A 60,000-nucleotide genomic window follows, 5' to 3' on the forward strand; every position below is an offset into this window, starting at 1 on the left:
TAAGAAAAAACAGTTCCTCAATTTCGTTGTACCTTAGTTGTAGTCAACGTTCTAGGCCACCATTCTGAACCTGTTTGACACATTTTAGTTCCCCCCTATATTCATGTGAGACCAAAGACCCATTTACATCCAACCTCCACATGTGCCACATTCTAAAATGGCTAAACAGTCATTCCTCAGGACTGGTTCCAAGAACCCCAACAAAAACTAGGTGCTAGACTGGCCTGAATTGTCAGGCTCCTGGGTGATTACAAATCTGTAGTCAGGAAGCCCTCCACTGATCTGCCTGATGCTCAGCCTCTCTGCCTTGCTGCTGCTTCTTCTTGTGTCCATGGCACCAACTTCTCTGATAGTCCCCACGGGGGATGGAGTTAGATGTGGGTCCATAGTGCTGGACCATTGGAGATAATTCACCCTTAAGACTAGGGAGCACTTTCCAGGACTCAAGAGTCACATATCGAAAGAGGCAGTGCTGAAATCAGGGGAAAAAGCAACCGGACCTGACTGCCCAAAAGTGGTTTCAATACAAACTGAGGGAGCCGTTGTGTTCCCCTGCTGGGGACGCCCACGGACTTTGCTCCCTGGGCACACTAGCGTCATCTGAATGCATTAATTGATCGAATAAGTTGACGTCACCTGGTGTATAATTCAGGTCCTAAGAATTGTAGTGGCACTTGGAGCAAGAAGGACGAGCCCCCAAAAGGAACCATCCTCACTTTATTTGGCACACAGCTGACTTAGGCAGAACTGGTCCTATTCCACAATGACTAAAATAGAAAAAATAAATTTTATATAAACCTATCTCTAAGATTCTTACTCCTTCTTACCAGCATTACAACTGTATTTTGGGGAACTATCTCTTTCCTGTTGTGTGAAACATATTGTGACAGTGAATCACAGTGTCATGACTTCCCTATCGAAGTCAGAAGGGTCTGTTGAGGCTCTGCCCACCAGCTCTCCAGGTTCTGTTAACGCCACAGAATGAGCACTTTATATAAATTACACTAATTATATTCTCTCCTGAAACCTTAAATATTGAGAAGGGGGATAGGAGAATGGAGAATACGGGTTCAAACCCGTTTATTTCAGCAATGGAACAAGCTGCTGCAGCTAAGACCTTTTGAGGCTGCCTGTTCTTCAGGTTCCGCTTTAATGCTCGGAGCAGCCCCCACTTCAATTTCTTTAGATAAATCTACTTATGGTTTAACTAGCCCAGAGCTGGTTTCTGTAACTACAATGCAAAAATCTACACTGATACGAATTTTTTTTTTTTAATTCTGAAAAATAAAAAAATTAACTAATAAAAAAAAAAAGGGCTGGCTGGTTAGCTCAGTTAATTAGAGCATGGTGTTGACAAGAACAAGATCAAGGTTTTGGAGTCCTGAAATGTCCAGCTACCAAATAAAAAAAGAGAAAAGTTCTCAATATGAAAAAAGAAAATAAATATCATGTACTATAAATGATTGGCATATTTTATCAGCACCGCACTCTCCCGAGTGAGCCACAGGCCGGCTGATTGGCATATTTTAAAAGAGATTTTTCTCAAAAAAGAGTAAGTTTTTAAAATTGTTAAAACTTTTTTTTTTGTGTGTGTGTGTGTGTGTGTCTTTCCACAGGCCGGCTGATTGGCATATTTTAAAAGAGATTTTTCTCAAAAAAGAGTAAGTTTTTATAATTGTTAAAACTTTTTTTTGTGTGTGTGTGTGTGTGTGTGTCTTTTCTTTTTTTCGTGTCCGGCAACGGATCGCAACCCTCAGTGTTGTGCCTGCACCGGGCCGGGACCGGCAACGGGATCGCAACCCTCGGCGCTGCTCCCGCACCTCGCTCAGCCAGTGAGCGGGAACCAGTCTGTATGTGGGATCTGAACCCTCGGTGGGAACGCCGCCGCGCTTCCCAAGTGGCGCACTGTAGCAGTGCACCACCAGGCCGGCCCAAATAATTGTTAAAACTTTGGCAAAGGACTCTGAACAAACATATATTCCACAAAGCAATGATAAAAATTAAAAATATGAGAATAGACTGAGATGAAAGAAGAACTGGTAGTATTAAAGAAAGACTTCGATTAACAAATAATGCCATGGCAAATTTTTAAAGACCAGACATATTAAATGTCAGAATGGATACTGTTTAAAAATAAACCATTTGTATTGAGAAATAGTTTTCAAACTTTTAATTTTGTATTTTGTAAAAGAATTTTGAAAACATTAGTTACCCTCTTGAACATTTTTAACTTGACATCCAAAACTTTTCATCAAAGATATAAATAAGTTATTTTATAAATAAAACATAAACATTTTATAAGATGAAATAAGATGAGGAATGACTACAATTAGGGTAAGAATTCATGACATGATTTGATTTTAATAAAAGTTTTAACCACCTTACTTTATAATTCATACCAAATTTAGAGGCAATCATGTAACTTTTTTATCTGAGGATTTTATTTTATTAAATATATCTAGAATCTTGGTGCTCTGGGAAAATATTCCAGCTTTATGGAAAGAACCAGTTCTCTAACCTGTTCTGTTCCAGTTGTTTTGCATTCAGTACATGCCCACTCTTGCCAATCTTCTTCTATAATAAAACCACACAGAGCAGACAAGGAAAGGCAGGTAAACCAAGAACCAAGGTGAATGTGTTAATCAGTAACAGGTTATCCCCAAACCAATATTTGGAATTATCCCTTTGTTGACAACAAGAAAGTGTTTACACTTCAGGCATTGCCCCCAAATAAGGTATGGATGTCTTTTTTTTTTTTTTTTTCGGTGGCTGGCTGGTATGGGAATCCAAGCCCTTGACCTTGGTGTTATAAAACCGTGCTCTAACAAACTGAGCCAATTGGCCAGCCCTCTTGTTTAAAGTGGTAAGAGGAATATTGTGGACACAGGCACATCCTCAGGCAATTTTAGGAAATAAGTTAGAACTGATGAGCATTGAAGAAGACCTGAGAAAGTGTTTGTATACCTCCACAACTGAGAAGTCCATGGAGAAAGCAAAGTAACAGGTCCAAGGACGAAAGTCTGCAGAAACTAGAAGATGGACGATAAGGTTCTATCATACAGACAGAGGATGCGGGATCACAACAAATTAAGGAGAATCACTAAATAAAACAAAACTGAAGAAAACTCAAGACCACTAGCTGAAAAGCAAATTAGTCATGATATTCGAGGTAACATCAAATGAGAGTTATTAACATTTTGGATCATCTTGGTGAAAGTATGAAATTCCAGGGTAAAGAGAGAATCCTGTTAGCTGGCCAACCACACTTCTTCATCATATCAGACACTTAGAAGAGACTAGCAGATGCTAAGTCGATACTGTTTTGAAGAAAAAAAAATATCGAACAAAAATTCTGTCCCAGCCAAGTTAATATTTTAATGTATTGAGGCTCCATGATGATAGTATAACATTCTAAGAAAGAAATTCTCAGTTTTTCTGGTACTCTTGAGGATTATCCAAGTACTGTTCCAAAAAAAAAAACTCCACTGAAATGTTTGGAGAAGAAAAAGGGTCATGGATGGTCATGGAAAAAAAAAAAATGTGAGTGGCCAGGGCTAGACAAAGGTTGAGCCAGAGGTATCCAGTTTGCAAAATTAAGGAGGCATTCTCGTGTGCCAATTCTGCGCTTGCACGAGCCTGAGAAACAGTGCCTCCTTAAACACTGCTCCCTGAGCCCCTGATTTGCCTCACCCTAGTTCCAGCCCTTGAATTACACCCAAATAACAGAATGCAAACGTTATATTTCTTGTATGGACCGTACTGAATGCAAAACTAGTATACTAACTGCAAAAGGCTGGAGCAAAATTTCCGGAGAACAGAAATCAAAACAAGGAGGCTATTTGGAGGTGATGTGCTAGGATGTCTCAGTGTACCAGTTTCCTCATCGTATATAAGGAGGGAGTCCACTGTTGCTTTTTTACTCCATAGGTTATTAACTCAAGAAATGAAGGATTAAGAAAACAATGCACGCACAACAGAGCAAAATGTAGTCTGCTCCCAAAAGTGGACTTAGAAGAGAAATCCTCCCGTAAGCCTCTTTCAGAATTAAATAAAAATGGATAAAAATAAATGAACTATGTATTCAAAACAAAATTTATGAGAGGTAAAACAAAAGGAAATAGGAGGTAAGACTGATAAAAAGATAACGTTAATAGATTACAAAATAAAAAAACAAGCTATTTTTAAAATAAACAAATTACTAAGTGGTCTAATAAAGCAGAAAGAAAGCTCACATGCACCATGTTAGGAGTGCAAAAGAAGCTATAACCTCAGATATAGATACAATGAAGATAGTATTCATAATTTGATAAAACTTTTGAACATTTTACAAATACATTTTAAATGGTGTAAAAAATGAATGATCCTCCAAGATAACATAAATTGTCAAAAATGATAGAAGATAAAAAATATAATATAAAACCCCTTAGTAGACCAATAATTATGAAGGAAATTGAGAAAATTATCAAAAAACTCTTCAAAATGACTTAAAGCCTGCCTAGTTTTACAAACCAATGTTTTAAGCCTTCAAATAATAATAGCAATTATAAAAATTATGTTCTAGTTCATCTTTTTCAAAGTATTGAGGAAGAAGTTTCCCTTTCTTTTTTGAAAATTGGCATAAGCCACATATCCAGACTTAATAAAGACACACAAAACACATGACAGCCAATCTCACACATCAGTACAGCAGCCAAAGTCCTAAATAAACTGTTAGTAGATCAAATTCTGTTTTATATAAAAATAATACTCAAGGAAAATATTGTTCAACATTAAGAAATATGTTAATATAATTCATAATGTTTAACAGTCAAACAGAAAAACAGGTCATCTCATCATTAGATAGATGACAATAAGCTATTTGAGAAAAGTGAATTACTTTGCACAACTGTTAATGTTAGAAACAATTCTCTAGGGATAGTGGGTGTGGGTTGGAAATGCTTCCTACTAGTTCACAATTGCATCTATTCTAACGCCTTTAGGAAATGTGAATGGTAACTCTTTCTCAAACCATCAAATGGGAAAAGATACCCTAGGAGTTTCTGACACATAGCTACTGTCTTTCAGGAATCAAACAGAACAGCTGCTCAGAAAACCTAGATGTGCTGGGCCAGTGTTGTTCTTCCCTCCGTCAAATGGGAAAAGATACCCTAGGAGTTTCTGACACATAGCTACTGTCTTTCAGGAATCAAATAGAACAGCTGCTCAGAAAACCTAGATGTGCTGGGCCAGTGTTGTTCTTCCCTCCATGGCAACTGATGCTTCCAGGGTCATGGTTTCTTGGAAGCTTGAGCACATTCATTTTGTGGTTTGGCAGCTTGGGATTTGATCTAAAAGCTGAAAACATAGATTGACACACTGCCTTCCCTCCTGCTCTGATGCTGGAGGGTCCACCAAAGGAGGAGGGGGGAGACAATCAGGAAGAAAATGAAAGCAGAGGACCAAGGCCCCTTCCCAGCTGCTTCTTTGGTCACACCTAAGCCGAAGAGAGAAGGGAAGCTTTGAAATGGATGAAATTTTGAATTTAAGTAAATGTTTTATTTTTTACATACATAAAAGTCTACAAATCATAAATGTACACTCTTCACAAAGTAAAGACATCCATGTGACTAGCACCCAAGTCAAGAAATAAAATATTAGCTGTGCTCCAACGACCCTTCTTAATCACCTCCCATCCAGTCATGACTCCCATTCCTGCGCAAGGGGAATCACTAACTTAATTTTTAATAGGATGGATTATTCTGTCTGTTTTTAAAAAACTTCATATAAATCTTTAAAAGAATGTACTCTTTGTCTTCTTTCACTCAATATTGTGTTTATGAGCCCCATCCACGGTGTCATCAGTGGGAGTCTGTTAATTCTCATTGCTGTATGAATAGACAAGTTGTGTCCAGTTTGGACTATTATGGACAGTGCTCCTATGAACATTGGTGTATGCATTTTTATGAATGTATGTGTGCATTTCTAAGTGAAATATCTGAGCCATTGGAATTGTACATTTAGCTTTAAGAGACATTGCCAAGCAGCTTTCCAAAGAGCTAATTTACACTCATATTCTTAGTGTATGAAAGTTCCAGTTGCTCCACACCTTTGCCAACATTTGCTGTTTTCTATCTTCTTTCATTTTATCCATTCGTTAAGTGTGTAATGGCATCTTATTGTGTTTTTGATTTTTATTTCTGTAATGACTAATGATGTTGAACACCTTTTTATATGTTTATGGGCCAGTTAGAATTTCTCTTGCATAAAGTTCCTGTTCAAGTCATTTGCCCATTTTTCTACTGGGTTGTATGTCTTTTTTTTGGGGGGGGGGTCTTTTTTTTTTTTTTTCCTACAAACTCCCCTTTTTCTCTACATTGTGAATACCCAGAAGGCAGTACCAAAGTGTTCTCATTTTAGAATCACCTTCAGGGCCTGACACTATGTTTTCCTTAAAACACCTGCTCAAAAATACCTGTTGGTTTGCATTCGGAGCTTTTCTTTACTTGCTAAATTAGCCCAACATTCTAGTCCTTGTGGTTCTAATGGATTCTAAATATAGTGGGAACTTCTTTTCTAGAAAAGTTGTGTTAGAACCAGATTCAGCTCTGTGTGTGGAGACAACCTAGAGGATGTGTTTTAGGTGTTAGGAGCCAGAATCAATTCTTGTTAGGGTTGTTGATGCCTATTTGAGAATCTTGGGGAAATAAGGAAAATGTGAAGACCATCAAATGATCTTCTACCCTCAGAAGGAACTTTTCTTGTACGTGATATCTTTTTATTCCTTGTTCCGTCTTGTTATACCTTCAGTATTTTCTCCTCTATATACATTGTCATTTCACTTGAAAATGCCCTGCTTTCTCCTTCCACTTTTTATTAAGTGGTCTAAACTATTTCAGTGTTCCTTCTGGAAGTGCCAATTTGGCCTCCCCTCACATCCGTTCTTCCCATGGTACAACATTTCCAATTCTGTCATCTCTCTCCCTGAATTCTAGTTAACTTCATTCATTTCATCTTTTCCTCGTCATTTTCTGGTCGTTGTTCTCCTGGAATTTAGCTAGGATAAGTGAGTATCTGTTTTGCCTCATAGAAATAATCCTAATCTAAATAATTTGAAAATAGTCTGTTTAATTTTAGTGTGTGAATTTTAATAGAATTTAACCACATAAATAAGCATCCATGTTTCACAATGTATGACAAACAATAAAAATGTTAATTCTGTGGATTGCAGCTTTAAAATTCTGTTCTGTGCTGAGCTCTATAGTATATGGCTGTACATCTCAGCAGATCTTCTCTGTCCATAACCACCCCCATGAAGGTACTTATCAGTGATTATTTTCATGTAGGTTTTTATTCATCTAGTATTTTCCAAAGAGGAAAATGCAAAGATACCAGGAATTGACTTTTGAAATTTGTGTAGCAATTGTTAAGCCTGGTTGCACATCAGAAACTTCTGGGGAGTCTAAAAATTAGTGGAATCTGGGCTTCCTCCCGAACCAATTTATTAGGAATCTCTGGAGTAGCCCAGCCACCAGTATGTTTTAGAGAATCCCCTGGAGAATCTAACACACAGCTGGAATTGACAACTGCTGAGCCTATAGTTAAGAATGTGAAGAAAGAATGGCAATAAGTAAAAAAAAGTTGAAAAATTAATGGTCAGTACTATGTCTAAATTTGCAATTGTATATCCTCAGAGGTGGGTGATGGTACTTTCTTTGGCCCAGTCCTGGATTTCTGCTTGTCCAAACATGAGGTAAAAGACCAGGCCAAACATGTTGACAGCAGCAGACAGGAAAAAGACATTTCTCCATCCGGACTCAGAATCCTGGACACAAAAGACACAGCATAACATTAATCTCAGTCCAAACATGAGGTAAAAGACCAGGCCAAACATGTTGACAGCAGCAGACAGGAAAAAGACATTCCTCCATCCGGACTCAGAATCCTGGACACAAAAGACACAGCATAACATTAATCTCAGGCAACTCTGATCACAAAGAATACAGGGAATGATACACACCAGCCACTTAACATCTTAAGTCGTCAAAGCAGGTTTATGAAACTGTTGGAAACAAAATGACTCTAACAAAATGACTCTTGGGATAGATACTTCTTTAAACAAAAAGTGAATTCAACCACACTAATGTTGTACTGAAAATTTGGATTTCAACACTGATGAAAATATAGAATTACTCACTTAAAATTATGCCTAAAATGGCATCTTTAAGAGCTCATGTTTGTGTTCTTCATGCTTTGTTTTGCTTTTGGCTGTTGACATCAGTCACAACAACCCCTTAATACAAGACGAGTCATATTTGGTCTGTCTGGGTGGCCCTGCTCACCAAGCCTTAGTAAGTCATAGTTCATTTATAGCTTTATAGTTACAGTGGATTCCTACCAATATGGTCAAAATATAACCCAGAAACCAGATCACATAGAGATGTATTAAAAACAAAACCAAACTTTTCTCTGTAAGTTGGCTCTTGTCATTCCTTCCATCTTAGCCTGGTTTTGCCTTCCTACCTCCCCACCGAACCACGTTCGCACTCACGGAGCAACGTCACAGTCCACACTCCCTGCAATGTCCTACAGCCACTCTCTATTCACAATGATTTCACCTCTCTTTAAACTGACCTTGGGACACTTTGTGCTTTCCTTTTGTGATTTTTTTAAAAAATTTGTATTAATCTGAACAAAGTCTTTATAATCTTCCTCTTCTGCCTGCCTGTCTTCATCTCTTATATCCCTTGACACGTATCATTCACTCTGCTCATAACTAAGAACTCTGTCATGCTTCTCTACCTCTAGGAAGTCATACATGCTGTCTTCTGCACCCAAACAGCTCATTTTCATCCATCTAACATCTATTCATTTTGAGAAATTCAGCTTATATTTTTCTTTCCCTGGGAAACCTGACCTACCAGAGTCTGATTGAGAGGCTCCCGGGAAGAGAGTAATTTTGTTGACATCCATGCTTGTTTCCCCATCAGACCATACAGTCCTTGAGAGCACAGTGTACATCTCCAACATCTAAAACAATACCCGCCACTTGCAGATGTTCAATAAACTGGCCCAACCTGACTGATAAGGAATCCGGTGGCAGTGGAAGAGACGATTCCTGCGATAAGCCCAAATCCCCTTGAGATTCCCATGAGGAAACTTGCATATCTGTGGGGAGATGATTTCATTCAGAAAGCCACCTATATCTTCTGCAGCAACTTGACTTTAATACAGCTTGGTTCTAATGGCAAAGTCATTTTGTCTAGCACAGTTTTTTGTTCACCTAAAGACATCAAGGGCAATATCTATTTGCCAGCCCTGAAAAAACCTTTCCACTGAATCAATAACTAGGGTGCAATTTAGTCTCTCTGGGAGTTTCCCCACCCTGGCTGCTCAGTGTAGGAGGCAGTTGCACAATGGCAGGACACAGACTCTGAAGCCAAACTGCCTGGGTCCAAATCTTGCCTCGGCCCTTGCATGACCATAGGCTTAACCTTCTTGTGCCTCAATCCTCCCCTATAAAATGGGGATAACAATAGGGCCTACCTGGGGCCGGCCCGTGGCTCACTCGGTAGAGTGCGGTGCTGAAAACACCAAGGCCATGGGTTCGGATCCCATATAGGGATGGCCGGTTTGCTCACTGGGTGAGCCTGGTGCTGACAGCACCAAGTCAAGGGTTAAGATCCCCTTACCGGTCATCTTTTTAAAAAAAAAAAAAAAAAAAAAAAAAAACCAATAGTGCCTACCTAATACACTATAAGGATTAGATGTGTTGATACATGAGAAGTCCTTAGCACAGGGGTTGGCTCATGGCGAGTACACACATATGTGGTAGCTAATATGGTCAACCTCCTGGAAACTTTTCCAGAATGCATGTGTATGGGCTTTTCCCAGAACACAAAGTGTTTGATGGAGAAGCTTGGGGTGCTTTTTATCTGAATGATTACAAGGCAAGTTTGGAAACTGTTCTAAATATGCCACATTATGTTGTAGCCACATACTGATATTTCTAGTTATTTGTCATTCTGCCATCGTTTAGTGTATGTCAATAACATGAAGGAGTTGCACAGTGATGACTGAGGTTTAACACCTCTACAGGGGTCTGGAGGAGGGTAAAAACCAGGTAAAGCTCTTACCTGGGGGCAATATCTAAGGTGTTGATGATAAACCCTGAGTCACACAGGTTGCTGGTCCCAGGAATAAGTATCAGCAAAATAATGGTTGCTATGTAACTGGAAGCCACGAAGGGCAGGGCCACAGCACACAGCGATGGGAGAAGAAGCCCTGGGCAATGAGGACATGTGGTCAGGAACCCTCTTAGACCATGTGCAGAAAAGGGATTAGTTAACAGAACCGACATGCTTATCCTTACCGAGGGACGAAAAGAGCTTTCGCACAATGATCAACCTGAGAAGATTCCTGGACAGAAGGAAATCTGCCAACTGACCTCCTAGAATCGTGCAGCTTGAGGCAGCAATAAAAGGCAGGGAGGACAGAACTCCACTCTGAAGGAAGAAAATTTATATAGAGTCATTACAGAGGCACGTATATATAGCACCAAAATGTATTATTTAAACAGAACAACCATTAGCCACTCCCCCTAACATTCTGTGTTGTTTGAGGAAAGTTGGCACCCTTTTCCACATTAGAAGAACGCTGTCTCAGGAAAGAGAGCCAGCACCTGCATCACATGGGTCTCCAGACAAAAGCAATACTAACTTCTAAGAGAAACTTTAGAATCAGCTGGCACGGCAGTGTGATATGGTGGTAAGAACACAGATGCTGCAGCAGCTGTACTACTTAGTAGCTGTCTAGCCCCAAGGCAAATTATCTCACCTCTATGTGTCCCATTTCCACATCTGTGAGATGGGAATCCTTACAGTGCCTCTCTCAAGGTCATTGTGAGCATGAAATGAATGGTTATGTGCACAGCAGGAATGTAATAGGCAGCATAGAAGTATTTCTCCTGATTGCCAGTGTTGTCACTTTCGTAGAACTGTAAGAAGTATACTCACATCTCTGAGGTTAACATGGAGCACTGTGCTGATGTACGTTGGTAGGTATGTTATGATTATGGTGCATAACCAGAAATGGCTGAAGAACCCTGTGAAAATGGCCCAAAGTGGTAGGCATCTGACCATAGCCTTTATGGGGACAGATCGCCTAGGAGAACTGGACTGAAAAGAAATATCTAATCAACGTTATTAGATCAGGCCAGAGGGCACCTCTCCCAGGAGGCCCACACCTGCCTTGCAGATCTCTGCAGGTCCACAGCGAGAAGGGGGCATGTACCTGTTGAGCCAGTGAGGACACGATGTGTTCCCTTTCCCTGACACTTATGCATGGGTGATGCATGGGGTCATCATAAATCACTGTGAACCACAGGAGACAGCAGACACAGCCAATGCCACCTGAGAAGCAGGGACAAAATTAGTTTTCAGGTAGATTTGTATACTGGAGAAGGAGGTTTCCTCTGAAATAGCATGCTGCACCCAACACACACATGTCAATTCATGGTTATTCCACCATAAAAACTTAAATTTTCCCATTTCTTCCCTTCGATCCTTTTACAAACCTCTTTCTTCCGTTAAAGCTTTCCAGATACCACCTCTCAAATATAGTCACCACTTGCCAATGTCAGAGCTCTCTGGAGGTATCATGAGCATACACATATTATTGCATAGCTGATTAATTACTCTTAGGACTCCAGTGGTTAGTGTTATGTGTTTTTAGCAGCAACTTCTTAAAATACACGTGATTGTTTTGTTTTGGAAGATCTGAATAGTCAGGACTGAAGACAAAGAGTAGAGTAATAATATATACATGAAGCAACCTGCCATGAAATCAGTGTGGCAAGGAAAAATTTCCAACACATTTGCAAGAGACACTATTATTTGTATTTAAATGACACATTCATTATAGATCACCAGAAGAAATATTTCTTGACATTACCTGGTTAGCACATGCAAACCAAAATGACTGGGATTTGCATCATTAATGAGAAAGCCACCCAAGCCAGAACCATATTTAATGACACCATTTGGCTATAATGACAGAACAATCTGTAGAAACTTGTCTCATTACTGGAATTTGTCATTTGAAGAAGATTCTATATTAAAAGATTTGGGGGACTAATGTTCTTTAAATTCCCCCCAATAACTGGATTCATCCGTTTTTTATTTTAAAGCTAAAAGTCAGGCACTATGATGACACCAAAATGATAGAAACATTATGTAATGGATTCCTTGCCACAAGCATTTCATAGTCTAGTGCAGAGATGAGGAGAAATAAATAACCACACACCAACATAACCTAGAGACGAAATATCAGTAAGTATCATAGTGGCTGAATCTGATGGGAAAAATGCTGGAAGATTCTATGGGGAAGGAAACATTTGAATTGAGCTTTGTAAGATTCACCTGGTTGAGAATAGGTTAAAGGCATCCTGGGCAGAAATAATAACAAAATATAAAGACACATTGAAGGTATACTTCACCAACTTTGACATCTTAATTACATGCAGTGACTAAACTGGGCATTTCAGATGTGGTGGTAAAGATTCTGCAAAAGCAGCATGGACAGAAGGGTAAGTCTTCACTACTGATTTCCCAGAAGTTGGCACCATGTGAACAATCACCTCCTCTGCCCTGTGCATGTGGCTTCCCCAAACCACCAGGAAGTTGTCAAGTCAAATGGTATAAACTCAAGTAAGGTACCAATTCTCAGCATTCTGTGTCATCTTCCATTTCATGATGTAAGGGCATTTTCTCTCATATAAATAGAATGTGGGTGATGCAGGCATCAAAACAAATGCCTGGGAAATGAAGGTGTTGGAATTTAAGAGACAGTGACTCACCAAAGATGTAGAAGACAAAAGGCCAGCCCAAGGACTGCGAGATTAGTCCCCCTACACAGAGGATGATGAAGGACCCGAATGCTGCCCCTGAGGAGAAGAGGATGAAGAACACTTATGAAAATAGGAAAGGCTGAGACCGCATGGCCTCCCTGGACATTGTCCCAATGGTGAGGTGGCAGACTTAGAATTAATGGGTGATAAGAGTATATCTTCCTGCTCACAAATGTCCCCAATAAAGTCATATAAAGTAACTAGAATTAATAAATGATAGTGATATGCCCCCTGACTTTTCAATGCCTCCTCAACACCAATGTCACCAAATCTCTATCTCTTAGTTTGTCTCTCTGCAATCACAGACCAGCAGTATGTTCTTACAATTATAATTACATTTTGTCATGATGCAATATGAGGTTGGTGGACTCTGCAGAGGGTCCCCACCAAGAAGAAGGCCCTCACCAGATGTTGTCCCTCCACCTTGAACTTCCCAGCCTCTGAAACTACAAAATATAAATTTCATTTTCTTATAAAATATTCCAGTTTTAGGTATTTTGTTATGAGCAACAGAAAATGAATGCATACGGGGACCAAACTTCCTGGGCTCAAATCTCAGTTTTACCACCTGCTGGCTATTCGTATTTGAGCAATTTACTTAATCTCTACATACCTGAACTCTCCTTTCTGTAAAATGAGAGTTAAAAATAGTACTTATATCAGAGGGATGTTGTGAAGATTAGCTCAAAATAGTGAAGGCCTCAGAACAATGCGGACACTTTAAACTCTATTTTCCAGGCTGATTTCTCTCCTTCCCACTCTGAGTTCTGTTAGTCTTAATTCTCACTTCACCATCTTTGCTAAAATGGTGTTTATACAGTTTACTTGATCTTTTTTCATTTATGCAAGTCTTAACACTCTAAATGTTTTCCTACTAGGCTTTTCTTACTACCCTAGTTCACACAGTCTTTTCTACTTCTGACCCTCAGTGTCTTTACAGCAACAGACCTATCTTTCTTATCTGTCATGTAACTGTCTTATATGGCTGAATGTTTCAGTACCACTTTTTCCCCTCTTCCCCAAACCACCTGATTTATAGAAGGAAAGACAAGATGGAACAGATTATAAATCTCTGATTCAGTATGTACCCTTACCTGACCCTGCGATGCTGGTGAGCTTGCTTCGTTCAAGTGGAGGGGCCCATTTTGCCCAAATTGTAAACTGACCTGTCCATGCCATACCCTGAAATAAAAATCATTAAGACCTTTGCTCTTTTGTAGAATCTGGAAATCTGTATCCTGCTCAGAATGAGAAAGTATCTGGATACCTGGGCCATGCCTTGGACTGTCCGAATCACAATGACCAAAATCACTCCAAAGTCAGCAGCCAGTGGTGTAAAGAGGGTGAGAAGGGAAGAGATCAGCAAACCAGCACCAAGTATTTGTTTAGCTCTAAATATTCCCGCTAAATATCCACTTGGGATTAGAGTCAGTATTATCCCGTAGTTGATGGAGCTGAAGATGATACCCTGAGTCTCTGAGCTCCACTGATACACAGAGGTCTGGAAAAAAGAAAAAGGAAAACTCTTCACTAAGAAGTTCTTTTATGAAAATCTACAGAGTTGCTTGGGGTTGGGGAGACACTACTATAAAATATCTATTTTAGTTTTTCTCCTTTACCTACCTTAAACATTCTACCTTTTCTAAACAAAAAAAACAATTACATCCCTAATTTGCTTCTCTTAGAGACAGAGAAAAACAGAGGAAATGAAGAAGAAAAGGGATAAAGAAAATGATGCTGGGCCGGCCTGTGGCTCACTTGGGAGAGTGTGGTGCTGACAACACCAAGTCAAGGGTTGGGATCCCTTGCTGGTCATCTTTTTTTAAAAAAAAAGAAAGAAAGAAAATGATGCTGATAGTATTGGTCTGATCACCACATCTTGGGCACAGCTCTGTGCCCCTTAGATATTATAATCAATACAAAAATAAGTAAAAATAAATAAAAATATAAAAGAAAATGAATACATAGGTAGATGAAAGGAAGAGGAAAATGGAAGAAGCCATTGAGAGATATTTCATCTGTGAAAGAGCTTTCTTTAACTGTTTTGCTTCTAGTAAAAGTTGGGTAACATGTTGACTCTCATTTCAAAAAATAGGAAAACACAACTTTACTGAACTCTTACCAAAATCGGTCCATAATTTTAAAAAAATCAAGTTTGGGAATTATGGTCTGCCCTAACAGAACTGACTTCCTAAAATACATACAGTATTGCAGATAAATAAGATCACATTATTCTGATATAACTCAATAAATAATTTTTAGTAGTCCCCAAGATATATGGCATTATGCTATAAATTAAAGCATAGCACCAAAGAACATAAAATATGAAATATTTTATCCACTTAAAATAACTATAAATATTGCAAGGTATATGATTCATGTCAGAATTAAGATATGGAGATGAACGTAAGTAAAATAGGGGCTTTGAGAAGAAGAACAATTTGGGATGGTCCCAGAGAAGGAGCAGTACTTGAGCCATCCTTTGAAGAATGACTTGATTTGTGTAGAGAGAAAGAGGAAAATTCATTCCCATTGTTGAAAACAGCAAATGTGGACGTGCAGCATTTGGAATGATACCAAATGATCAGAAACTAACAGGGACTTTGGCTTGCTCAGAGCAAAGACTTTCCCTGGGCCACTGACAGCAGATGTGTGTTGAGAAGTAGGACCAGATTCTGAAGGAGGACAGCATGTCGAGAGAGCATGGCATGTTTGGCAACTTGAAGGTGTCCTGGATTCTTGAGCACAGGAGTGTGAATGTGTAGAATGGGTGACGGAAGAAAGACTGGAGGTAATGAATTCATTTATTCATCATAAATACTTTGGGTCCATGTAATAAAATCATAAGTTATGAATTATAGGATGACATTAGAAATGTATAATACATGATAAATTGCTTTCAAAATAACTTTTAGGGGCCGGCCCGGTGGCGCACTGGATAGTGCGCCGCTTGGGAAGCACGGCGGCGCTCCCGCCCGAGGGTTCGGATCCCACATGCAGACCGGTTCCCGCTCACTGGCTGAGCGAGGTGCGGGAGTAACACCAAGGGTTGCGATCCCGTTGCCGGTCCCCGGTCCGGTACGGGGGCAACACTGAGGGTTGCGATCCGTTGCCGGACACGGAAAAAGACAAAAGACAAAAAAAAAATAATAATAACTTTTAAAACAGTGTATAATCATGATTCTCATACAAATATAAATTTAAAGTGTGACAGAGAGGGTTGCGATCCGTTGCCGGACATGGAAAAAGACAAAAGACAAAAAATAATAATAATAACTTTTAAAACAGTGTATAATCATGATTCTCATACAAATATAAATTTAAAGTGTGACAGATTTTATTTAACTCACTGATTAATGAGGGAATCAGTAAGATGTTACAATTGGTTCAAAGGAGAATTCAAAGAACCACACATGTATAAGCAGGAAGCAATACTGAAATATATTTTAAATAGATGGCAAAACTGGATTATTATAATGACAAAATATTGGGGGTAGTGGATGAATTTCTTTTAAAAGCTGTTTTCTGTGTGCCACATGTAATAGACATGGTAAATATTTGTTTATAATCTTTGTTTAACAAACCATGCATTAAGTTTAAGTGAAGTCAACAAAGAGGAATTAAGTGTATGGCTATGTGATTTTGAGATTAAAGTTAATCTTCAAATGTAAATAAAATGTGAAATATGCACACAAAAAAAGCAATGAAACATTCAAAGACATGAATAGAATTGGGTAACCAAAAAGAATGTGCCTACGTAGAATCTAGTTTTTCATTCCACTTTTTCCTATGGTTCCTCCACCTTGTGATCATAATCATCTCAATGAAATATTTTTTATTACTGAGGAAGCAATGTCTATAAGAAAATTAATTCCAGTCCTTTTTAGTTTGTCACTGAAGAATTCATACTTCCATACTCTATAGAATCAGCATCCAACCTGGGTTTGTTATTCCCTCTCAACAAAGAACCTCGTTCTCCTTCACACTTACCTTTGCATTAAATTCCTTGAGGGATCTGTTGGGGTTACTGAGGGTGTCTGAAAGAGGCCCCTCTGTGGAGGCATTAGATGGACCATGCTGCTGAGTGCTGTTCACCATGGCAATGATGGCAATGCTCAGACTTACACGCTGGGTTATCATGGTGAAGTTTGAGAAGTGCATGATGAGGGCCAGCCCACAGCGTAATGAGCAGAAATCAGGGCCTGGAATATGCAGGCAACAAAGAATATGCAATGAGCATCACGACTGAGACTCCCTTCTCTCCATTTCTCCCACAGCTAAATCTGAAAGAACTCCAGATAATATCATTCAGTCTCCCTGTCTTTTTTTCATCAAAATAACCCAACCACAGCCTTCCTTTATCAAATTATTTGGTTGGTGTCAAGACAATGAATCTGGGATCTTAAAGTCAGGTCAAGTAAATATGGTCTTTCCGAGGTGTGGGAAGCAGATGATAAAGAAAAACCTAAATGTAAGGCATTTATATCATATTGCACCAAAATATAGTGAATGAGGAAAATGGTAGCAGAGCCAGTCCCAAAACCCAAGTCTCTGGGCTGCAAGTCAGTGGTCTCATCTGTGATGCACATTTATTTATCACAAAGCTTGAGAGTTCATACACAGAGAGCTGTCTCTGCATTAAGCTATTTGCACATCCAAAGTTTCTTCTTAAAAATACCTGAGAGATAGTACTTTAAGTGAGCACTTCCACCAACTCCTTAGTGTAATATCTACTTAGAAACATTTTTGCTGTGTGTCAGTAGGCCCTACTTTCACAAAAATTTAGCTTAAAATAAATAAATAAAATGTAGAACCATTTTTACTAAGTCTGTAGGTGATATGGTGCTGGAGGAGTATTCAATATATTGCAAGGACAACACATTAAAAAAAAAAATCCCCACAGTGCAGAAAAATGGACCAATATTGAAAGGATTTCCATGTGAATGATGGATTAGATTTGTTCTTCTTTTCTTGGTGGCTGGCCAGTACAGTGATCTGAACACTTGACCCTGGTGTTATAACACCCCGCTGTAACCAACTGAGCTAACTGGCCAAACTGGATTCGATTTTTTTCCTGCATATTTGAAGAATAGGGGCTAATGGGAAATAAAGAGAGAACCTGTGAAGAAACGTATAAAAATATAGTGGAAGAAATAATTTTTTTAAGAATTGCCAAATAGGCTTAGGGATAGGACTAATTGCCTGCAAAAGAATTATTTCCATATTACCAGAGTTTTCTAAGGTCAGGGGAAACAGCCAGCCATGTGGCAAGGATATGATAGTAGGGATTCATACTTTTGGGGTTGGAGTTGCTTAAAATAACGTTTTCAAGACTCATTCCATTCCCTAGATCCCCAGATTTATCTATTATTTCACCTAATTTCTGATAGTTAACTCTGTGGATCTCCCTAAGGAAAAAGCAACAAGTAGCGGGATCAGGGGCTGGACCTGGCTCCAGTATTATTACCCTGGGGGTGTTTACAAGGGGCGGCATATGGAAAAGGGAGGACAGGTGAGCAGGGATGGGTAAAAACACTAGAGGCTTTAACTCTTCCATCACTTAGCCTGCAAACAGGAGTGGTGGCTTTACCTTTCCTGGTGGTCGGCTTCTTGTCCATTGAGCTTCTCTGGGAAATGGTACCACACCTCGTGGTGGAGTTTCCCTCTGCCCTGAATCTCTTTTACCACGGCAGCCTTTTATCTATGCAGAGAACATAATCCAAAACGTGACACACAAATAATCTTCTCACCTCGTGGTGGAGTTTCCCTCTGCCCTGAATCTCTTTTACCACGGCAGCCTTTTATCTATGGAGAGAACATAATCCAAAATGTGACACACAAATAATCTTCTCCTGGGCCAGCCCGGTGGCGCACTGGAGAGTGCGCCGCTTGGGAGTGCGGCGGCGCTCCCGCCGAGGGTTCGGATCCCATGTGGAGACTGGTTCCTGCTCACTGGCTGAGCATGGAGCGGATGCAACACCGAGGGTTGCGATCCCGTTGCCGGTCAGTAAAAAAAGACAAAAAGGAAAAAAAAAAAATCTTCTCCTGTCAATGTTGCCTCCGCTTAGCATCAGTAGAACTTTTAACCCAACACATCTATATGATTTACATTCTACAGTACTCTACTGCTATGCTTTGGGGAGACTAGATTTTTATAAGAAAATCTGGCAGACTTTTACTGATGCTGAGGGGAGGTCACTTTAAATTCTCTAACCACCCATTTCCTCAACTGTCCAATAATAATGTCTCCTTTGTGAGCAGTGCTGTAAAAATTAAATGAGAAAATTGCAAGTACTTTATCAAACCACAGAGAGCCATGCAAAGGAAAGGAGTGTCATGACTTGTAGCAGGTCATAAGACAGGACAGTTAAGCTCAAGAGCTGAGGAGAAAGGTTCCAGAGCAGTCTTTTCTTTCATTTTGACCATGTTTCTGTCACCTCTGCACAGCCAGAACAGAGTTCCATGGTGTCCTCCTTGAACACGACGGATGATGTTGTATGATGCTTATATGTATTACATTAAAAAATTTCAAATGTTATTCTTGTCTTTGCTACACGCAATTTGGACACTTTATTTGACTGACAAGGTCTTCAAATCATTTGTAAAATTATACTGAATGGGGGCTTTCTACTATAATTATGAATAAATCCACCTATTTTGACAGGCAATGAAAATTTATGACCCCAAATATGAATATGTTTAATTTGATATTTGTACACAAATCAAACTCTCTTTAAGGATACACACATTTGTTTCTTTTAGGAACAATCCCCATCCTAACAATATTGTCAATTTTGCATCCATTCCTAAACTGACGCTCCCATGACTTTAAAAACACATGTATCATATTTATATTTCAACATTCAAGACTTTGTACCCTTTCTGAATGTAAATTTAAAAAGACTTTTTTGCACCCCTAAAGATGGTCATAATCTACGACCTTAGGATAGAAAATTATAAGGAAAGATACAGATGAAGAATTTTGTCTAAAAGTATCCTTTACAGTATTAGTTATGACAGCATAATTTTGGAGACTAACCTAACAATAAGGGTTTGTCAAGTCAATTTTGATAGATTCTTGTGATGGACTACATTGAAATATGTTTTCAAAGGTATTGAATACCATTAGGGAAATGCTTGTACTCTTGTACACGAAGCAGAATATGTTGTGCACATCTACACACACAGAGAGGAACAGATTCACGCCAGTGCCAGCAGTGGCTGTTTCTGGGTTACAGAACAGGATGATCATTTTATTTTTTATGATTTTCTACATTTCTCAAGTGATTTCTAAAAATAATTAGTAGACACTCATTTTAGTAGGTGATATGGTGCTGGAGGAGTATTCAATATATTGCAAGGCCAACACATTAAAAAAAAAAATCCCCACAGTGCAGAAAAAAGGAAAGAAAAGCCCAACTTAGCTTTTACAGTTTTAAATGCTACTTTGAATTTTGTCATAATAACTAATTTCAGTTGTTAATTTCCCTGTTTTCTTTGCATGAGACAAACATGGAAATCAGGCTACCATCTCAAACTATTCTAAACTGGGGTCTTTCTGTGATATAGTAATGAAAATTATTTTACTGAAATAATCACAGAAGCTTATGAAATTATGGCATGATTGATATGTACTTAGAGACAGCAGAATAATTCTTAGCCTAATTGTAAGCAATTGAGAACAAGTAACCTTGTCTAGGACCTTCCTATTCAGGAGTGACACTTTTTAAAAAAATAGTGAATCCTAGTGTCAGAGTTGTAAGTAGAAAGAAAAATTAAATTGAAATTAAGTTAAAGGAAACTTTATATTTAAAAAATAATTTTATGATACAGCATAAGTTGTATTTGAGATAAAATTAATAATATGGACATGACGATTTATGCATAAGCTAAAGAATTTTTCCCTATTCTTCTTAGTCCAGAATTTATTATTTTGTTATAATGGTCTTTTTATTACTCTTAGATTTCTCCTAATATCCAGTCTGTCTTGCATCATCTCTGTTAGCCGAGTCTCCTAGTTTACTCAGAGTAAATGTTACATGTAGTTCAAGGAACATGAACCTGCAGTTCAGAGGGTATCCAGAGACCTACCTCAGCTCTGCCATCCCAATTCGAATAATCAAAGCAAATTTCTAAAACTCCCAGAGCTTTCATTATTTCACAAGAAAAAACAGGGAAAATATTACTTCATAGGACTACTTGGAGTGAAAACAAAGGTATGAGACATGCCTCATAAGTTGTAAAATACCAGACATTGTAAAGTGTTACTGACATAAACAATAGTAATGATAATAAACAGTTATGATAATAATAATAATTAAAAAACCCAGTAACTCTGGACCTCTCAGATCCATGAATAAATACAGGCTTACAGCAAATAAATTATACTTCTATAAAAGTGCTTTTGATTGTATGTTAAATTGGTTTTAAATTTTTCCTTTAAAAGTGGGTTCTCTGGCTTGGAATCCACAAGATGGGTGGGGATGGAGGCATCTCCCATCAGAGAGATGATGTGAATATCAGGAGCAATTCCTCAGTGTTAGTGCAACGGAGGCCCCTCTGAGCACTTGCCTACCTTTCTGAGGGATTGGTAGTTCTGAAAAAAAAAATTGGTTATTCCAGTATATCATTTATATCACACTGTCAATTCTGAGTGCCAGTGGTGGGCAATTCTAGAAGGCAGGGTTATGCCAAAACTATGGTGCAATTGAAGTGCTAAAGTAGGGGCTCACAACTCCTCAAGAGATGGGTGGTGCCCACACCTTTACCCCTCAGCGAGAGTCTCAGGCTGTGTCTTTCAGACCAATATCATTATCATCATGACTGTGCTTTGGAGTCAGGATTTTCCCTGGGCTGGGATGGGGCGGGGGGCGAGGGATGTTACCTTCACTGAGTCCTTCCCCTCTGGCTTCCCGTCACAGCACTAACAGGTGCTGACAATAATCTCTCCAGGCACCTCTTCCTAGCTCTGCAGTGAAGGCAGCAAGCCCAGCATACAAGGTTTTTTGCCTTCAGTCTCATTCACAACTTCAGTCATGTTCTCCTTTTCTTGAGTGTCAATTTCAAGTACATATAGAAATCTGAAAAGACTCATCAATTACAGTCCCAAACCCAACCCTTGTTGGTTCTGATCCAGAATTTCATTCCACAGCTAAAGCCGGTCCAACTCATCAAGGAGTTTCAGTTAATACTCACGGAGTCCTCGGAAAAGTGACCAATCCACAGTGTCCACTGGCACCAGTGGCCTCTCAAGCTCTGCTCTAGGGTCATGACTGAATCAGTTACAAAGTCTCTGCTTCATTTTGAAACCAGACACCATTCCCAGATGGAGATCCTTAAGCTGCCGTTAATGTTTTTCCTCTGACTTCCCCTAAAACTGTTTCTGCCCTTTAATGGATCTCTGATAGATTAGTAATTATGATTCCACCGAAGAAAAAGAAAAGGACTTACCTTCACCATTAAACCAGTATTTTAAGCCCTAGACTATAAGGCTAACCTGAAGAAAGAGGGAGTTTGAGTCTCTTCTTCCCTTTCAAAGAATCCCGCAAGGTTTCACAGGGATAAATAATGAGCCACGTGACAGTCAGACAGCCCAGGTTTGGCTCTACATTCTCAAAGCAGAGAACCTGGATTTGGCTTTGCCACTTAATTTTTAACTTCATTTCCAAGTTCTCACTGAACAAGTATTTCAAAGGCTGTCGCTGTGTTTTCCTGCTTTGATCTGTGCATACAATCATTCAGTCAACAAACCTTTTTCCTGAAAGGAGGGCGGCACAGTGTGAAAAGAAGAGCAAAGCTCCTGAGTTTGGAGAGATGGGTCAACCCCACTTCACTTCTTGTGTTTTCTGTGACCTTGACAAGTCACTTAACCTCTTTGAATTGGATTCGACATTAGTAAAACAAGGGTTGTAGTACTCAACTTGTGGGGATATTGGACAAAAGAAATGAAATACATAGGCTAACTGGTAGTAGGTCCTCAGTAAATGAGACGTTTTCATTAAGGGGTTTGGTTAATCCACTAGACTTTTCTTAAGCATTTGGTGCCCACAGCCTAGTGTATGTGAACTGTGGCTATTCTTGATAACTTCCCCAGAAGCTACCCTGTATCTTTCCTAACCTTGTTTCTGCTTGGCTCCTGACTCCTGGGTTTGTGTCTTATTTGTGATTCCTAATTGTTGGACTAGATTTTCCTTGTTTAGCGCCTGACCCTTATAAAATGAGGTGGGGGCCTGCCCTTTCTGGCTCTATTGGAACTCCTGGGTTTGTGTCTTATTTGTGATTCCTAATTGTTGGACTAGATTTTCCTTGTTTAGCTCCTGACCCTTATAAAATGAGGCGGGGGCCTGCCCTTTCTGGCTCTATTGGATTCAAACTTCCTTGGTTGTTTTCCCTATCCCTATTAGTCTTTCCATACTCCCCCCAAAAGCCTACTAGAGTCAGCACCTTAGCCAGGCTACTTGGTCCCTGTATTAGTTTTCTATTGCTGCTGTAATAAATTGCCATGAACTTGGTGGCTTAAAACAACATATTTATTTTTAGAGTTCTGGAGACCACAAATTTAAAATGGGTTTCAGTGGGCCAAAATCAGGGTGTTGGCAGGGTGATGCTCCCTTCAGAAGGTCTAGAGGAAAATCCAGTTCTTTATCTTTTCCAGCTCACAGTGGCCACCTGCATTCCTTGGCGCTTTGCCCCTTCCTTCATCTTTACAGCCAGCAGCATGATGTCTTCAAATCTTTCTCCCTCTGACTCTTCTCCCTCTCTTGTATAAGGATCCTTGCAATTACACTGGGCCCAACTGCAAAATCCAGGATAATCTCCCCATCTGAAAATCCTTAACTAATCACACATATAAAGTACCTTTTGTCATGTAAGGTAACATATTCACACATTCCAGGGATTAGGATGTGGACATTGCTGGGGAGCATTATTCAGCCTACCATGGTCCACTTTTGAGGGGTACAGGGGTAGCAGGGAGAAGTGAAACAATGTCTTCTTTCTTTCTTTGCTTGAAAATTCTGGTTATTGATTTATTTTGTAAAGTCATCGTGTGCCTTATCAGCCAAAGAAAATAGTTAAGAAGAGGATAAATGAGAACTGCTTTTGCTTAATCAGCCCAGTGTGATATTTTCTACATTTGTACCAATACACAGCATGAGTTGGCAGCAGTCCTTATAGAAAAAGTAGCTGAAAGTAGATTCCCAAAATAGGAGTAAATAAATAAGGAAAGACTGTCCATTGCCATTCTTCAAGCCATGTATTTTGTTTAAATAGTGTGTCCTATAGTTGGATTTTGCAAGATCTCTGAAGATATCCTCTGTATTTTGAGAATTACTATACGCATAGTTCTTGGCACAGTATCTGGCCTATAGTATGTGCTATGGTTTTAAATGTTAGCTTCCTCCCTAAAATTCTTATGTTGAAATCCTAATCCACGAGGTGATGGCATTAGAAGGTGGGGCCTTTGGGAGGTGATTAGGTCATGAGGGTGGAACCCTCATGAATGGGATTTGTGTCCTTATAAAAGAGGCCAAGGGAGCTTGTTAGACAGAGCAAAAACACAGCTATTTGCAAACAGTAAGCAGGCCCTCACCAGACACTGAATTTGCCAGTGATTTGATTTTGGATTTCTGAACTCCAGAACTGTGAGAAATACATTTCTATTATTTATAAGCCACCCAGTTTATGATATTTTGTTATAGCAGCCTGAACAGACTAAGGCAGTATGTGTTCAGTAAGCATCAGTTTATTGAATGAATGATTTCTTGAGTTACATACACTCACCAGCAAGAATCAAGATTTCTGTAGCTGGTCGAAACCCTCACCCACATCATGATTTTCACATAATTAAGTGTTGTTAAGTGAGTATACACTTAAGGAACTTAAAGAAGTTAAATCTGTAACATTTATAAATATCAAGAGTAATGCAGCAGAAAAGTTCAGAGACCTTAATTTAGGTCTCTCTGGCCAGGCATTAACAGCTATTCCCAATCAGAATAGTTCAGTTCCACACTTTTTTTTTGAGAATTTGCTATGTTTCGGACATGGCACCAGCTTCTGAGAATATCAATTTGTTTAAGACCTGGCCCATTACTCCACAGAGTTCAGAGTCCATTGAGCGAGAGACTATACACAAAGACAGAAAACTAGGATGAAGGGTAAAAAACACAAACAATACAAGCTTGCACAGGGTACTAGGAAAGAACAAACAAAGACCCTTGCCAACAAAGGGGTGTCAAAAGAAGGCTTCCTGGAGGAGGCAGGGTTGTGCAGTCTTCATGTGTAATACAAATGAGTCAGTAACATAGGGGAAGGGCCTTCAGAAAGCAAAGCCACAGAGGCTTGGTATGGGAAATTAAAACTGTTCAACTCAACTAGGGTTAAAGTACAAAAGCATAAAGGGAATTTGGTGGACTGACTGGAAACATGATGAATATTTTCTAAAAAAATCAGTTGCTTTTTCCAATAGTAGAAATAACTTGCCAGCAATAAAAATAGAAGTTTTTAATAATCCCTAGCAACAAAAACATAAAATTTTTAGGAATCATTTGAACAAGAAAAGTGACTCAAAGGAAGAAAACAATACAATTTTATTAAAGGACATCAAGCAAAATCTTGCTAAATCAAACTACATACTACATTCTTGAATGGGAGAAAATATCATAAAAATATAGGTCCTCCTTAAATTAATAAACACATTCAGTGAAAATCCAGTTGGAAGAAGGAAAATGGAAGGACAAACTAGAAATAGCGTAAATGTCTATCAGCGGGAGACTGAATACATTGTAATACATCCTCATCACAAAAAAGTAAGCAACAGTTAAAGAGAATGTCACACCTATACCATTTAACTTGGATGCTTTTGTAGAATGTAATTTAAAATTTTGTAATTTTAAATTAGTAAAGCAAATACAATGTACATACAAAGAGGCCCCATTTTTTCTAAATTCACCCAAGAAAAATCTATATATGTGTATCTTTGTATAAGATTGTATGAGCCAAACCAGCTGGTTACTTGGATTATCAGGTTTGGGTAACTAGTGAGGTGTTAAACAACTTATAAAACTAAACAAAAAGGTGATCACAAAAAAAGCAACATTTTTAGACTATGGATGTAAAATTATGTTATGTGTGTGCAAGTGTACACAGGTACATATTTGTCTATGTGTATATACATCTGTGTGTATATGTACATATATACCTACACACAATATTTATATATATATACATATATAGTATATTGAGAAAAAGAGAGAGAAGAAATAATACCTAAGGTAATTAACTCTAGGCACAGGGATTTTTGGATAAACCTGGCTTTCTTCCTCAGGTTCTTCTGCATTGTTTAAAGTTTTGTGCAAAAGAGCCTTTATTTACTACATAATCAAAAAAGAAAAAACCCTATTGATTTTAGGAAAACTCAAAGCATCCAGACCAAAAATTCCAACTTAGGAAATAGTGGGAAATCTGTAGGAGAAGTCAGCAGGACCAGGTCACAGGGCCTTTGATGTAATTTTCAGGAACATGAACTTTATCTTGTGGTTCCTATTCTTCCTCAACACAAATGTGTGTGGATACATAAACAGAAATGCACAGTCGTGTGCTGAGGTGACAGGAAAAATGCAAACCATTTTTCTGAAGCGCCAATTTCACTCAACAATTTAGGGAATGTTTTCAAAATTTGTTTTAAACAAATTTAATCAAAAGCAAATTTGCATTTTTAAAAGGAAATAAATTTTAAAAAGAAAAGAAAAAAATAGAGCCTTGAAAAAGAATTCATATATAGGCCAGGCTTTCTTGTGTTGCACTCCCAGATCCATCCTGTAGTTAAAGATAACCCAGTAGAAAAATAAAAAATGATTGGAGGGGCTGGCCGGTTAGCTAACTTGGTTAGAGCATGGTGCTGATAAGACCAAGATCAAGGGTTCAGATCCCCTACCAACCAGCTGCCAAAAAGAAAAAAAAAAGGCAGTGGGGGGTGGAGGGGGGGTTGGGAATCATTGAAATGTTTTAAGCAAAAGCGATTTATATTTTTAGACTATTTAGTTTGGTGGTCCTGTCTGACAGATAGAAGTGAGAACACCTCTAATTGAAAAGTAATTACTGCTAAGAAACTCAATGTGGGAGTCATAGTATTAAACCAAACTTTTGTTACCAAGGAGGAGGCAGATGTAGATAAACAGGGCTAAGAACAAAGCAAGGGCTGAACCACAGAAGCATCACACTATAAGTCATCTTATTTCTTTACATAAACATCATAAAACTTATTTATAATCTGGCCACAAAATGCCACTGACGAGAAAAGGAGTTGATAAATCAAGATAGTTCTGGAACAAGATCCCCAAGTCCTCAAGAAATCACCAAAAGTTGCCTCAAGTTCACAAAGAAGATATCCCAAGGGGATTCTCCAAGTAAGTAAACACTAACAATTTCTATAAGGCTTGGGTCACAAGTCCTCTGGATGGGGCCTCTATCTCTGTGATCTGGTCTGCACCACATTGGAAGGGCCATAACTGATTTTACCTCATCTTCTAAGAAGAAGATATCCCAAGGGGATTCTCCAAGTAAGTAAACACTAACAATTTCTATAAGGCTTGGATCACAAGTCCTCTGGATGGGGCCTCTATCTCTGTGATCTGGTCTGCACCACATTGGAAGGGCCATAACTGATTTTACCTCATCTTCTAACGCCAAAAGCAGGCTGAAGAACCTTTTCCTTGCCTTTCCCCTAGACTCGCATCCAGGTCCCAATGCTTAAGGTCTTAGGCCCCAGATGGCAAGAAGAGACAAAGAAGGACCAACCTAAGGTGAAGTGCACAAAGAAAAAAGCAGCTTCTTGGCTAGAATTTTAAAATAAAGAGAGACACTTGAAAGCTACTGTTGAGAAATAACAAGGGAACAACTTTTTATCTAAACAGTTAAGTGGGACAATGGACAAGCCCTTCGACAGTAAAGTGGAATACAGTGAAAGAGGGGCATAAATCACCTGTGTCTGTCCTGCTCAGGACTTGCAATGTACTCATAATTTAGAAAATCAATGTCTTTGGTTCCAAAAAGTTTTCAACTGTTATCTCCTCAAATATTTCTACTTTGCTTTTCTGTACTGACCCCTTAGAGGAATGCAAAGCTTCTTGTCTGCTATCTCTGACTCTTAATTTCATTTTCCCATATATGTTTTTCTTTGTGTCTCTCTTTTGTATTCTAGGTAAATTCCTCAAAATTCCTTTCCACTTCCCTAAGACAACACTTCTTAAATTTAATGTGCATATAAAACATCTGGAGAAATTATTAAAATGTTAAATATCTGAGTAGGTCTGGGATCGGCCTGAGGTTCTGCATTTCTATCAAGTTCCCAGGTGATGCTGATCCTGATGCTGTTGGTTTATTGGTACTTTATGTAGAAATTCTCTTATACTCTCCTCCATTGTATTTAGTCTATAATTTATTCCAGGAATAACATTCAATCTAGAATTGATTTCAGCAATGAGGTTTTTTCTTTCAATGTTCACATTTTTTTCTAGTGTTTCTAAATTTTAAAATATTTAACTTTTCTTGTATAACTTCTTCCTATTTCAGTTTTATAATTTCCTTGTGTTTTTAAATGGAATTCCTTCATTTATTTCCTTAAGCATCTGAAACATACTTATTTTTGTCTGAAACATACTCGTTTTTTTTTTTTAAGTTATTTTCATCTGGAGTAAACTTAATGTTTCCTCCTTCAGTCTTTACCCTACACTGTCTAGGACTTTTTGAGTTGCCTCAATCTGACATTTTATATCCACATTCCAAAATAAAGCCAGGTCTTACCCTGACATTCCAGGTCTCCTGCCCTATGGTAGTATTCCAGCCATTACAAATCTGGTCTCTGATTCTGTAGGAGCTTGACTGAGGTCCCAGTTGCCAGCCTTAGTCCATGTTTACCTTCGTACCTCCTCAGAACTACATCTTGCTTAGGCCCAGAACTCTGGAAATCTTTGTCCAAAAATTGGTCTGCAGTCTCTTTCATAATGTTATAGACTCTAAATGGCTCCCATTTTCCCCGTCCCCTCATGTTTATGCTTGTGTTCATGCCCTTGAGTTAGATGGGATCTGTGATTTTCTTCTAACCAAAAGAATTTGACAAAGGAGATGGACCAACAGGTAGAAGCAACAAGGAAAGACACATTTTTGGCCCAGTCAGAGATTAATACAAGGAAGTATTTCTAATAGTCAAAACTGTCATTGCTATGATTATATTATATTATATATGCTTCCATCTTGGCAGCTTTCTCTCTCTCTCTTTCTCACTGGTTTTGAAGAAACAAGTGGTTGTACTGGGGAATCTCCATATGGCAAGGGACTGCAGGCAGCCTCTAGAGACTGAGGCAGCTTCTACCAAGAAACTTCTGCATCTGCAAAAAACTGAACTTGTCAACAACCTGAGAGAGCTTGGAAGTGTATATACCCACAGTTAAGCCTCTGATGAGAATTCAGACCCAGCCAACACCTGGATTGCAGCCAGGTGAGACTCTGAAGCAGAGAACACATCTAAGCCATGCCAGAATTTCTGACACACAGACCCTGGGTAATAATAAATGTGAATTGTTTTAAACTGCTAAGTTTGTAGTAGTTTGTTTCGCAGCAGTAGAAACTGAGTGGAAAAAACACAAACTCAGTTTCTTCCTCTGTAGTCTCACAACATGCTTCTGATACCAGATGTATGTAGATTTGTCCACCAGCAAGCAAGCAATCAGTTTTGCAGCGGACACCAGCTGGGTGTTCTCCAATTCAATACCCTTCTGACACTATCTATCTGGGATAGTGTCAGATCCCACAAGTTAAGGGCTCAGCCCCCAAGACTCAAGCAATCAGTTTTGCAGCGGACACCAGCTGGGTGTTCTCCAATTCAATACCCTTCTGACATTATCTATCTGGGATAGTGTCAGATCCCACAAGTTAAGGGCTCAGCCCCCAAGACTGCCCCCACTTCAGATGCCAGTAACAAATCCAGGCCTCTGGAACTTCTGACCAACCAGCTGTTAAATTGGGGTTCCCACAACCCCCTCCTTAGGTTTGATTAATATGCTAGATCGGCTCACAGAACTCTTAGATACATTTAACTTATGTTCATTATTTTATCATAAAGGATATTACAGAGGATATGATGAAGATTTTCATAGGGTGAGGTGTGAGGGAAGGGATGCAGAGCTTCCATGCCCTCCCAAGGTGTACCACCCTCTGGGAACCTCCATATGTCTGGCTGTCCAAAAGCTCTTCTAACCCTTTGCTCTTGGGTTTTTATGGAAGGTTCATTACATAGGCATGATTGATGCATAAATAACCATGTAGAAATGTGATTAGACAAAGAGTATAATCCAATACTAATAGACTGAGTGGGGAAACCCGGTAGGGCCTGTCTGTTTAGATTCTTTTTGGCCTCACTGTGCAGCATTTCTTCCTCCCAAGGATGGGGCAGGACCTCCTCCTGAAATGGGGATTTTATGACCTACACTCAGATGAGGCAGATCAGAGAATTTCTTCATGGCCAGCCCCAAGACACAAAGGCCGGGGAATTTTAGAGTCCTGCTCTGGGAAACCAGGAACTGTGGATGAAAACATGTATATAATAATATCACAATAGCTACACATGAACAGTAGAATCTGATGTCAGCATGGACTTCACACAATGAGTCTGTCTCTGGTCCCATGTTTTTAGAGAAGCACTCTTTATCTTTTTGTCCTCTTTACCCTGCAGGGGTCAGATTTCCAGACAATACTACCAGTTCCTGGTCCTGGAGCCCAGCAGGCCGGTGGCCCCAGTCTTGGGCAAATTTTCATGTTTCTTCTCACTTTCTAGCTTACATAGATGTTTACATTATTTTTACCTTTTGCTAAGTTATTTCTTTCCTTTGTATTTTGCCTATTGTTTCTTTATGTTTGGAATAGAAAAAAAAATGAGTCATCTTTGTGAAGTCTTTTTTAAAAAACAAAACTAGTTTAATGACCCTTTACCAATTTCTCACCAATTATCCTGATTTGAGCATCACATACGGCACATAGGTATTGAAATTCAACTCTGTACCCCACAGATATGTGCATTCAATTATGTTTCAGTAAAAGAAAACAAAATAACACTAGTTTTATTAATTTTCTTTTCTGCTTGCAGAAGTGATAGATAACTCACTTATGAACTTCTGCCTTAAAACGACCCTATGAATTCTAGTTCTGGGTAAGTTGAATAAGCATACTCCATGCTGTCTCTCCGTGGAATTCAGTTATAAATCCTGAAAATAATGTATAGAGCAGCTATTGAGAATTCTGAAATATAAATGGTACCTGGAAGATAGGGGAAGAAAAATAGCATTTAAAGTACCACTGAGCTGGGGGTGAGATAGGCATTTACCTTTCTTTGGAATTCCCCGACCTGGACTCCAGGCAGCTCACAATTTCAAAATGAGTGTAGGGGCAAGAAGAGAAATCCAGAAGAAGCCCTCTAGTTCTGGCTCAAGGACTGGGACAAGAGTCTCCTAACACTCAGAAAGAATGCGGGAAACCCCACTTTTTTCCCCCCTCCATTCTCTCTCATCCACCCCTCAAGCAATTCCATAACCTATTCTCTAAATGAGGGGGAACTTCATCTCCACAGGGGAACTGAGGTCTCAAAACGGTGTGGTAAATGCCCATTTATTTTTCCTATCTCTGTGCTCCCGTCACTTGGTCCTGGATGAAAGTCATGGAAAGAATGCAGCAGAGTGGAGTGAAGTCCAAGCTTTCTAGCTGACAGATTTTGGATGTGTTGTCCTACCAAAACTCATGCGGAAATCTGATCCCCTGGGGGGGGGGGATTAACGAGTGAGTTCTCGCTCTATTAGTTCCCGCGAGAGCTCATTGCTTAAAAGACTCTGACACCTCCCCTCTCTCTGCTCTCTCTGCTTCCACCATCTTGCAACGTGAGGGCTCTGGGTCACTGTCACCACCACCAGATGGACTTTGGACTTCCCAGCCTCAGAAACGGTAAGCAATAAATTTCATTTTCTTTATAAATTACCTAGTTCCAGGCATTTTGTTATAAGCAGCAAAAACGGATTAATACAGTAGTCAAAACCCCTAAAAAGGGCCAGCCCCGTTGCTCACTCGGGAGAGTGCGGTGCTGAAAGCGCCCGAGGCGGTGGGTTCGGATCCTATACAGGGATGGCTGGTGCGCTCACTGGTTGAGCGTGGTGGCAGACCACACCGTGATGAGGGTTACAATCCCCTTACCGGTCAAAAAAAAAAAAAAAAAAACCTCTAAAAGAAGAGCCCCAAGAAGCTGAAAGTACCAGGGAGACAGTGAAGAAGGAGGTGCTTGAAAAAGCAACCCCATGAGGTTGCTTATGAACTCCTGGGCTCATCTCCAAGAAGGGAGTGCATAGATTTGACGCTAAACAGCACACCATGTACACTGAGAAATGAACTATGGATAGAATACCACCAAGGACTCTGAATGATCTCTGGGTGGTGGCACACACATAGGACAAATCTGAATAACACTGCAAAAGCTTTGAAAACCAAACTGACCACAGAAAACTCATGGGAACGTGCAGCCTGAATCTAACTAGGTTGATTATTTGCTAAAGCAAAAATATCAACATTCTTAATAGAATTTAAATAAGACCCAGGGTCTCATAAGACAATATCCAAAATGACCAGGATATAAACCAAAAGTACTTAACATGTAAAGAATCAGGAAAATGTCAACATCTCACAAAGGAAAAGGTAATCGACAGATGCCAATCCTTAAATGACACTAATATTAGGATTTTCTTTTTTTTTCTTTTTTTTTTCTTTTTGTCTTTTTTCGTGACCGGCAACGGGATCGCAACCCTCGGTGTTGCGCCTGCACCTCGCTCAGCCAGTGAGCGGCCGGTCTGTATGTGGGATCCGAACCCTCGGCGGGAGCGCCGCCGCGCTCCCAAGCGGCGCACTGTAGCAGTGCGCCACTGGGCCAGCCCTAGGATTTTCTAGCAAGACTTTAAAACAGCAATTTTATTGCCGAACACGAAAAAAGACAAAAAGGAAAAAAAAAAAAAGACAGCAATTTTAATAATGTTCCAATATAGAATTGCAAATACTTTTGAAATGACTGGAAAGACAGAAGGTCTGACAAAGAAATAGAAGATAAATGGAACCAAATGGAAATTTTAGAACTAAAAAAATCATTTCCCCCTCTCCACCTACCAAAACAAAGCAAACCTCATTGATTGGCTCAATAGCAGAATACAGAGGAAAGTCAGTGAACTTGAAGATAGATTACTAAAAATTAGCCAACCTAAATTAGAATGAAAGAAAAATGATTTTGAGGAAATGGACACAGTTTTGGGGACTTATGGGACAATTTTGTAAATCTCTAACATTTGTGTCATCAGAGTCTCAGAAGGAGAGAAGAAATAGTACAGCACAGAAAAAAATATTTAAGAAATATTGGCTGAAAACTTAAATACACTAAAAGACATAAATGTTCAGGTTCAAGAAGATCAGAAAACCCCAAACAGGATAAAACCAAAGAAATCCCTGTCCAGATGCAACATAAATTGCTGAAAACTAAAGATCAATAAATAATCTTGAAAGCAGGCAGAAGAAAACTTAGAGGGCAACAATGATTTTTGAAAGACTACAGATTTATTATCATCAGAAACCATGGAAATGAGAAAGGAGTGACACATTTTTCAAGTGCTGTAAGAAGAGAATCGTCAACCTAGACTTTTATATCCAGCAAAATATCCTTCAGAAATGATCCTGAAATAAAAGCATTCTCAGATGAAGAAAAAATGAGAATTCATAGTCAGCAAGACCTGTATGAAAGAATTGCTAAATGTCTTCAGACAATGAGAACTGATACCAGAGGAAAACGTGGAACACCAGGAATGAAGAAGCAGCAACAGAAATAGTAAATATCTGGGTTAATATAGTTGACTTTGTCTCCTTTTTAGTTCCTTAAAATATGTCAGATATTGAAAGCAAAATGTATAACATTGTCTGATGAAATTATCAATGTATGTCAATACAATAGATAAGACAACTATAACATAAACGGGGGAGGGTAAAGGCATCTATATGGTAATAAGGTTTCTAAACCAGGAGTAGTAAAATATTGATTCCAAAAGTAATAACTGCAATACAATAACTATAAAGAACAAAGTAAACATCACCCATTGTAGTCATCCAGAGATAATCAAAATTTTGGTGTTTATCATTTCCAATTTATTCTGGTGCAGAGACATATATACATACTCATAAAAACATGCACTTTTTGAAGAAAGGATGGAATTAGAGTATTCGCATAGTCTTGTGACCTGCTCTTCATTTAATATTTTGTTAAGGTCTTTACATAATATTGAATCTATGCACAGGGATATATGAGTATCTTTTTAATAGCTGCATAATATATTACATATTTTTACTTAACTGGTTACTTTACTTCTTAATATGAAAATTTGTTTCCATATGTCATTATGAAGCATTTTTTTCCCACACTAGTCTGATTATTTTCTTAGGGTAATATCCTGGAAGTAGAATAACTGGCTCAGTTGTAACATTACCAGATTGCCTTCCAGCATGGTCATTACTTCACATTTATAACAGGCAACTTTCCAACAAGGTCCATATCCTTGTATTTCATGCAATTCTAGTCTCCAGTTCTTCTCTTTTTATTTCTCTAATTTATGCAACATCACAAGTTTTCATTAATACTGTGTTGCTACTGTTGGGAGTTCCAACTCTATCCTCTCCAGAGCACAGCCAGAAATTCCTCTTAGAAAAAATTCTATCCATCATAATCTCAGATCTCTCCAATGTAATTTTTCCATCTAAATTTTGTGTGTGATTTGGGTCTTAGGAGATTCAGCTGCCCCTGAAGTTTGGAACCTGGATGTGCCTGAATTCTTATCTGAAATCTTACAGCTCACAGGCCTCTCAAGCCTTCAGCTGAGGTTGTAGTTTAAACTTATTACCACTTGAGCCTATTCCATTGTAGAAGCCCCAAAAGAACTCAGCCTCCAAAATTTACTTAATTTGCTTTACTGTACCAAATGTTAGCCTTAAGGAGATACAAGATGCTTGTCAGGATCTCAAGCCCAATATCTACAACAATTGGCTTCTAAGATTCACACAGGAGACTGCCAGTGAGCACATTCCAGGGTCAGGGTTCTTATCCAGGAGGGAAATTCACATCACCTGGGAGTAGCAACATACCGATGTTCTCAGGAGTGGGGCTCAGGCATGTGGATGGCAACAAAACTTCCCCCATAAAAAAAGCTGTCACAGCACTAGACAAATGAAGACTCTAAAAATGTATTTATAGAGCTTTACCTTAACCTAGTGGTTCTCAACCTTTGAGGAACATTCAAATCTCCTGGGTAGTTTTAAACAGCACTAGTGCCCAAACCAGACTCCAGAGATCCTTATCCCTGACCCTACTCTAACCCTAGCTCTAACTCTAACCCTGCCCTGATGTAATTGTTCTGGTGTGTCCTGGGCAGTGAGAATTTTACAAGCTCCCCAGGTGATTCTAACATTCAGCCAGGATAAGAATCAATGAACACCTTCACATGAAAATCTTACTTCAGACAGCTGGGCTGGACCATGGCTAGAGGAAGGAGTAGTGAGGATGAGAGGCCACAGGCTCACTTCCCAGAGAAAGACACTGCCCTGTTCTCAATGTAGAAAGAAGCTCTGTAGACTGCCATCCCTAAGGCTTGGGACCCAGAACAGATACTCTAGAGAATGCTCAGTGAAGCAGAGAGGAGGCTAGGCTCTAGAGCACACCTTCCCAGACTTACCACTCATTCCAGGTAAAGTATTACCATTACCGCTATGCCAGTGAACAAAACAGAAGCAAATATGTATGTATGTAGAACTTTCTACACCAATCATATAGAAAAAAGTGATTCAACTTTCAGCATACATAAAATTTTGTGTATTCGCAATTATTTCAAATTACATCTTGGAGAGAATGCATTGTTTTGAACTAGATAAGAGCGTCCCATTACTGAATTCCACATCTCTCTATGAAGCCTGAATGGAGACATCATAACTAATGGCCAAAGGGCTGCTCCGGAAGTTCTCTCCTCTGCTGCAGGAAGAGAAAAAGAACAAAACCGTGCAAACAAACAGCAGACCACCGCACTTGGGGTGGAGAGAGGTGCTGACCGGAGAGTGCCAGAGTTGTTATTCAGAGGTAGGGGTGTGTGTGTGTGGGGGGGTGTAGTGTGGTGTGTGTGTGTGTCCCTGTAGGAAGAGCCCAGGCAGCCTTCCATTTTAAAATCTAAACGGCACAGGGCCCGTACTTAGCCTGACTTGGTGATATAGGACGAGGTGCAGTGATAATTGTTTTGAAAAATTTATTGTTTTGGAACAATTTCAAATTTACAGAAAAATTACAAGAATAGTACAAAGAACTCTCATACGCCCTTCACCTAGATTCACCGATGGTTAATATTATGCCATATTTGCTTTCTCTCTACTTAACCCTCTGTAGGGAAAATATAAAAAAATCGGTCAGGGCCCCTGGGCTGGTCAGAGTCTTGCCGAGGACCTGGTGGCTGGGCCGGCGGCCGTGTGGAGGCCGCGCCGTTCCCTTCCGGCGTCTCCTGCTCTGGGCTGCAGCCAGCGCCCGAGGTGTTCTGAGTTACGTTGCCGAGGACCTGGTGGCTGGGCCGGCGGCCGTGTGGAGGCCGCGCCGTTCCCTTCCGGCGGCTCCTGCTCTGGGCTGCAGCCAGCGCCTGAGGTGTTCTGAGTTACCGGGCTGGTCAGAGTCTTGCCGAGGACCTGGTGGCTGGGCCGGCGGCCGTGTGGAGGCCGCGCCGTTCCCTTCCGGCGTCTCCTGCTCTGGGCTGCAGCCAGCGCCCGAGGTGTTCTGAGTTACGGACTTAAGGAAAAAGGACGAACGGTTCTGATCTGGGAAGCCACTATGGCGGCTGCTCCTAGCTTGAATACAGCCTATTATTTCTTCACCCACGGCTCCCAGGACCTTTTCCCAGTACCCAGCTCGTAGACCTGCGTGTGGAGGGTTTGTGACCGGGTCTGGACAACGGGCTTGAGGGGTCTGTGAGCCTTAGTCCTAGCTCTGCACCATCCATCCATTTATAAATCTGTATATCTATATAGGTATATACTTGCCGAAGCATTTGAGAGTAAGTTGCAGGTATCGTCCTGCTTTACCATTAAATACTTTATCTTTAAACTCACATTTCACCAGCTGTCCCAGTCACGTCCTTTCACAACATTTCCCCCCCTCAATCCAGGATTATAAATTGTATTTGGGTGTTATGTCTCTTTAGTCTCTTTTAACCTGGAACAATTCCTCATCTTTATCTTTCATGACAGTGAATTTTAAAAGGTACAAGTTAGGCATTTTGTAGATTGAGTTTTAAAATTTATATTAAATGCCCGTGGGGGCCAAAGGTATCTTGGCAGCAGAACTTAAAACAGATAGAAGATGAGCCACAGAGAAGGGTCTGGTTCAAAGGCTTATGGTCTTGTCATTACAGCACTGCTTTACCAGGTGTAGGTCTGGGAACGTGGCAGCACGTCCACGGCCCGGGAGGGTGTGGAGGGTACTGAGGATATGCCTAGTGTGGTGGACTTAGAGGAAGGAGAGCTGGCATGGGACTGGTCTGAAATTGAGTTTGGCTATAGAGTTAGGGAAGGGTTTTATGCTATCTGTGGATGGAATCAGATTTGGCCTGCACGTAAGAGGTCCTAAGGAGCTGGACTTGGGCTATCTGAGCCCCCTTCACTTGGGCTATCTGAGCCCCCTTCAAGGGGAGGGATTTGCTGGGAAAGAGTTCTCGTGGAAGAACCTAGCTTAAGACAAGCAAACCAGGCAGGTTCATTCTCCAACTTCTCTTAGCATTCAATAGTGGTTTTGCGTTTTTCCCATTCCTACAATCACTCCGTATAGTAAATGTGCGAGGGAGAAGGGGGGAAGGAGATTAAGTTCTGCTAGATGTTTCACTGTTCCATTTCCGGACTCATTGGAAATCAACCCTACTCCTGTATTCCATGCTCTCCATGCTATGGTCCTGGAACTTCACCATATTTACATAATACAGAATATTTTTTATTATCCTTGATCTTTACACATTCAATCTTTCTGGACTTCTTGGACCCCCTTCTTCTCCTGGTGAATGTTGGCTTCTCTTTCAGAATGTTGCTAAGAGGTTATCACCTTTGCAGAAATATCCAGATTCTTCCAGGAGTCTCATGCTGCTTTGTTTTTCACTCAGCCTCAACACTTTTTCTTACCTTGTTATAGCATTCAGAATACTTAGTTTTATTTTATTTTTTAAAACATGTCTTAGCTGTCTGGAACCTTTTATAGGAAATACATTTTTTTCTTAATTATGGAAATAACACTAGGGTCCAGCCTAGTGTTTGCCATAGAGAAGCTGTTCAATAAATGCTCATTGTGTGAATAAAAGAACACATGTAAAAATGACAAAGTGTTTGGATAAAATTAACATTATTGACTTGAATCATTTAAAATCATCTGTAAGAACCAGATTAAATTTACATTTCTTTGATATTGTTCAAAGAAGTACTAATGCTTTCTTAAAGGCAAAGCCTTATGAACATAGCCATCAAAAATACAAGAGTGCCATCTGTTGGTAAACATGTTAGCAGACAGAGAAGGCACTAAAAAGCTGTGTAAAATACACTTTCAATAATGTGCCCCTTATTAGGTTATGTAAAACACGAAAGACATAGATGTGAATAACCCTATTGCCTTGAACTAACAGATATTTATAAAACATTATATCCAATATCTTCATCCAAATTCTTTTTAAGTACAGATGGTATAATCATCAAGATAGACCATATTCTTCACCATTAAAAAAGTCTTAAGGGAGCCGGCCCGTGGCTCACTAGGGAGAGTGTGGTGCTGATAACACCAAAGCCACGGGTTCAGATCCCTATGTAGCGATGGCCAGTTGGCTCAATGGGTGAGCGTGGTGCTGACACCACCAAGTCAAGAGTTAAGATCCCCTTACCAGTCATCTTTAAAAAAATAAAATAAATAAGTAAGTAAGTAAATAAATAAATAAATAAATAATAAAATTTAAAAAGTCTTAATAAATATAAAAATACTTAAATCATAGAGTATATTGTCTGACTACAGTGGAGATAAATTAGAAATGAGTAAAAATAAGAAATCTAGGAAAAAAACACAATATTTGGAAATTAAACAGCATACTTCTAAATAATCAATCTAAAAAATTACAAGGGAAATTATGAAGTCTTTCACACTGTATAGTAATGAAAGTAAATACCAAACTTTGTGGGATACAACTGAAACTGCTTAGAGAGAAATTTATAACTTCAAGTATTTTTAAAACGAAGAAGGTCTAATATCAAAGCATAGAATCTGCAAAGCGGATATGTCTAATACTTTGTGGGATACAACTGAAACTGCTTAGAGAGAAATTTATAACTTCAAGTATTTTTAAAATGAAGAAGGTCTAATATCAAAGCATAGAATCTGCAAAGCGGATATGTCTAATGAGAGAGAGAGAGAGACTGATAAATTGTAACCATAAGCCAGTTTTTTATGTATTTGGGGTAAAAAAAAAATTCTCAAGCCATGAATTGAGTTTATAGTAGTACTTGACTGGTAGTACTCCAGCTTCCTGCCAAAAGCAAACACAAACCTCCCCTGGAACAAAGCATTTTCATCCCAGTCCTCAATGACCCACAGGTAATTTTACCAGAACAATGAAGAAAACTGGCAAAATAACCAAACATGCAGAATGGATTGGAGGAAGAATGCAAGAATGGATGAAGGGAGACCAGTTAGGAAATTTTGATAAGGTTAAAAGTGTATTCTGGAATATTTCTTTCTTTATATTTAAAGCTGATTTCTTTTTTTTTTCCTTTTTGTCTTTTTTCGTGTCCAGCAACGGATCGCAACCCTCAGTGTAATTGCAACCCTCAGTGTTGCGCCCGCACCTCACTCAGCCAGTGAGCGGGAACCGGTCTGTATGTGGGATCCGAACCCTCGGCGGGAGTGCCACCGCGCTCCCAAGCGGCGCACTGTAGCAGTGCACCACCGGGCCGGCCCTAAGCTGATTTCTTATAGGCAGCACACAGTGGGGGCTTTGTTTGTTTCTTCCTTTTTTAAAAATTCATTGTGACAACCTCTGATTTTTGGATTGGGGTATTTACATCATTTACATTAAGTGTGATTATTGATGATATGTGTAGATTTACGTCTATCACCTTGCTATTGCTTTTGTTTGTCCCATCTATTCTTTGTTCCCTTTTCCTTCCTTTTTCCCATCTATTGAACAACTTGAATATTTTTTTTTTTTTTTTGTCTTTTTCCGTGTCCGGCAACGGATCGCAACCCTCAGTGTCCTCCCTGTACCGGACCAGGACCGGCAACGGGATCGCAACCCTCGGTGTTGCTCCCGTGCCTCGCTCAGCCAGTGAGCGGGAACCGGTCTGTATGTGGGATCCGAACCCTCGGGCGGGAGCGCCGCCGCGCTTCCCAAGCGGCGCACTATCGCAGTGCGCCACCGGGCCGGCCCTATTTTTTATAATTCCGTCTTATTCCCTTTTGTTTTATTAGCCATAATTCTTTGTTTTGTTATTTTAGTGGTTGCTTTGATGTTTATAGTATAGTATACATTGTTAATTTATCACAGTTCATCTGCAAATGATATAGCACTTCTCATATAAAATATGAACCCTGAATAGTGTATTTACATTTCCCTTTCTTATTTTGTGCTGTTGTCATACATTTTACTTTTCTGAAATAGTCAACTATTTTTTACAGAGATTTAAATAAAATTTAAAAATTTTTATCAGTTTACCCATATAGTCATAATTAGTGGTGCTCTTTATTCCTTTGCATAGATCTGTTTTCAACATGGTATCATTCTGCCTAAAGAACTCCCTTTAATATTTCTTATAGTTCTAATCTTCTGATTAGGTGTCTATTGCTTTTAGGCAGAGAATGAAAAATATTTAATATTTCAGTTAAGGACTGAGCCAATTGAAAAAAAAAGAAAAACAAGACTACCTACTATTTAATTGCACAGTTGATATTTTAAAATGAATTAGAAAATTTATATCCAGTGTAAAGCACATCAGAACACACATGACTAGATAAATTCCTTTATCTTTTATACGTCTTAGTGTTTATTTCATCTTAATTTTTAGAAGATGTTTTTGCTTGGTACATAATTGCAGGTCTTTCATTACTTTAGAAGATTTTTCTCCACTCTCTTCTTGCTTGTATTGTGTCCATGAGAAATCTGTGATCTATATATTTTTCTTTCTGTGCATAATATGTCTTTTGTTCTTGGCTGCTTTTAAGAATTTTCTTTTCGGGTCAGCCTGTGGCTCACTTGGGAGAGTGTGGTACTACTAACACCAAGGCCACAGGTTCGCGACCCCTATATAGGGATGGCCGGTTAGCTCACTTGGAGAGAGTGTGGTGCTGAAAACATCAAGTCAAGGGTTAAGATCATCAGATTTAAAAAAAAAAAAAAAAGAATTTTCTTCTTGCTTGCTTTATGTTTAATTTGCTCTTTTTCTAGTTTCTTAATGTGAATGTCAAGTTCTTGACTTGAGATGTTTTTCTTTATTGACATAGACATTTACATCTATAAATTTCCTTCTAAGTGTTGTTTTCACTGCATCTCATAAATTTTGCATGTTGTGCTTTCATTTTCATTCATCTCAAAATATTTCTTAATTTTCTTTGTGATTTTTCCTTTGACCCATTGATTATTCAGGAGTATGTTGTTTAATTTCTGTATATTTGTAAATTTTCCAGTTTCCTTCTGTTATTGATTTCTATCTTCATTCCACTGTGGTCAAAGAATATACACTGTATGATTTCAGTCCTTTTAAATTTATTGACACTTGTTTCATGGTTTAATATATGTCTGTCCTGGAGAATATTCCACATTATACAAGAAGGAATAAAGAGCACCAGAACGTGCACTTGAGAATGTGTATTGTTGTTGTTGGGTGGAGTGTTCTATACATATGTTAAGTCGAGGTGTTTTAGAGTGCTGTTGAGTCTTCTATTACACTGTTGGTCTTCTGTTTAGTTGTTATGCCCATTTTGAAAGTGCGGTATTGAAGTCCTCAGGAATTACTGTTGAATTTTTCTGTTTCTCCCTTCAATTCTGTCGCTTTTGTTCCAAAAATATTAGGGCTCTTTTGTTAGGTGCCTATGTTTATAATATTATGTTTTCTTGATGAATTGACACTTTTAACATTATAAAGTGCCTTTTTTTTGTCTCATAACAATGTTTATCTTAAAGTTTATTTTGTCTGATATTAGTATAGCTACTTTAGCTCTCTTGTATACTATTAGTGTGGTATATCTTTCTCACTCTTTAATTCATTCTATTTGTGTTTTTAAGTCTAATGTGCATATCTTGTAGACAGTATATAGTTGCAAGGTTTTATTTTATCTGTTCTGCCAATATCTCCTTTTTAATCCTTTTTTATTTAGTGTAATTGCTGATAAGACAGGATTTATATCTGCCATTTTGCTCCTTTTTTGTATGTGTCATGTCTTTTCTGTTTTTATAGTCTTCCATTACTACTTTATTTTGTATTAAAAGAATATTTTCTTGTATTCCATTTTAATTCCTTTCTCATTTCTTTTACTATATTTTTACTATACTATATCCTTTTACTTTATTTTCTTAGTGGTTGCTTTGGGGATTACAATTAACAACTTAATTAATCTAGTTTAGATTAATCTAAGTTTAATTTCAATAGTACATAAAAATTTTGCTGTTACATAGTTTCATTCCCTATCTCCTCCTTTGTGCTGTTATTGTCATACAAATGTTATCTTTATGCATTGTGTCCCCATCAACACAGACTTACGATTGTTTTATTCATTGGCCTTTCAAATTAGATAGCAGAAAAAAAATTATAAACAAAAATATATTTATATTGTCTTTTATATTTACCTATGTAGTGCCCTTTACTGGTACCCTTTCTTTCTTTCTTTTAATTTGTTATGAATATTCATGAGATACAAAGTTGATTGTCACCCCTTGTGCCCATGATGTGAGGGCCAGAGTCCCCTTTATTTTTTAATTTTTTTTATTATTATTAATTTTTATTTTATTTTATTTTTTAATTTAATTTTATTTTGTCAATATACAATGTGGTTGATTATTGTGGCCCATTACCAAAACCTCCCTCCCTCCTTGCTATCCCCCCTCCCTCCAAACAACCTCATATCTGTTCACATGTCGTATCAACTTCAAGTAATTGTGATTGTTATATCTTCTTCCCTCCTCCCCCCCAGTTTATTTGCATGTTTTTAATTTATTTTTAGCTCCCACAAATAAGTGAGAACATGTGATATTTCTCTTTCTGTGCCTGACTCATTTCATTTAATATAATTCTCTCTAGGTCCATCCATGTTGTAGCAAATGGCAGTATTTCATTCTTTTTTATAGCAGAGTAGTATTCCATTGTGTAGATATACCACATTTTCCATATCCACTCATCTGATGATGGACATTTGGGCTGGTTCCAACTCTTAGCTATTGGAAGTAGTGCTGCAATGAACACTGGAGAACAGGTATATCTTTGACTTGATGATTTCCATTCCTCTAGGTATATTCCCAGCAGTGGGATAGCTGGGTCATATGGTAGATCTATCTGCAATTGTTTGAGGAACCTCCATACCATCTTCCATAGAGGCTGCACCATTTTGCAGTCCCACCAACGGTGTATGAGAGTTCCTTTTTCTCCACAACCTCGCCAACATTTATCATTCACAGTCTTTTGGATATTAGCCATCCTAACTAGGGTGCGATGGTATCTCAGTGTGGTTTTGATTTGCATTTCCTGCAGATTCCCCTTTATTTCTTCATGTGGATTCAAGTTACTGTCTAGTGTCCTTTCATTTCAGCTTGAAAAGATTCTACATTTTTTTGTCTTTTGATAATTTGATTATATGTCCAGATATGGATCTCTTTGAGTTTATACTACTTGAAATTCATTGAGCACCTTGCATGTGTAGATTAATGTTTTTCATCAAATTTAAGAAGTTTTCAGCCATTATTTCTTCAAATATTCTCTCTCCCTCTGCTTTTTCTTCTTCTTCTGGAAGTGCTATTATGCATAATGTTAGTATGCTTGATGATACCCCACATGTCTCTGAGAACCTATTGATTTTTCTTTCTTCTCTCTGTTTCCTCAGACTGGATAATCTCATTTGGCCTAACATCACGTTCACTGATCTTTCTTTTTTTTTTTTTTTTCCTTTTTGTCTTTTTTACTGACCGGTAACGGGATCGCAACCCTCGGTGTCGCGCCCGTACCGGGGACCGGCAACGGGATCGCAACCCTTGGTGTTGCGCCCTCACCGCGCTCAGCCAGTGAGCAGGAACCGGTCTCCACATGGGATCCGAACCCTCGGCGGGAGCGCCGCCACGCTCCCAAGCGGCGCACTCTCCAGTGCGCCACTGGGCCGGCCCCACTGATCTTTCTTTTGACTGCTCAAGTTTGTTGTTGAACCCCTTTAGTGAATTTTCATTACAGTTATTAGATTTTCAACTCCAGAATTTTTATTTGGAAGAGGTATATTAACAAATGGAGAGTGTTGGCATAGGCCTGACACAAAGCAAGTGTTTAATAAATATTAGCTACCTTTAGGTGTATTATTACTGGCTGTTCCTGAGGCCATGCAAAAAAAAGCATCCTCCCTAAGCCCCAGCTCAGCCCCAGAGCAGACTTTTTTAGTAAAGCAGTCATCTACGCCATGAGAGATATAGGTAAAAACTATCTGCAAAGCATCCTAAGACTTCCTTTAGGCATGTCCTTTGTCATGCCCATCATTTTGAATAGCTCAAGTCAGTCTCCTTCTAGGTATTTTTTTAAGCCATAATTCCGTGTCCTTTATTCCTACCTCTGAGTTGTGCTCACTCTCTCCCCTTTGGTCATCCGAAAAGTTTGTCCTCAAGATCACTTTTTAACTGTGATATTATCAAATCTCCTCTAAGCTCTCTTTCCCAGCTCTCTGCTCACTTTTATTTTCATTTTCTCCCAGTCCAAACCATCAATGTATCCTACAGAAAAAAAAGCAGCAACTCTCTGGAAAACCAGTAACCACCATGGATTCTTCTTTCTGGTACTATTTGTCATGATAACCTGCCAGTGATCCCCAGCATGCATGTACATGCACCACATACACACACACACACACCACATTAAACACATCACACAAACACAAACAATGTATCACATACTACACACAGCATACACCACCATGTACCTCACACATCAGCCATACAGTACTACATGAATTATATACACTCGTATGCACACACCTCCTATGATGTGTTTTTTGTGACACTCAAAAAGTTACTCTTTCATTTAATACCCACTATTATGCCTCAAACTGTTCTAGACACGGAATTCATCAGTGAACAATATTGACAAAAAATCCCTGCCCTTATGGAACTTGCATTCTCATGGAGGATGAAGATAACAAGTAAGATAAATAAAACAAAATATTCAGTGGCAAGTGACATGATAACAAAATAGGAGAATTTGAGAGGAATTAGGAGTGAGGGAGGGGTACAATTGTTAACAGGTAGTCAGGGTAGGCCTGGTTGAGAAGGGAAACCTGAAGGACTTATGGGAAGGCACTCTAAGGATATCTGGGGAATGACTCTTCCTCACAAAGGGAACACTCAGTCCAGGGCTTTTGAAGGAGACTCTGTGTTCCATTCTCTGTTCTGGGCCTCTAGATGTCTGCAAGACCCAAACTCACAAGATCAAGCCCATACTTACTAACTAGAGATGATGCATTCCCCCATGAGGGGTAGTTTTCATTGGTCTCTCGCTAGGCCTTCCTTTAGGAACGTATTTCTGAAGGCTTATCTGCCTTCCTCTCCCCTTCTATGACCTGCTGCTCTCTGTGTGAACTCATCCCTCCTTCAAGCAAAGGGAACAGGTTTGAGGTGGGACAGTTCTCACAAGACAGACCCTGTCTTGCCTTAGTCCTGCTGTTGCTATTTGTTGGTCTTTTCTGTTAGTTTCTTTTCTGTTTGGTATTTACTAGCGTAGGGGCCAAGACAAACTTTCCCTTCAACTCCCTGAAGGTGCTCTGAAAAATTAACTGATAAACAAAGATTAATCTGAAGAAAAAGGCATAGCAGATTTTATTATTTTAATGTGTTGGGAGGGGAAATGCACAGGGGAATCACAAGAGAATAATGTTCCAATTTCCCAGTGTGGTACAGATGTTTATATACCCTTCTTCATAGTGAAAGGGACCTTAGCCGGAAAACGGCCATCTGTGGGGTAACTAAGATCAAGCAAAAAATTTCAGTTAGCCATTAACTTAGGAACTAATAATCATCAATTCCTTGAGGTTAGCAGAGAAATTGTGAAACTGACCATATGGCTGAAACTGCCTGGAGATAAAATGCCCCAAAAGCATCCTTCTCAAAAGTTTATTTCTGTTTATCTCCCATTACACCTTCTTATGCTGATTTACTTTAGATGTTGCACACCTAAAATTAAGAATTGAAACTAATTTTATTCTTTTTCTTACCTTTCCTAATCAACTGCAAACAAAGAAATTCCAAGAGAAAGGCAAAACACCCTAGTTGATTATTAACTCATCTTCTTGCTTAAAGGAAAATTTCATTCACATAAGTTAGAGGTAAGAGTCAGGCATTTTTATGTTCCAGTGATGCTTGACTGAAGTTATTGTCTTTGAGCTCTCCCTAGGATATAAGAACTCTGAGCCCCCAAAACATCTAGGGTTTGAAGGTGACCAGTCCATCAGCTGCAGACTCCATGATTCCAAAGCATCCAGTCCATCATGGGACACTGACATCTGACTCGGATCCTCTGCTGATCCCATGACTATCCTCTCCCTTTGCCTGCAGGACAAAACCCCAACCTCACCTTCCCATGTCTTCTGCTTATAAACCTCAGAACAGGCATCAGAAAGCAGGATGATTTTAGCCTGGTCATCCCCCAGATTAGAGTTACCTGAATAAAGCTTCCAATCTTTGCACCAACTTTTGGGTCATTTGTTTAGTGTGAGAGGGTGGCAAAGCCTGTTGCGAGTAACAACAGGGAAAGGGGAGATGGGGAGTGTAGGAGTAAATGATTTTTAGGGGAGCTCGGTGGGCTGGAAGAGTGTACAGTGGCCTGGGACAAAGTCTGTTTGGCCCACAGAGAATACAATGACTGGTAAATGATTGTCTTCAAAATACTGAGTGGGACCAAAATAGAAGACAATGGTCTGTGACGAGCTTGTCCAGGTGTGTTGTCAGACTCCAATCTTCTTTCCTGTGATATGAGTTCAGTTAATAAAAACTCAGGGAAAGGAATAGAGGTAGCGACTAGTCTTCTTTGGTGGGTCCAGACTTTAGGCAAATAAGGGAACAGCTTCATCCTGTGCTTTATATAGTGACAGAGAATTGAGAGACGGTGGGAGGATGTGGGGAAGAGAGACATTGAGCCTGCCTCTTTATTCCAGCATATCAAAACACCATATTTTGGGGGAACAGCTTTCTGAACCCCAACAATAGCTTCCTTTTCCTGATTCTTTGATGGGACAAACTTGGGATGGGCTGTGCCTGCTTCCAGAGTCACATCCACAACAGTGAAAATCATGGGTATTTACAAGGAGTCATTATGGGATCAGCGATTCAGGGGCTCATTCTTTCTCATCTCTCCAGGAGTAGATCTGTCCTGTGCTGTGCATGGAGTCTGCTACCACAGGACATGCCAGGGCACAATGAATCATTGGGTAGCAGGATGGCAGAAGGCTCTGTGAGCACCCAGGAGGGTGCAGTGCTGAAAGTCTCCCTTTTGGGGTGGGAGGAGAGGAACCTGCTTTACAACTTTGCCTCTAGTCTGAGCTGTTGGAGCAGAACTGTGGCTGTGTCGAACTCTGTGCTCCTGCAGCTCTGTTGCCCTGAGCACTCACCTCCAGATGGCTCTCAGGGTCAGCACCTGATGAGCTGAGCCAGGGACACAGAGTTGGCTTTGGGTGGGTGGCTCCAAGAATCCAAGTTTAACTCCTCCTCTTACCTATGTCCTCAGCCCCCCTTCCTGGCTCCCTTGGGCCACTGCATCTATTTATTCCTTAAGCAAGCATTTATTGTGCACTTAGCTTAAATGCCTCTGACATCTGAGGCTCTAAATGTGGCAAGGTCTTATTTCAAAGTGGTAAGTATTTTTGCTATTAAATAATGTTAAATAAAAATTATAGGAGGCCATTGTTTTGGACTAAGTTCCTGCACTGTGCCCCAAAAGATCAAACTAAAAATCAAAATGGAGTCACCCCTACCAAGTTCCTTGTCACTTAGATTGTGGTCTGACCATGACCATCAGAGAAATCAAGAGAGAGAGAAATAGCCAATTTCCCAAAGAGGCCAGTTTAAATCTTCAATAGGTAAAATAATCAGTTCCTTCTGCTTTAATCCTTATACAAAAGAGATAGCTTGAAGTAACTTGATGTTAACTAGTCAGTTCTTCTATTGTTCTGTCTTCCTGTCCCCTCCTTACAAGGAAAGTAACTTTGAAATGACCAATCTGCTTTTTTTCTTTGTTTCTGCCTTTTAGCCTTTTCTGCCTATGAAATAAACCTCTTTTGCTCAGCTCCTTGGAACACTTATTCTCTTTTATGGAATTACGTTAGTCGTTTGACAATAACAATTCTAACCTGGATGGTGACAATACTCCTGCTTTCATTTTGAAGTGGAGAGGCTAGAGCTGAGTCACTAAGGACTTGCCACCAACCCCACAGCCTTTTCTTCACAGAGCACGGAGCAGAGCGATGGCCCAGCAGACCCCACGTGCCTGCAGCTCACTGGGGACACTTGCTGCTGGGCCATTAGAGGCTCCCCTTGCCTGTCCTGCGTGGCTGACTGGCTGTTTAAAAGTATTTGAGTCCTGCGGGGGACAGTGAGGAGGAAAATGAGGCACAGCGATGGGACAGAGAAGATTGGGAGGCTGGCTTGGGCAAATTTTATGAGGCGATAAGCCCCCTGTTGTTACCCCATTTTTCCACCACACCCTTCAGGGCATTTATAAAACAACCTAGAAATAGCAAAAAATAGCAGCAGCCAGGAAGGCTTATGGATTCCCAAGGGGGTAGGTGGCAAAAGTAGAAAGATCTCAAATCAAAGTCTTGAACTGATTCTCTGCAGGCTTCCTGCTTTTAGACACCCTGTGCCAGAAATACATGACAGTTTACTGGGTTATTAATGTGCCCCTTCTTTTCAGTGCTGGGAAAGAAAGATGTTTTTTCTGTGTTCTCCCCTCCCTTCCAGGACAAGCTGAGTGCAAGATGCGAGCAGCTTCACTAGCTTCCTCCCTGTCTCACGGCCCCGCCTCCCCCAGTAGTTTTACTTTTGTGTTTAACTTCCTCACCCAGGCCCCAGGAAGTGGCCGCTGCGAAGGGGACAGGCAGCAAATATCTGCGTGACGGAGGTGACGGAAAAGGTCCAGATCAAGGTTTTCTCGTTGTGTGAGTGTGCGGTGATGGGGGTGGTGGGTGGAGTGGACAGTGTATTTCCAGATGGCAGAGCCCTTTGAACTCTGAAAATCGGCAAAACCTTGCTTTATGGCTCTCACACCCCTGTCTGCTTTCTCTTTCACCATACTCCACACCAGATTTCAGGAGATCCAGAATATAAGGTGAGTGGGGCCCAAGACAGGCACCCTGAGGCCTTAAAAGGAGGGTAGGTCCTTCTCCTCAGAAGCACAGTGCCCTTGGCAGAGAGGGGCCTGGTGTAACTCTTGCAGGCATTAACTTGTGTGGGTCCAAATGACTGGTCCTGATTATGAGAGAAAAACAGCCTATCTAATAACTTTAGTTGAATTCCTGTTTTTAATTCTAGGCACTGTCATTGCAGTGGATTGAATTATGTCCCCCCACAACTCCCCGAAGCTTGAATTGTGTCCCCCAAGTTTTATGTATTTAGCCTCCACTGTGACTGTTAAGAGGGTGGGAAATCCTATTATTGTAATTGAAAGGTGGAGTCTTGAAGAGGCAATTGGATTGTAGGACCATGCAGGGTAGTGAATGGATTAAAAATAGTGGTCAGGGGCATGGTTCTAAGGGCTTGAAAAGAAGGGGAGAGTCTGTCTTTCTCTCTCTCTGCTCCACCATCTTGCAATGTAAGACCCCTGGGTTGCTGTCACCACCACCAGATGGACTTTGGACTTCCCAGACACAGAAACTGTAAGCAATAAATTTCGTTTTCCTTTATAAGTCACCCAGTTTCAGGTGTTCTGGTATAGCAACACAAAACTGATTAATACAGTCATTTCAAAGGAAACATCACTCTTTAAATTTTCTCCCCACTCTGCTCCCCTCTCAGACAAACTCCCAGGAAGGAGGGTAGAGATGGGGAGAACAGAGCTGGGGCGGGGACAACAGGGCTGGGTTCTCAGAAGTAGCCATAGCTGGAGGCAAGGGGACAGACTTCTTTGCTTCTGGTCACTTCTCCGCTGCCTCTGGTTGTCAGGTCCTCACTGGAGAACACTAGGGCATCCCACACCCAAGATCCCACAGAGGCCTGGCCTCCCTGCATCCTGGGCTCTGCAAACTTCCTGTGTTCCAATTACCCCGAACTCCTGGGAGATAGCTTCTGGCCTGGAGAAGAGACAGTAAACTCTCGTTGTTCAGGAGCTCTGCTTTGGAGGGATAACTGTTCCCTAGGACCAAACCCTCCCCACCCCAGCCCTCTTTCCAATTTTCTTTCTCTCAGTTCAGGGAGTGGGCACAAAAAGGATAAACCGCTTCTTCTGGTTGCCTTGATTACTTTAATTATCCTCCTGGTTAGATCTCCGTGGAGACTTTATTAGCCCAGTGCCTTTTGTTTTTGTGGGGTGGGGGTGAGGGTCAAGGCCAGTCCAATTTGATTGTCTCAGTGGACTCCTTCACACACCACCTAACTACCTGAGTTTTACTACCAGTTACAAGTAGATAATTCTGGTGTCAACTCTTCCTGATATTCATTAGAACAGGGAGGAGTTTCACACTCCCTCACTGAGTTTTCTCTTGCTGTAACTTCTGAGAAAGGTACTGAGAAGCCCGCCTCGCTTCTCCATCCCTCTCAGCACTTGGTCCAAGAGACCTTTCTACAATGATGGAATGTTCTCTATCGGGGCTCTCATGTAGACACCAGCCACATGTGGCTATTAAGCAATTGAAATGTGGCTAGTGGACTGAGAAACTGAATTTTTAATTATATTTAGTTTTCATTAAATTTAAACAGTCACTCATGATAGTGGCTACAAAATTAGACAACACAGCTAGATGTTTATGCCTCTTCTAAACTCCAATCCATTTTTTTTTTTTTTGTAAAGTGAAGACTTTAAGAGCTACGGAGGCCGGTAGCAGCCCGCTCAGAACACAGAGGCTCAGGTGAGGTGTGTTTCTATCACTGTGGAAAATTCTGGCTCTTCATCTTCACCTTTAGATCTAATATTGGAACTTTTCTAGAAAAGCCATGGCCTTTAGCACCAAGAAGATGTGGGAGGAAGCCACCTGCTCCATCTGCCTAACCCTGATGGCTAACCCAATGAGCATCAGCTGTGGACACAGCTACTGCCACTTGTGCATCACAAATTTCCTCGAGAACATGAGACAAAAGAATCCATGGGTGCATACGTTCTCCTGTCCCCAGTGTCGGGCCCCATTTGATGCTTCGAGCCTCCGGCCCAACAGACAGCTGGGAAGCATCACTGAAACCCTCAAGGAGATGGACAATGAAATGTTGTGTAAGGAGCACGGAGAGCAGCTGCACCTGTTCTGCAAAGACGAGGGCCAGCTCATCTGCTGGCGCTGTGAGCGCACACTGCAGCACAAAGGGCACAGCACAGCGCTCGTAGAAGATGTGTGCCAGGACTACAAGGTGAGTGTTTGGTCCAGTCTCATGCTGCTCCCAATGACCTGGGATTATCTAGCCTGAAACCTAAGGGTATGATCCTGTGAGTTTCATCACATCATTCTTCTGAAACACCATTTAGGACAGATCCTTGCTGAATCAGGTCCAGATTGTCCATTCTGCCCTTCAACAGGATGGTCAGGCTCTTGTCCCTATCCACTCGTGTTATGACGAACTTCTCCCAGACCTAGAACATGTTGTCCTCAAACCAAACACCTGTGTGTTGTCTTGCTTCACGGTACATGTATAATTTGAGAAACCACAATGTGCAAGCCATGTGGTAGGGGTTTCAAACACAGGGGAGAAAGACCCACCACCTTTTAGGTATCCCACAGCCCAGTAAAACCAGCAAAAATGACTGCCTGAAACACCCTGGTTTGAATAGTGGGGAGGGGCATGAGGGGGTAGGGAGTTTATCCCAGAAGTGACTTCTGAAGGACACATGAAAAGTCACCACCTGCAGGACATTCCAGGCAGAAGGAAACACACATGCAAAGGTACAGCATGGGAGCTTTCCTGACATGTCAAGACCAGGCCAGATGGCCGGCCTGGTGGCGCACTGGATAAGTGCGCCGCTTGGGAAGCGCTGCGGCGCTCCCGCCCGAGGGTTCGGATCCCACATACAGACCGGTTCCTGCTCACTGGCTGAGCGAGGCACGGGAGCAACACCGAGGGTTGCGATCCCGTTGCCGGTCCCTGGTCCGGTACGGGGGCAACACTAAGGGTTGCGATCTGTTGCCGGACACGGAAAAAGACAAAAAAAAAAAGACCAGGCCAGAGGGTGTGTGTTGGGGAAAAGCAGGTGATCATGTGGCAAAGAAAGTCAGGGCCCAGAACCTTAGTATTAGCTCAGAGTCTAAATCCTAGCCCAGAGTTGTACCTGCCACTGGGAGATTTTCATTTGGGGAGTGAAGGGTCAGTGACACTGAAAACATCACTCAGGCACCACTAAAATAAAAGGAATATCAAGGAGAAAAATTTAAATTATCCCTGTAAGAAGGAGAGGAGAGGACAGTTTTATGAAAGATTCAGAAAGAAGAGTCAATGATTCGGAAGTGGTTGGTTGTGGAGGGTGAAGCAGGGGGAGAGGTTTTGGGCATCTCCTAGGTGACCCTTTGCTGTGGCACACACAATGAGGGGGCAGGCATGGTCCTGCCGCCTCATTCCTTCTCTACACTGCCTAGATTTGAGGAAAATGTTGTTCCCAGCGTGGGGCTCCTAGTTCTCTCCATGAAGTGGAGGTGGCCTTGATTAAGATTCTAAGTGCTCCATAAAGACATGGCAATCCTGATTCCATTGAGCAGCTAGTAACTATAATGGGGATGTTCCTATCATAATGACTTTCCCACTAAGTAGTGAAAAAGAGGATCAGCACAGAGCAGTGGTTGTAAGCCTCTGGAGCCAGACTGCTTAGGATGAAATCTTAGTTCTGCAGCTTACTAGATGGGCAGTCTTGGACAAATTACTTTATGTCTTCATGCCTTGGTTTCCCCTTCTGTAAATGGGAATAATGGTAGTTCCCTCCCTCCCTAACATACACACCCAGGGAGTTGTTACAAACTTTAAGGACATTAAAATTTGTATAGAATAGCACTTGGCAGATAGCGCAGGCAATATAGTCTTTTGCTAAAACAGTTACATGGAGCCCTTTCCTGAGAATCTTAGAGAATTAATGAGTATACTTGTTGGGTTTATAAAGGACAGGAGCCAATTATTTTAACATTGATCACAAGTAGCAATTTGGGTCAGCTTCAAATTGTTTTCAATGAAAATATGAAAAAATAACCTAAAAGCTTTTGAAAATAACCTAAAAGCTTGACATGGATGCTAAATCATTTTCAGCTGGTTTCGTAGTACCATTCTTCAAAAGAAATGGGAGCTCACCTTCTCTGTTTCTAATAACTTCAGTTGGCATCCTGACCTTTCCTTTGTGACTTACCCTAAATACCTACAGAGTTCCATGTGTGTCACACACTGGTATTGATTATGTTTGCTTCAGCACATTATTTTATGAAATCTTCTTTTAGATGATTATTATCTTGCTCTATGTGCAGCTTTTCCCTGGCATGACTGTTGTGGTGCATATAGCTCAGGCTCTGGGTCAGCAGATGAGGTTGGAGTTGCAGCTCTACTACCTACCAGTTACAGCCCCTTGGGCAAGTTACTTAACCCCTTCCTAAGTTTCATTTTCTACAGCACAGAAATGATGTTAAAAAGCCTACCAGCGTTCAGGGCTGCCAAGGGGATATGTTACTGCACATACAGCCCTCAGCATGCTCCTAGGCAGAGTGTAAGGAGTATAAGGACTTAATAAATATTCACTGTTATTCTAACACATCTTGGAGGGCTGGTTGCCCTTAAATGCTAATGGGTCAAATTGAATAAACTTTTTTTTTTTGGTGGCTGGCTGGTACAGGCAAATTGACTCACCCAATTTTTCCTTCAGGAAAAGCTCCAGGAAGCTGTAACAAAATTGAAGGAACTTGAAGGAAACTGTGTGCCTCTGAAGATGTTTGCAACAATGCAAATAGATCAATGGAAGGTAAAAATCTGAATTCACTGATCAAGCTATTTTTTATTCTAGAGTTGGGCGTAGGGGATGATGGAGACAAAGCACAATGGTGATTTATTCTCACTAAACCAGACCAAATAGATGAAACTCAAAGAAAAAACTTTGTTTTCAAGCTCCCTGTGTGTACATCCAACAGAATTTATCAGCAACCCTCTCAATCTTTGAACAGTAATTGGCTGGGATTTCCTATTCCTTAGTCAGGTGATACAGAATTAGTGTGCCTGTTTACCTAGAACCAGCCTTGACTGAGTTTCAAAACTTAAATTCTACAAAATACTTTCCTGGCTTGCAGGCCTCAACCTTAATTACCTTGGCACATTTACCACAGTGCAGAGTCTGGCTCTCAGCCTTATGGGTTCAGAAACCAACCTTTGTGAACATTCAGAAAACAGGATCACCCCAGATTGGGATCCGTACTACTGAAGCTCATGAGGCTGATAAAGGAAACCTACTTGATTTATGAGGAGTATCAAAACTGCTGCAAGAACCTACATACTTGCAACTGCAAACTATAGGGTCTCTCAGGTTATTTCCAAGGGTGACCGGCATTTTAACCATCTGTAAGTGTACAGTTCAGTGGCATTAAATACTTTCACATTGTGCAACCATCACCATATCCATCTCCAGAACTTTTTTATCTTCCAAACTGAAACTCTGTACACACTGGTAGCCACTATTCTTTCTGTTTCTATAAATTTAATTATTCTGTGTACCTCATATAAGTGAAATCTTACATTTGTCCTTTTGTTTTTGGCTTATTTCACTTAGCAGAATGTCTTTAAGATTCATCCATGTTGTAGCATGTATCAGACTTTCTTTCCTTTTGAAGTCTGAATAATATTCCATTATATGTATATACCACATTTTGTTTATCCATCCATAGATGGATATATTTAGTTTGTTTTTACCCTTTTTTATTTAAGTCATACATTTTTATGGGGTACAGTTTGTTGTTTCAATATATACATAATGTATGATGGTCTAATCAGAATAGTTACCGTATCTGTCACCTAAACATTTACCATTTCTTTGTGGTTATAACATTCAGAATCCTCTTTTCTGGCTATTTTGATGTATTGCTAGGGCTAGGGTCCACAGACGCTTCAAATCCATTGTACAGACTGGGTCATAAACCCCTCATCTGCAAATCCATGAGCTAGGTAATAGGAAAAAGATTGCAGGAGCCGTGGGTAAAAATTAATAGGCTTTATTCAGATGCAAGCTCAGGTAGCTAGCAGCAGCCACCCTAGTGGCCTCCTGGGGGCATCCCAAGGGCCCTGGCAGCAACAGCCTCCAGCAGCATTAGTGGCTTCCCCGTGGACCCCCTGGGGCATCCTGGAGGAGGGGGAGGTCCTGTGGATCAGAGCCACTCATCCTTTATACTTAAGTCCAATAACCCAGGACACCTGGGTGCACATGCACAATTACATTAGACAATAACCAAGGAACACCTGGACGCACGTGCATATTTACATCAAATGCTCGGCAAGACTCTGAACCCCTGAGGGACCCTGACCATTTATCTTCACTTTCCCTACACTCGATATATACAGTGCAATATTATTCACTATTGTTTTCACCTTTTGACCATACTTTGCTGACTCTAGGAAATGATACAGGTTCAGAGACAAAAAATCCAGTCTGACTTTAGGAATCTCCAAAGATTCCTGCATGAAGAGGAGAAGTTTTATCTCTGGAGGCTGGAGAAAGAAGAAGAGCAGATGCTGAGGAGACTGAGGGAGACCGAGGCCAACCTGGAGCAGAAGAGCCATGAACTCAAGAGCCACATTCTAAAACTGGAGGAAAAATGTCAGGGCTCAGCCCAGAAATTGCTACAGGTGAGGTTAGCTACAGGTGCACTTGGAGCAGGAAAGAAGGTGTTACTGAGCTATTAAGAGGAAAGTGGTAAGGAAGCATGGGAAGATTGGCAAGGACTGCCTGCCTTCGCTCAAAAGTGGCACGTCAGTGTGGGGAATTCTGAGTAGTGTTTTTTTAAGATACAAATCAATATCATCAGGATGGCCTCCACTAGTGTATAAGGTACCTTTATGTTAATTAGAAAAATACATTACTTCTGAACAAGCAAAACCATGGGACTTTTGTCCTTCCTGAAACTCTCCTGGAACACTCCTGCAGGTGACTGGTGGGTGACAAAGTGGGGCAGCCAAAAGGAGTGATAACTTTTCCCCTGATTTGCTTATAGAGCCCTTGCTCTGGAGCTATTATAGGGCCTTCCTACAGCTGCATGCAGGATCCAGCCCTTTAAGGTATACACCTGGGGCGGTTAATTCTGGCTTCAACTAACAGAACTGGTGGTTACACTGTAAGGTTGAGAGTGTAGCATGACTGCTCCATCACTATGTGATACCTGTTGCCACCACCATGATGGCCTAATCTCTGGGCTGTGTATGGATTCACTGCTAAGGGATTTGTGATAAATGATCTCTAATACAGGCACATTCTAAAGAAAATCAGGTTGCTGAAAGCAAGTCTTATCAGGGGGGGCATGAATGAAGCTCCTGGCCCTCTTCCCCAAGCAGCCCACAGGCTTCAGCAAGGAAGATAAAAGACTCAGAAGCTGATAATCATCCTGCCATGCTGTCTCCTTACTTCTTTAGGAGGAATGTTTATAGGGAACAGCCCCGCATGAAATACTGATGTTCCTGTACTCACCTTTTGATTTTGTCTCTCCATAGGATGTGAAGGACACTTTGAGCAGGTAAGTCCTGGATGAATGCGGGAGGGCGAGGGCAAAGGTATAGCTGAGTAGAATGTTCCACTGAAGAAGTCTGACCTCTGCTTATTCAAGGAGTTGGGCGGTGAAACTGGAAACACCAAAGGCCTTTTCCTTGGAGATTCATGCTACGTGCAACGTTTCTGAGCTTTACTTTGATGTGAGGAAATTGTTAAGGCGCTATCAAGGTATGTAAACTCAAAAGTCCCTAAATGCTACACACGGAAGGGGCCTTGAGCAGTAACTGAGTTCACCACCTGTTGCTGGGCAGGCTCTTGGCCAGAGATGTTGTTTAGTTGTTTTCAGTGGAGCTGTCATATTCTCCCTGGTTAGTATGCTCTGATGCTTAGATGTGGGCACTGAATACTGGTTATCTGGACAGACCCTTCAAATTCCTCTGTCCCATTTGTTAGCCATTCCACTCCAGGCAACTCTATGTCCTTCAGTTTCCCCAAATGAAAAATGAAAATATTAACAGTTCCCATTTCATGGGTTGTCATGAAAGTTAAATGCATGAATATGTGTAATGTCCTTAGCATGGTGTCTGGTACATCATCAGGGGCACGTCACGGTAAGTATTAGATCTGATTGTAGTGTTTTGTTAATATTTCGGTTAACTCTTACAGCAATACAGGAAAGGTAGGTGAATATTATTGACTGTGATTCAAATGATTTTAGGAACTTAGATCAAACACAGAATCATGATGAAAACCAAGTTTTACTGATTCCAAAGCCTGAGCTACCCATTCCTTTGATTCTTTTAATCAGTGCTTGCTTTATTTACACAACTTCATATCCATAATTACAAAATTGAAAAAGCTCTGAAAATGGAAAGTTTTATTATGATTTGTTCAGCTGCAATATTGGACCTAACCTGAAATGATTTGATAGCTGTATTAGTTATCTATTACTACAAACAAATTACCACAAACTTAGCAGCTTAAACAACACACATATATTATCTCACAGTTTTTGTGGACCAGGAATCTGGTATAGCATAGCTGGGTCCTCTGCTTAGGGCTTACAAGGGTGCAGTTAAGGGGCTGGTCAGGCCATGTTCTCATCTAGAGGCTAGACTGGGAAAGAATCCATTTCTGAGCTTGCTCAGGTTGCTGGCAGAATTCATTTCCTTATGGTTGCAGGACTTAAGGCCCTGGCTCTTCTTACTGGTTGTTGGCCGCCCTCAGCTTTTAGAAGCCATCTCTCAGCTCCTTGCACATGGCTCCCAACGTGGCCAATTATATCTTCAAAGTGAGCTCAAGAGGGAAAGTCTCTAGAGCAAATCTGCTAGCAAGATGGAGTCTTACATAGTGAACACCAAGAGGCAGGGATCACGGATGGCTGTCCTTGAGTCTGTCTGCCAAACCTGAACTGCACTGATATGATACTAATGGGTTATTCATCCCACTTAGTTTGAATATATATTTTGCTGCAGACATTGATGTATTTGAGTACAAGGCTCTGCCTTATATCTTGGTGGGGGTGTACATGTAATTTAGGGTATCTGTATTGTTTTGCCTTTGTAACTTCAAAAATATTCTGAATTCCAAAGCCCATCTGGCCCCAGGGGGTTTTAGATAAAGAATTATGGACCTGTATTCCCCTCAAGTCAACAACAACAACGAAACAAAAACACTCTATATTTGATCCTATAAAGACGTCAGGAGGGAAAATACAGGACTTTATGTAAGTCTTGTCCAGATTTCATTGAATTGCTTTGCCTATTCTCATTTTTTACAGGAGGCATTACAACATGGTTCAAGTTAACCTGTTTCTTAAATGGGCTTATCTTTTAACGAGCTATTTCTCCTTTTTTAAACCTTCTTTAATTTTTTTCTTAAGTAATACAAATAAATTATAATCAATCAAACAATATAGAGAATATACAGAAAAGGTTCAAAGTTTCTACCACCCTCTCCAATCCTGCTTCTCCAGGTAATGAGATCTATATCTTTCTCTGTGTCTGTACAAACATGTGATATGGAATGTCTCTACTATGTCACTCATTACTTTTTAAAGCTGCCTAATAGTCCATAAGTATACCATAAATATGTGTAACCATATCACCATTGATGGGGCTTCAGGCTGTTTCTAGTACTTGGGTATAACATTACTGCAATAACTTTCTAGTTCACGCACCCTTATGTCTGGGTGCTTTGGTTTCTGTAGGGCACATCCCTAAAGGTGAGATTGCTAGGATTTTTGTTAATCTTAATACGTGCCAGATTACTTGTTTCAGTGTTACAACATGCACACTCACTAGCATCAAGAGCAACTTACATATACTGAGCACTCTTCTTTTTTAATTTAAAACAAGCTTTATTGAGGTATAATTTACATATAATAAAATTGGCCTATTTTAAGTGGACAATTCAATGAGTTTTGAAAAAATATATGTAATCATATAACAGCCACCACAATAAAGATATTAAAAAAAAAATTACATTGTCCCCAAAAGTTTTCACGTCTCCACCAATGTACTATCATTTGATCTATGGTAATGACCAATGTGCTATCACTATAGTTTTGCCTTTTCTAGAATTTCACATAAATGGAATTTTCATATCTGGTTTCTTGCACTTAGCATAGTGCTTTTGTGTTTCATTGCCTGTATCAGTAGTTTGTTCTTTTTTATTGTTCAGTGTTATTCCATCATTCAAATACACCAAAATTTGTTTATCCGTTTACTGATCAATGAACATATAGGTTGTTTCCAGTTTTGGGCTATTCTGAATAAATCTTCTGTGAGTGCTCTTTCTTTGTGATAGATTAGAAAAGCTTTACATGTGCATGTGTTTTATACCATAGTCCTCTCTATAGAAAGAATTTTTACTTTACAGATGAGGAAACTAAGACACAAGAGAGGTTAAGTGATTGTTGTAGGTTC

At 40.1% G+C, this 60,000-nt stretch overlaps 2 protein-coding genes across 4 annotated transcripts in view; one reads left to right on the top strand and one right to left on the bottom strand.

Moving 5' to 3' along the window:
* Window positions 1-7,106: 7,106 nt before the first annotated feature.
* On the bottom strand, window positions 7,107-22,398 carry SLC17A2 (solute carrier family 17, member 2). Of its 3 annotated transcripts, none has more exons than XM_008571866.1 (11): window positions 22,079-22,398; window positions 18,474-18,584; window positions 16,874-17,085; window positions 14,151-14,384; window positions 13,978-14,065; window positions 12,833-12,919; window positions 11,269-11,387; window positions 10,992-11,153; window positions 10,349-10,481; window positions 9,054-9,144; window positions 7,107-7,801 (listed from the first exon to the last, which is right to left on the bottom strand). In XM_008571866.1, exons 2-11 carry the CDS (start codon window positions 18,499-18,501, stop codon window positions 7,645-7,647), a joined length of 1,311 nt encoding a protein of 436 aa, XP_008570088.1. In that variant the 5' UTR covers window positions 18,502-18,584; window positions 22,079-22,398; the 3' UTR covers window positions 7,107-7,644. The 3 variants fall into 3 exon arrangements, with proteins under 3 accessions (XP_008570088.1, XP_008570087.1, XP_008570089.1); XM_008571865.1 differs by lacking the exon at window positions 22,079-22,398 and adding an exon at window positions 10,113-10,260; XM_008571867.1 differs by lacking the exon at window positions 22,079-22,398 and having other exon boundaries at window positions 9,019-9,144.
* A 28,831-nt stretch (window positions 22,399-51,229) lies between these two features.
* Window positions 51,230-60,000, top strand: part of TRIM38 (tripartite motif containing 38) — a 15,377-nt gene continuing 6,606 nt past the window's right edge. Inside the window, exons 1-6 of the mRNA XM_008571868.1 lie at window positions 51,230-51,284; window positions 51,363-51,774; window positions 54,254-54,349; window positions 55,987-56,217; window positions 57,076-57,098; window positions 57,189-57,301. Of these exons, the coding sequence (XP_008570090.1) occupies window positions 51,370-51,774; window positions 54,254-54,349; window positions 55,987-56,217; window positions 57,076-57,098; window positions 57,189-57,301 (868 nt within the window). The 5' untranslated portion in view covers window positions 51,230-51,284; window positions 51,363-51,369. The remainder of the gene's footprint in view (window positions 51,285-51,362; window positions 51,775-54,253; window positions 54,350-55,986; window positions 56,218-57,075; window positions 57,099-57,188; window positions 57,302-60,000) is intronic.

This window comes from Galeopterus variegatus, unplaced genomic scaffold (assembly GCF_000696425.1).
Source record: "Galeopterus variegatus unplaced genomic scaffold, G_variegatus-3.0.2 Scaffold732, whole genome shotgun sequence".
Lineage (NCBI taxonomy): Eukaryota > Metazoa > Chordata > Mammalia > Dermoptera > Cynocephalidae > Galeopterus > Galeopterus variegatus.

Bases quoted from the DNA above. Each gene is read 5' to 3' on its own strand.
- SLC17A2 (XM_008571865.1), bottom strand. From the start codon at position 18,501: ATGGACAAGAAGCCGACCACCAGGAAAG. The intron at 11,154-11,268 runs GTACATGCCCCC...ATTTCTTTTCAG, and splicing joins TGTCCTCACTGGCTCAACAG to TCCAGTTCTCCTAGGCGATC. The intron at 10,261-10,348 runs GTAAGGATAAGC...CTCATTGCCCAG, and splicing joins AAAGCTCTTTTCGTCCCTCG to GGCTTCTTCTCCCATCGCTG.